Source organism: Hypanus sabinus, chromosome 3 (genome assembly GCF_030144855.1).
Source record: "Hypanus sabinus isolate sHypSab1 chromosome 3, sHypSab1.hap1, whole genome shotgun sequence".
Taxonomy (NCBI): domain Eukaryota; kingdom Metazoa; phylum Chordata; class Chondrichthyes; order Myliobatiformes; family Dasyatidae; genus Hypanus; species Hypanus sabinus.
In genome coordinates, this window is record NC_082708.1 from 42,915,328 (window position 1) to 42,987,416 (window position 72,089).

Genomic DNA, 72,089 nt, shown 5'->3' on the forward strand with positions numbered 1-72,089 from the left:
TAGGAAAAGATGCAATACTTTCACAGGTTTTCATGTCAAAGGACATAATAAAATGCAAACTCCACTAGTAGAAATCATACCCAACTTTCTTCATGATGAAGTTCCTGACATCCATATTTTTCAGTTGTTTTATAATTGATATTATATTTATTATAATTAGTTTCAACTCCATGCATCCTCAGATAGTGAAACAGTATGGGCTAGACCACTAGGAGAAGTGATGTACTATTTATTCTGTATGAGCCAGCCAATAAACCAGCATATCATGAAACAAGATTCAACCACTTTCTACTAACCTTCCAAAGCATCACAATCATTTTTGAAACACTTGCCATCAACTGTACCATTGACCAGAGCTTATCCTGATTAGTCCTAGAATTATTTTCTAAGAACGGAGCTCAGTGAGTATTGGGTTCTATTTATGTTCCAAAGCCTTCCCTTCATTTACACACCAAAGTGTATGATGGATTCTCATCATAATAACCTTAATAAAATCATCACTGTTCATTCCGCATGACTATAATCAATTGTGAAAAAAACTAAAAATATATATTTTCATAATGGAAATTCTGAACACAGCAGAGATCTTCACTGTTATGACCTCTGGAGGTGCAGTTTATTTTCTATGCAGCTTGTTTTGCATGAACATTGCTTCCTATATATAAGCTGTTTTTTTTAATGTCCTGTGCGGACTAATTTGGATTTCAACTTGAAACACACAGTGGAAAGACGTCTAACTTCATCCACTCTTTATTTGCCCTTGAAACTGAAATATCTTTTCACAAGTAAGATCTCGCTAAAAACCCAGAAGGAAGCTTCCATCTTGGGTGATTTTTGCTAAGGTATTTAACTCCATTGCTTTGTATTACTGCACTGCTAGGGCAATAGAGTGAAAAGGTAACCTATCTTCAAAGGCATTATCTGTAGACTAGAGACACATCTGAACACGACAATGTCAGTTCCTAATCTGAGCAATGTTGATCGCTGAGACCTGGAAGTGAGGTCAGAATGTGGTGCATCAATCATGCTCGAACAAATCTGTGATTAGCATAGCTGCAGCATGAACCCACACAGGAGTTGAAGCAGCAGGTATGAGAGCAGCTTATGCTGAATGAAGTTAAGATGTGTACAGAGAAAGCTCTAAGAGACATGGAGAGAACACGTGTAAAGGCTACTTTAAGTGTACTCAAGGAAGAGTGTAAAGCTGCCTTAGCAGAGGCAAAGGTATATGGAAGAGCAGCTGACTTAGACAGTGGCAAGTCTACAACCAGAATCAATCACGTTTTGCCGTCACAACAGCCAATGCAGCTTACTGAAGAATATGTCCAAATGCACTTTGGCTAGGAAAAAGACAGTACTCTTGCTCTGCAAGGAGAAGCTGTCCATACCACACAGCCAATGTGCCTTCAGATAGTCCAGATATTGATAATCAAGGTCTGTAGGCATCAAAGACTCGCAACAGACCTTATGCAGTTTCATTACAGCAAAAACCGTCAGTCAGGAGTTGCTACCAATACCAACCCCATCTGCACAGACTGTACTTCCATCCACCCCAGGACGCACATTTGGCAAACTAGTCCCTGCAATGCCTTCTTCAGGAGTGCAGATGCATTAGATTTAGCTCGGTATTTGATTTGTTGAGACTTAATCACAACAGGATTAAAAGTGTTTGACAACCAGTCTGCCAGTTATCTGACCTGGAAATCAAGCTTTTGCAATGCAGTTGAAGGACTATGTCACAAACCTTCTCTATAAATGGATTAGTGGGGAGTCACTACAACACACAGCAAGGCTTAGGGCAGTTCATATTAATATCCAGCAACAGGGTTACAAATGTTGTGGAAGAGGCTAGACAAATGGATTAGAATCAGAATCCAGAATGCATACAACTTCCTGCTTGACAATATCGATTTTTTTTCAATGGTGTATAGTGTTTTACTTCTATTATTCTAGCAAGAAATTCATCTGTAGTTTTAATCATTTTTTGGGTTAAGAATTTACTATCATTATCCAGAATACGTTTTACATTACTTTGGACTTATGGCCACATAGCCAAGTACCATCTTAAAATTAAAGTGTGGTTCTCATTGGGGTTTATTTTTATCTACCGTTTGGTGTAAATGTTATCTCTATGGTTGTTGCATAAGATCAAAAGTTTATTTTCCAATCTTTTCTGATATTTAATCCTCTAAACCAAGGAAATCATTCCTTATCAATGCCACTTGGGTTTCATTTTATTGCACTCAGTTTCCTTACAAGTTTGTGTAGATTTGGCATATCACACAAAATCTTGACAAATTTCTATATAATTAATATAGAAAGTGGTGGAGATTGCCTAATCCATCACAGGCAAAACCCTGCCCACCATTGAATACATTTACATGGTGCACTTCCATGAGCAAACAGCATTCATCATCAAAGACATGCATGTCATGCCCTCTTCTCACTACTACCATCAGGCCTTGGAGCCCACATCACCAGGTTCAGTAACAGTTATTACCCTACAAGCATCAAGCTCCTGAACTGATGTGAATGATTTCAATTACCACCACTCCGAACCGATTCTATGACCTTCAGTCTCACTTTCAAGGACTCCTTACAACTCATGTTCTCAGTATTAATTTTATTTGCACAGTTTGTCTCTTTTCATATAGGTTGTCAGTCTTTGTCTGTTTATGTATAGGTTTCTGTAGATACTGGTGTATTTCTTTCCCCCTGTAAATACGTGCAAGAAAATTAATCTCGAGGTAACATATACATACTTCGATTAATAAATTTGCTTTTAACTTTTATGTCATATGAAAAAAATATATGAAACCTCATACTGATTAGTGGTATCTATAAATTTCTTTTCGTATAGTTTAAAGAGTTCTAACAATTTCTTTGTTATACTGTATCATCCTATTTTTTTACCTTAAGTGCACTTATCTAAAAAATGCAGTGAGATCGTGTTCTTCACGTACTTGTAGCTTAAAAACCCGCTCAATGATTGAATATAATTGCTGAAATATTTTAAGATAGTCTCTCCCCCGCCCCAACCACCGCAGAATCGAAGATGGACGTGAGGTGGGGGCCTGAGCCGCTCGCTGTCTCCATGGTGATGGCGCCTCAGTCGGAACGGAACGGTCCTCCGGCACAGGGGGCGCTGTGCGAACAACCGGCGCTGGCAGCCGGAAGCCGGAAGCGAAGGCGGGAAGTTCCGGCTCTGGGAGGTGGGGACTGTGCAGTGGGAATGGTGTTTTATCAGTTTCTTGTGGAGGAAAGGTTGGACTGAAAATAACATCCGTTTCCCCGTTGTGTGTGATTTTCCTCAGTGGCTATGGAGCATATTAGAACCCCGAAGGTCGGTGTTATCAATCTAAACTTTTTTTGGTGTGGATTTGATGGTTATTTCGGGCCTCAGCAGAGCCGCTGAATCTCAAGGCATCGGTAATTAGGTCGGTACTAGAAGTACATATCATATGTGTGTGTGCCTAGATGGGCGAAGCATTTAGGTAAAACATCCATCGGTATAAATACCTTTCAATAACTTCGTGATTCGAGGTTATCAGGTTTGCTATTTCAAATGCTTAAACTACATCCAGATCTCTAGGTGTTCCTTCACTCTGGGTAATTCTTGATAAAGAATGGGTATACATTCTTGGGTGTACATTTATTAATCGGTCTATGACAAACTCCAGTAAAATGAGGCGTTGCTCAAGTTATCTTTCCCGGTTTGGAAAGTGGAGCGTTTAGAAACCAGAATTCAGATGGTTTGTGTAGCTAGCCGCATTTTCGCAATGAGAAATTGCGTTGCTTCTTAGAAGGGAGAAACTATTTTTTATTCTGCTCCAATTCTCCTATTAAAGTATCTTAGGCTTTTATTATTTTTTGAATCGAAATTAGATTTGACGGATCAATTCTATTTATATTGAGAATATGTCGCAAAAAATTGACGCAGGCATTTTACTCCACTTCTGATTTATTGCTAAAAGGCGAGTCATTTTTGTGCATCTGTTATAGCCATTTATTTGCATTGATATTGTAAAACGTCCAGTCTGTAAATCGAAACTTAATTCAGTGGTCTCAATAATTAATTAGTTAGATTTGATATGTTAATTTCTTCCAAATAGCTCTTTAGTTATTTTATGAAATGAGTAGAGTGCGTAAAGGCAATTTAAACATTGCCTTCCATACCTGTCAAAGACCTTTTAATTCCACATTTTTTTCTATAAATCTCTTTAGAGCCTTATTGAATGTCAAAAGTCATGAGCCTGCCTTTTTATGATAAGGAAGTACTTGCTGGGAAAGAAACCAATATTCCTGTTTGTAAATGATATTAAATGTATTTTTCCTGGCACTGGAAGTGCACAAACTGCTTTTAGATTTCTAAAAGGCAGCAGAATCAATCTAATGTGGCTATAGATCCTGTTCGTAATGATGTAGGAAAATCATATTTATTCACTGATTTGCAGCAGTAATCAAGAACCAAGCCTTTTTATGAGGTCACTGCACAATAAGGACTTCTATGGCTGTAGAACTATTGAAGGGCATCATTTTCTCCTTGAGCCATTATCAGAATCAGGTTTAATATCACTGGCATATGTTGTGAAGTTTGCTAACTTAGTGACAGCAGTACAACGCAATACATGATAAATATAGTGAAAAAATAAATCAATTACATTAAGTATATTAAATCAAAATTAAAAGTGGAGCTGACTAATTTTACAACTTTTAATTGCTTCTTTCAATCCTGTGCAGTAGCCCCCCCCCCCACCCCCAATACCAGGCAGTGATGCAGCCTGTCTGAATGCTCTCCACAGTACATCTGTAGAAGTTTTCAAGTGTTCCAGGTGACAAACTAAATCTCCTCAAACTCTTGATGGAATATAGCCACTGACTTGCCTTTTTTTTATAGCTGCATCAATATGTTAGCACCAGGTTAAATGCTCAGAGATCTTGACACTCATGAACTTGAAATTGCTCGCTCTTTCTCCAATTCTGATCCACCTATGAGGATTGGTTTGTCTTCCCTCATCCTACCTTTTCTGAAGTCTGCAATCAGCTTTTTGATCTTACTGACATTGAGGGCAAGGTTGTTGCTGTGACACCATTCAAGTAGCTGGTATATCTCACTCCAGTATGCCCTTTCGTCTCCATCTGAGATTCTACCAACAAAGGTTGTATCATCAGCAATTTTATAGATGGTATTTGAGCTTGGGCTCAGACGGTCTTCTGATTGTCCCAACATTTGATGAAGAGGATGCAAAGGGCTAGTTTCTTAATGTAGTTGTCAATTAATGCATACAAATAATCACTGACTGAGCATCTATGTTATATAGGATTATGCTGTAATTAGATTCCTTTTGCCAAGTTACCCCTACCCTAGCACCATTGTTTTTTTATTATTAACAGGTTAGAGGCAGAAAATGTTTAAGCAAGGGGAACTGGCATTACAGGCTCTAGGCAGAGTTGCCTAAAGTTAGTTCTTATGCTGTGCCCACTGAACTATTGGGATGTCAATGGTTGCTAATAATCTTAAAAAGGATTTCACAACAAATCGGCACCAATTGTGATCTGAATAAAATATATTTTCTGCATAATATGGGAATAAACTAGATATTTTTAAATAATCCCAGTGATGAATAGTAAAAGGTCACTCTTCACACCTGGAATACATGGCTTCCCTTATTTCATGGCAGTAATCCTGATTTCTGCCCCGGCTACTACAGCTGTCAGGGAGAAGTGGGACCGGCTAGATTGCTTGTGCGTAGACCTGGTGTAGTCTTGTTCAACTGCGGCAATTCTTGACAGTCCATCATTTCTTGCTGCTACAACCTAGCAAAAGATTTTATTCTTGTTTTTCCCCTTGCGTATAAATTTACATACTGTAATGTTGCTACTTATAGAAAAATCTTTTGAGAACATTAATTTGCCCTATTATTCCAGTGGTGCCACTCCTGTTAATTGAGTAACTGTGTTTTTGTCTGTTTTGTAAGTTAGGAGTATTCACATCTGTGAAGCCCATTACATTATCCTACAGCAGAACATTGTAACAGTGACCTTACCTAATAATAGCTTAATTGGCTATGAAATACTGTGTCCAGAAAGATGCAATAAATTCAATGCCTTTTTATTCTTCACCTATTACTGCTTTTATTTGTCAGATTTTTTTCTTGCATTTTTTTAGGTGGAACAGGTGAAGTTATTGGATCGATTTGGAAGTAATAAATCAGTTCTTGGAACTTTGTATCTGACTGCAAGCCATTTAATTTATAGAGAGTCAACTGCAGTCAATCCAAAGGAAATTTGGGTATGGTTCTTAAAATGTGCTTATGCTTGATGGTTTCATCTTTTGTCGGCAAATTTCTAATTTTTTAAAACTTTAAGTAAAATTGCAACAGTGGAGTAAAGTAGAATATATCTGAAGTACAAAAGTGATATGATGAGTCTACATTTTTTCACTATTTTCGTTAGTGGAAGTTGATGAAATACATTTTGCATGAACACAGTGTTGTAAAGGCATAATTTAGACAATTTTCTTTGAACAATGTGTCTGTCATTGCTTCATTTTTCACTCCCTCCTTTAGATCTCCATGCAATAGACAGTTTCACTGAATCAGAGCTATGGCCCAGAAACAAGCCCTTTGGTCCGCAGAGTTCACGTTGGCTATCAAGTACCCATCAATACTAATCTTCTTCTTGGTTTGTAACCTTTCATGCCCTGTCCTGATGCTCCTTAAATGTTGTGTAGCAGCAGTGCTTCCATCCTCTGAATGACACAGTTGTTCCTTGAATCACTTCTAAACATCTTCTCTCCACCCTCTTTTTAGTTTTTGATAATTGGGATGTTTCCTGCTGTCTACTATATCTATGTTCCCTATGATTTTTGTAACCCAACAAGTCCTCTATTGATCCCTTCCACTCTTAAGAAAAACAAATCCAATATATGCAGTCTCTCTTCATAAATGAATTGCCCCATCTCAGGCAACACCCTTGTAAATCTTCTCTGCACCCTCTCCAGTGCAACCATATCTTTACTATAATATGATAACCAGAAGAGCATGCAGTACTCCATTCCCCTAACCAACGTTTTATAAAACTGAATCTTAACCTGCGTTATATGCTGTTATCTGGTTAATGAGAGCTATTATGCAATACAATGTCTTCACCATGTTATCTATGCTGCCACTTTCACAAGCTTCTTCGACCTGCAGGCTGAAGACCCTCTCTTCCTAAATACCCTCTCGGGTATACCATTCATTGTGTATGTCCTTCCCTTACTCGTCCTCCCCATTTTGCATTATCTTGAATTTGTCAGGATATATACTATTTGCCATTGCTTGCACATTTGATCAACCGATCAATATCTTTCTGTAACCTAAAGCTTGCCTTGTTACTTTCACAACATCTGTGTGCTTAGTAATCATTCATACCTAAATCATTAATATGTATGACTTTCTAAGGATCCTTGAACTGATTCCTGTGAACCGCTACTGGTCGTAGGCTTCTAAGCACGAAACAATACTCCACCATTATCCTCTGCCTTCTATCACAAAGCTAATTTTGGATCCAATTTGCAATCTTGCCTTGACTTTTCAGAAATAGTGTAATGGTATTTGACACAAGTCTTTTCTTTTTGGGAGGAACAAGAGCAAACTTTAATAAAGCTTCTAAAAATGTTATATCTTCTAAAAAGCTTCTAAAAGTTATATCTTGTGGCTCCTTGGCCACCATCCAGGGCTGGAAAGTGAATGGGTGGCATTTATAGAATGAGGTTGCATTGGTCACTTGCAGATCCAGGCTGGGGGAGTAGACTATCCTAGTGCTTAATCCATTCCTAGAACAAGTGCCATTAACTGCCTTGACCTTCCACTAATACTGGTTGGATACCTGCAGGCAGTCTGCCGTGTTCTCCATTTTCCAACCCACTGGCAGTTGCTGACTTTGATACAATCCTGGAGGCCAGTCCCTTTGCTCATTATCCCCTTGTACAGTCACTGCCGTTATTATTTCAACTAACACTGCTCCCACCATTCCCACGTCTTTCCCAGTCTTGTGCTCTTCTCCCGCTCCTTCATGAATAGCTCTCGGGAGCAGAGTGTATAAGGGAGTCATGAACAAGCAGACATAATACAAGACAAGGAGCAGTTACTTGAAAGAGTGGTGTGTAGGAATTTCTTTTTGCCGAGGACGGTAGCTCTGGAACTCTTAGCCTTGGCTGGTGGTAGAAACTGGATTGTTCAAAGTTTTTAAAGTGGAACCAGGTAAATACTTGATAAATTTAGGAATAGATGGGCACGGAAGAAGAGTTAAGGCCAGCATAGGTTAATCATGAACATATTAAGCATTGGGAAAGGCTTGAAGGGCCATATGACCTACCACTGCTCCTCTTCTCTTGTGTTCTTATTTCTATCTTTCATTTCTATTCTTCAGATAATGCATCATCACATTGCTGTAGTGGAGAAACTTGCTCTGACAACAGTTGGGTGCCCACTAGCAATTCGGTGTAAGAACTTTCGTGTCATTCATTTCATCATTCCAAGAGAAAGGGACTGTCATGATATTTACAACTCTCTACTTAAGCTCTCACGACCAGGTATGTATGTTTCCCAAAAGCAAACTACTTCAGATGTTAAAGCTTTGAATTAAAGGAGAAAGCAAATGAAATACCCACCAGGTCACATAGCATTGGTGGGTGGAAAAATGGATGAATGTGTCTTTTGTCTTAATGGTTTGGGCTGATACCTTTTCATCAGAACTATAAGGTCATTGATCTGAAACAACTCTTTTTGCTCTCTCAGTAAGTATTGCCTGACCTACAAGGTATTTCCAACATTCTTGTGATATTTTTCAGGAATGAATGTTTGAAAATTAAAACTCTGAAAGCATTTAAAGTTATTAAAGTTAAATAAGTCTTTATTTATTTGACATGATATCCAGTTGGGGAATATGTTGTGTTATGTTTTTAATTTGGCATTGTGCAATATAAGGTTCATATGCTAATTCTGATAAACCTTATAGGCTGGAGTAGTAATTTTGCATTGAATTTTATAATTTGAATTTAGTGACTGCTTTGAATAGGCAAGTCCAAAGCAAATAAGGAAAAGGTTAATACGAGGGATCCAGCTAAAAGAGATGATGTCTGAATAGTTACTCAGTGAACTGCAGTCATTCATGTTTTTAAATTCATGAATGCACTGTTCACTGAGAAAATCTTACTATCTCATGAGTTTTAATGAAGATCTATAAAGTCACTCATCTCGAAGAGCATGTAAAAACTTATCCTTCTGTGCCTGAACTTGCACCATCGCCAGTTATACCTGAAACAACATTGTAAAGTTACCCATTGTTATATCTTGGTTTTCTCTGTCTATTTTGGTTCCATTTGATGAAAACATACAGCAGTAAAAGAGGTTCTTAAGCCCAGCAGGTCCATGTCAAACTTCATGTATTCATTTGTACCAATCCCAGTACATGATCCACAGTCTTCTGTGACTTGGTGTTTCAAGTGTTCATCCAGATTTTTTTTAAATGTTGTGAGAGTACTTGCCTTCACCACTTTCTCGGGCAGTGAGTTCCAGATTGCAACTACCCTCTGGGTGAAGGAAACCTCCTTCAGATCCCTTTTAGCCTTCCATCTCTTCTCATTAAACCTACACCCATTGATATCAGGTATTTCTGTTATGGGAGAAAGTTTATTTCTATCCAGCCCATCAATAGCTCCCAAAATTTTGTATTGCTGCATTGGGTTGGGTTAGGCTTCCTTGGTTCCAAGAAAACCTAACTCAGCCTCTCCTCAAAATCAAACAACTATGACCTAACCAATCTCTGGTATGTTTCCTCTACAGACTTTTATCTGACAAGACTGATTATCCAAACAAAAAGAAGTTCAGCCTTCAATCTTTCCCAGCAACTAAATTTGTTCAGTTCTATTCAGCTGTAAGTCATGTTGAGAATGTTAGAGAATATTGGATGAGTGCAACTCCAACAACTCTTGAAGCTCAACAAGATGCAGGTCAAAATGGGCTCTGATAGACACCCAGTCTGTCACCTTAAACATTAAGTCCCACAGCACAGATCAGCAAGGCTGCTTAGTAGACCAACTGAAAGAAGCACTGCTGCATCCTGTCAAGGCTTCTTCTCAAACCCTCACTCACTCCTACTGGAAAGGAGGAAGGCAGCAGAACTCCAAGTATAAATTCTTCTCTGTTGCTTGGAAGAATATCTATAGCTATTTCTTTGAGTTTAAATACGGGAATTCTTACCAAATGGAAGCCCAGCAGTTAGCTCAACATTATTTTGTGAAGGATTATTAAGGTTAGGCTTGTTAGAAAATCCCATTGTTTCAAAAAATCTTCAAAAATGTTCTTGAAGCATTTAAATATATTCTTCAATTTCAGTAAGGTATGAAGACCTATATGCATTTTCGTTCAATCCTAAGAAGACTGAATACGAAAGAGAAGTAGGTTGGAAGGTCATTAACCTAAATGATGAATATTGTCGTATGGGAATTCCAAACGATAACTGGCAGCTAACAGATGTAAACCGGAATTACAAGGTAAAGGGGAACTGAAAGTTTAAAATAATTATTAAATAAGAATATTTAGTCATATGTTAATAAGAACTTTGAATAGGAACAAGAATTTTAGCCATTGTCTTTCACCATCATCATTTCTCTTGATTCCCTATATCCAGAAATCTATCTCTATTTCGAATAAACTTGATGCCTGAACCTCTGGGGTAGAGGATTCCAAAGCTTCACTACTCAGTCTGTAGAAATTGAGACAGCGATCACTGCTTCTGGACAACTTGGGCAGGGGAATTGTCTTTGTCTTATGTGTTTGCTGCCTGTGAAGCCCTAGAACAATTTTATAAGATTGAATGAGATGTTTCACTTTACTAAACTCTAGAGTAGGGATTCCCAACCTGGGGGTCCATGGACCTGTTGGTTAATGATAGGGGTCCATGGCATGAAAAAGATTGGGATCTCTTGCTCTAGAGAATATGGGCTTAGTCTGTTAAATCTCTGGTATGGCAAACCAAATGTTCTTAGAACCAGTTCATGAATCTTTGCTATCTTCCCTCAATGCACACACATATTTTTAGGGTAAGGAGATCAAAAGTATGCCCAATATTCTGATGGAGATTTAGTGTCCTATGTAACTACAACAGAACATCTTTACTTATATGCTCAAAATCCTTTCATAATAATACTTGCTCCACCTGCATAGCAGTGTTTGACTAAAATTAATTATTTAAAAATTGCTCTGAAGTAGCATTCTTTCTGGTTTATTATGATTTGCTCATCAAATTAATGTTTATGTTGTACCATAAAGCCATTGTTGGCAAAACTATAAAGTACCTTGAATGTAGTATTTTAAAAAAAATTGATTCATAATTGCCTTTGTTTTCCCATCAATAGATTTGTGACACATACCCAACAGACCTGTATGTTCCCAAAAGTGTCACCAAGCCTGTTATAGTTGGAAGTTCCAAGTTCAGGAGCAAAGGAAGATTCCCTACATTGTCCTATTTTTACCAGCAAAAGCAGGTATGATTTGTAATACATGGAGGTGTGTATTTACATTCAGGTTAGACTTATTGGAGGATCCCATTGTTTATATTTTCTCCCTTGGTAATGAACCTATTTTAAATTAGATTGATAAAGCTATATCACAAAATAAAGCAAGAAAAGATAGTGAACATTGAATGAAATAATTACTAATGTTGCAGGAGTTATTTTGCTCTAAAAATAATCAATAAACCAGCAAGAACAAAGTAGGAATAACTTTAGCTATTGCTGAGAAATAAGGATTTTTAAACATATATATATTTGAACAGGAGGCTTTCAAATAATAATTGTGTACTTACAAAAGAGAGCAGAGGACATGAAAAGACTACTTGAGAATGTTTAAAATCAGAGCAAGAGCAGGCCATCTATCCACAGCAATTATCTGCCATTCATTTAGATCAGGGGTCAGCAACCTTTACCACTGAAAGAGCCACTTGGACCCATTTCCCACAGAAAAGAAAACACTGGGAGCCGCAAAACCCGTTTGACATTTAAAATGAAATAACACTGCATACAACGTTTTTTTTGCCTTTATGCTATGTATAAACAAACTATAATGTGTTGCATTTATGAAATTGATGAACTCCTGCAGAGAAAACGAAATTACATTTCTGCATGCAACAAAAACATTTTGAACTCCGAAAAAAAGACGTTGGGTTGAAGGTTACTTTTAAGTAAAATACTCAATGTCTATTTGAGTCCTTCTTGTATTTATGAAAAACGCTGAACTTAAATTTTCCGCAAGCAGCAAACCAAAAATAACGTCAGCCAGCTGTCAACCTGAAAAATAAAAGGACTATTTCAATGAACAATGAAAAAATATGAATATACGTAAAACAATAGGCAATTAAAATATTTATCATACTTGGTTAATTGGATTTCTGCTCCTGGACCTCAGCGCACAGCGTCTGCACATCAGGGCTGTATGACGTCACCTTCATCTTTACACAGGATTGCAAGCTGTCATCTGTGAGGCGTGCACGATGTTTGTTTTTAATAAAGTTCATGTTGGAGAACACCTGCACACATACATATGTGGATCCAAAGATCGACAGGACTCCAAGTGCATACTTTTTAATGTTTACATAAATGTCGGGGTTAGCATTCCATGTTTCGAACACAAGTTTGTCTGGATTTGGGAGGTTTTCAGTATCACTCCATTTGTGATTCTGAGCAAGAACGGCCTTCTGACGGGCAACATCTTCAAGGTCTGCTGTCAAGCGTCTAAACTTGGACACCCATATGTCTTTGTCGGGTATGTCGGCCAGTTCCATCTCAAGATCAGGTTTACTCACACCTGCCAATGCAGTCGTATTCAGTAGAGATGAATCGATGCTTAGGGGAGTGACCGGGAAGGATAATGTGTTTTTTCCCTCTCTGAACTCACAGAAGCGTTTCCCAAACGATGTTTGCATTGTAATGATTGCAGAATGTAAATACTCCGAATTTATCATGTCGTGACCTTGTTTGAACTCTCTCAAATTGGGGAAGTGAGACAAAGTGCCTTTCTGTCAATCTCTGGCAAGCACTGTCAACTTGCGCTCGAATGCCAAAACATCCTCCAACATGTGTAGGGCTGTACGTCCTTTCCCCTGAAGAGCTGTGTTCAGCGTGTTCAGGTGCGCTGTCTTGTCTACCATGAAGTGTAGCTTTTCCAGCCCTTTGCTGCCCAGGAAAGTTTTCACTTCTTCCAGACACGCGACAAAGCGTTTCAGCACCTCCCCTCTGGACAGCCACTGGACTTTGTTGTGCAGCAGGAGATCAGAATATGCGCTTTCCAGCTCGTCCAGTAACTAACGGAATTGACGGTGATTTAAACTTTTTGCCATTATTTTATTGACAATCTGAATGACAACATCCATTACTTCTGTGCATTCCGGAGGAAATGCTTGAGCGCACAGTGCCTCTTGGTGCAAGATGCAGTGAAAAATCAGCAGCTTTCTGTCCAGCGACTTCTGCAGTAAAGCCACAATTCCCTTGTGCGTTCCCGTCATATTCGGTGCCCCATCAGTAGCTACTGACACCAGGTGGATAGTCTTTATTCCTTTGGCTCTTAAACAATTCAAGACAGCCTCACAGATGTCCTCCCCCCGTGTTTGGTCTTTTAGAGGTATCAACTCAATCAGTTCTTCCTGTGGCCCGGCAGAGTTTACATACCGGCAGAACAGCGCTATTTGTTCAATATCACCTTTGTCTTTAGACTCGTCACAGGCAATCGAGTAGGCCACAGCTGAATTGATGTCTTTAATTTGCTGTCTTGTGATGTCTTCTGCCATTTTTATGGTTCTGTCTTTGACAGTCTTTGCAGAGAGGGGCATATCCCTGATTTTCTGCACAATTTCACTCTTGTTTTTAAAGTCCGTGAATAGATGTTCTGAAATCTTAATGAAAGATTCTTTTATATATTCACCATCTGTAAACTGCTTCCCGTGCCTGACTATTTCCTGAGCGGCAATATAACTAGCGTATGTCGTTGGTTTTCCGGACTTCATCCATTGCTTGAAATGATTTTTGCTCAGATCAACCTTCCGCATCAGTTCGGAAACGGCTTTTTTTCTCTCATCTCCATCCGGATATTTTTGAGCAAAGGCTGTGTGTTTATTCTGGAAATGCCTTGCAACATTTGACTTTTTGTTGTTTGCTAGTTTCTCATTGCATATTAAGCATACCGGTAAACCAGTCTCGTCAACAGTAAAAGCAAATGAATCTGTCCATGTATCATTAAACGTTCTGTTTTCTTCAGTCACTTTTCTTTTTTTAGAATTCTCCATAGTTGGCCTACCTTGGATCGAAAAATTAAAGAAATCGCGCACTGACGGGTGTCAGGTATTGGCAGTGGTGACGTATATTAATAGCGATAAAAACACGTTGTAGCGGTGTGCTCACGCAGTCAGTAAACTGCAGTCGAATAACTTTATTCGAACTAAACAGCCTTGCTTTTAAGCCTCCCTCAACCTGGCCCCCATGGACGCGGATGCTGCAAAAGACACGTACTCACAAACCCCCGTAGGCTATCTCCCTTAACCTGAACACTGGCTAATTGTGAGCCGGTTCCAATGTGCCAGGAAATGGGTCGCCACAACATCTTATTTAGATTGTACAAGATCACCATAATCTTCAAATTTAGAATTACATTTCAAAAACTAACAAACTAACATAAAATACATTTTAATTAAATACTGACCAATTATTTCCCAAAGCAACAGGGAGCCGCAGCACTGAGGTAAAAGAGCCGCATGTGGCTCCAGAGCCGCATGTGGCTCCGGAGCCGCGGGTTGCCGACCCCCGGTTTAGATCATTGTTGGGCTTACACCATTTCTCCTTATTTTCTTTGATTCTTTTTATATTCTGAAATCTTTTAGGACAAATTCAATAGCAGCTGAGCATATCCACATTCTTCTACAGTAGTGAATTTATCACTGTTTGCATAAAGAAATTTCTCTGCACCTGCCTTATCCCCTATTCTGTGACTAATCACTGATGCTAGACCCTTCAGCCAGGGAAGGATCCAGCCTTTGTGAATTTTGTAATTTACACTGAGATGTCTCATTCTAAACTGGAGAGTACAAGCTGAAGCTATTCGAACTCTTCTGCAACAGGCCTGGTATCCCTGAAACCAACTGATGAATCTTTGTTTCAGTCTATGGGATGTTTGTTCTTCTTTAGGGAAAACGGTATATAGTGCTTCCTATTATTGTCATATCAAGGCCTTACAAAATTGCAGTAAAACTTGCTTACTAGTATATTCAGATTCCTTTGTAATAAAGAATAACTTACTATTTACCTTGCATATCATTTATTGTTTCTAAATTTTGGCTTCTAATGACTTAAGCACTATGAGGTCACAGTGAACTGTTTGGTCACTTACCTTTTTAACACAGTCCTCCGCTATGTTAGTTTATGGAGCAAATAGATGATCTCACTTTTTTCAATTATGTTGCAGTCTGCCATGTTTTTGTCCACTCAACAGCTTGTTTGTATCTCCTGAAGCTTCCATCTTTCTTACTCCATATTTACAAACCCAAATAACTTAGTATCATCAACAAATGGATGATATTTTGTATTTTCAGCTCTACCAAAGCTTCAATGTACTTTTATTAACAAAGTATGTATACAGTATACAACCCTGAGATTTGTTTCTCTCCCCACCCCCGGGCAGCCACAAAACCCTGGGAACCCATTTAAAATAAACAAATCACCCAACAAGTACAGAAACAAAGGAACAAATTGTGCAAACAGCTAGAAGGGTGTAAATAACATACAGAAAATTAAACATCAAACCAAACAATCACCAAAACATTCCAAGAGCCACAGCCATCGAGTCAATTCAATTTAACACAATGTCATTGACTGCATGTCTCAGCCACAGAGTCAGTTCTTCACTGAAGTGCCTTGATTAAATTTTGCAAACTGCAAAATAGAGTAACTGGAAACACATTGAACATTAGCTGCAGCGTCTTCCAAAAATGAATTCACAACCGCAGAGCGTGTTCAGCGCTGGAGGACATTAAACATCAAACTGTGAAGTCCCCAGAAAAAAAGCCACAAGCCAGGTTGCCAAGGCGATCAAACCTACACCTTCCTCTGGCAGCAGCAAAAGGAAGACTGGTCAAATGCAGGCATACGTCACTGACCCCCTCTTATCCTCAGACCTCGTACTCGTCAATTTCAATCTTTCCCAATGTTTTAATTGGCAAGGAGTAATGGATTCAATCATGGAAATGATGGCTACACAGTCTAATCTCAACCTTGCCAAATTCTCCAGGATATAGCAAAAGTGCCAGATTGCTCAGTTGGTCCAAAAATAAATCAACAAAATTACCGTTATAGGTTGCAATTGATTGCTGTTCAGGAGATGAAGCATATTTAGTAGTATTAGCAGAGAGTTAGTTTAATGAGCTATTTGCAGAAGGTCGTCGGCGCCGTTAGCGATCTAGTAAGTCCATTACATGAGGTTGTTAGATTTTGGGGGGATTTGCATTTTAATTTAAGATTTTTGCTACATTAAGAGTGCCATATAAATGCATATTGTTGCCATGTTAAAAAGGCAGTCCTCTGAATTCCATGATGCTTTTTCCAAGGGGAGAAGGGTCACTCTCTAGTATCCCAAGAGCATTTATTGTTTAAGCAGCACAAAAAAAATCAGTTATTAAACTCATCTGACATCTGTACAAATTCATGTTGCGTTTGAAGTTGTGTTTTTAAAAAGTAATTCATTCTATGGTCTATATAGCATACAAGCTCCTCGGCTTCATAGTCTCTCAGCAAATTTGAACCAGGAAGGCAGGTTGAGAATTAAAACAGAGTCACATGGCCATGGCTTTGCCTGAGGAATGTCCCAGATTTAGGTTGTTTGTTCCCCAGTGGGAAGGTAGACATGATGCTTTTTTTACAGTGGATTAAATAACCTAGAAGCTGTCAGATAAGTTTACCATTCTTTCCCTTTTGCACCAAAGAGGCATAATAAACAGCTTGCTTCTGTTTTTATGGTAGTTTTCACAGTAGTGATGAACTTGCCCACTAGTTATCCATTCAAGTTCACAACAAAAAGGGCTTTCTTAAGCTTCTTTACGCAATAGAGATTGATACCGTTAGAAGCAAGGTTTGATTCAAAGTCCAGGCAGTTACCAAATTTACAAGAGGGTTCTTTGAGAACTGTTTGTAACCTGAACTATTCATAAGTCAGAAATTAACTAATGAGTGTGTGGGAGAGAATCACAGAAATAGCTGTGGGGTGAGAAGTCCTGTGGGAAATGCCTTGTAACAACTGGCAAAACCATCCTGGTCCATCCCCCCCCCCCCCCACCCTCTTCTCCTAAATGCTTGTTCAAATGTATGGGTTTCCGTAACTCGGGTGTTCGTTACTGGTATCTGCTAAACTTGTCACGTACTGTATGTAAATGAGATGGGACACTTAGCAGAGTAGTGTCTGAACTTGTCTTCTCTACATTGTTAGATGTTAAGTTGATAATACATTTTTTTCTCTTTCAGGCTGCTATATGCAGATGCAGCCAGCCATTATCTGGCTTCAGTGCTAGATGTCTGGAAGATGAAAACATGCTGCAAGCTATAAGTAAAGCCAATCCCAACAGCCACTTCATGTATGTAATGGATACAAGGCCAAAGGTGTGTGTCAATCTTACAATTTCATTTCTCATTTGTTGCATGACCTTGTTTATCGTAGATAGTTTTATGAACTATCACATTTTACTTCACAGCTGAATGCAATGGCAAATCGAGCTGCAGGTAAAGGATATGAAAATGAAGATAATTATTCTAATATCAGGTTCCAGTTTTTTGGGATTGAGAATATTCATGTAATGAGAGCGAGCTTGCAGAAAGTCAGTGAAGGTAAGTTTTAGTAACTTTCTCATATCGACATGACAAAGTAGAACCCTGTAAGTGTACGTACTTTTTTCCCCTATCTTCTACATTTGAAGATAATGAATTATGCAGTCTTATTCCAAAAGCATTGAAGTTTTTCAGTATTCTTTCTGGCCAGTCAAAATAGCAAATTCAAATTTTCTTGAAAAACTCATTCAAGGTTGAATTCAAACAGTAGGCTATTTGAATTCAATCTAGATTTAGTTTTCCAACAAAGGCTACCATAATGGAGCTTACCATAATCACTTATTCAATATTTTGAATTTCATAACCCATCTTAGGCAATCTGAAAAAATTCTGCTGTTTTTCTTGGTGAGCTCAACGTAGGACATGGTTGTGAATGACAAAGTTGCTCATCTTAAAATAACACCACTGGGTATTTCAGGTAATGTTAAATTCTCCTTGAAATTTCTCCTTTTCCAGGGAATCATATTCATAAGTTTGCTGTTGCATTGTTATTTGCATGACCTGCCCTTCCTCAAGCCATTGGTTAATTGGTCATTTGAGGGAGATGCAGGAAAGTATGTGATATTCCTTGGAAAGAATATTTTCTTTCACTTTTCCTCCAGTCAGTTACAACTTCAGCTTTGCTTATCTTAGTAAAACTTTGGCTTGGTACTAAATAGAATGAGGTATTGCATCTACATCTTCTCATTTGATGCTATTGCATATTTGTCATCTTTGCATCCAAGTTACTTAGCACTTCATTAGTGTTGGAAGGCATGATGGACAATGGGATTTATTTACATTTGACAAAGCAAGGACTGATGAGGAGTAGTCAGCATGGCTTTGTGCGTGAGAAATCGTTATCAAGGATTTTAGCAAGGGCTTTGATGAGGTTGTAGGCTGGTCCAGAAGGTTAGAACATCTGGGATCCAGACCAATTTAGTAAATTGGATTTGACATTTTCTTGGTGATAAAAGGCAGAGGGTGGTGGTGGAGAGTTGTTTCCCAGATTGTAGACCTGTGACTGGCCGCAGGCATCAGTCCTGTGTTGTCATGTATATTAATTAGGATGAGATTTTAGGCAGAGTGGTTTGTAAGCTTGTAGATGATATAATGCAAAGTTTCTGTTGAGGAAGGTTCTTTTATGTTACATTATGAAGGAAAAAGCAAAGCTTATAGTTGAAAAAGCAAAAAATGTGTTGCTCTTATCAAATGTGCAAGCTTAAAAGGAAATTCTGAATTGTACTGAATATAAACTTTTTTTTAGTGTGTGGAACCAAAGCTTTAACTTCAAGTGACTTCCTGAGTGGTTTGGAGAGTTCCGGATGGCTTCGTCACATAAAAGCTATATTGGATGCTGGTGTACAGCTTGCTAAAGTATGTTATTTCATTATACATTTTAACTTCAATTTTTACTGCAGAAAGGAAATAATTTAACCTTTTAATTTAGCATGAAAGGGAAAATTAATAACCTGATGAAATGTAAATGGGTGCACAAAAGTTTCCAAAGTTAAAATAGTTCTCTGCTATTTTAAATCTTTTCTTCCTTGTCTTCTTCTTAAACCCATCACCCCTACTGAGGCATAGGCTGCCAACTGTAGCTTGCCAGTCCTCTGTTCTGGACTAATAGAAATTTGATCAGCTCTGTGGCTTCTGCTTTCACAATACAACTTATACATTCTTCTAGGCAAAGATTTTTCCTCTCCTAGGAATGAAGACTTGGAACTTCTGTTGGTGTTTATGTAGCTCTGGGATTTTTTATGGGATGAGGTTGTGAGTCCCAGTCCCAACCCTCCTCCTTTTGTAGCTGAGCTTGGGGCCATTCATGGTGGAGTTTAAAAACTTTCCTTATTGATTTTGCCATCTCACTGCTGACAAAATAAGCTTCACATGAAAGTTGGTGGACTATGCCTCTGTAGCAACATCACAAGGAAGCCTACCCTAACCTGTTCCCACACCTCTACATACAAAATAATATTAGGAACAAGAACTTATATCGTCCTTCTCTCATCCCCACTCTTGAAAAGATCAAGAGATCCAGCATAGAATGTTGAATGATTCTGGAATCTTTTTGGCTGAGCTACTGCTTTCCATAATTAGTTGAACTAAGGAAGCATAAGATTGTTTAGACTTGAGCCTCACCCTAAACTTAATTTACGTGACAAACCAACAGTTCTGCAATTTAGTTGGTTCTTTCTCTGAAGCATGCACTTTAATATGGTTTAAAATTTGGTCTCTGGAAAAGAATATTTCTGCAGAACAAAGATAGATGATATGGTAGTTGCTTTCTCAGTTTACATGTTGATATTCATGTAAGAATTATAAATGCCCAAGTAAGTGCTTCAGTTCTTTGACATTACCATTAACTGCATCAGAGAAAGCCACATTCTGTTTTGTATAGAGTTTCTAATGGATTTTGGAAGTAATCTGCCAGGAATAACCAGTCCTAAATTTGAATCTTTATTCTTGAAACAAGATTGTAAAAGCTGCATAGCCATTCTGTATTGTCTTTTTTAAAAAACTCAATTCTTGAACAAAGATATTATCAAGCCAAGTTGATGCAAAACAATCAGCTTTACAACAAAATAACAACTGGATAAATGAAGTCCCCTGTTGCAAACTTGTTGAAATATACTTCCAGCAGATCTCAAGGAGTATACACAATAAATATTTCAGATCCAGGTCCTTGAATTTTATTGTTAACTTGTTTGTGCAACTCAAGTGTACATCTTAACCTATTGGGGGTTTAATATTTTTGAGTGTTTCAGATCTTTAGTATTTGTTCTAATCAGGTATGTACTTTGTTTCTCATGTTACATGTAATTTGCCTTAGGAAGGGATCAATTTAATAGGGAAACTGCTTAGAACCACTCAATATCATTGTGAGAAAAAAGCTTTACACCATAACTGACATATCTTATTGATTTTAGAAACATAGAACATAAAAAACATACAGCACAATACAGGCCCTTCGGCCCACAAAGCTGTGCCGAATATGTCCCTACCTTAGAAATTACTAGGCTTACCCATAGCCCTCTATTTTTCTAAGCTCTATGTACCTATTCAAGAATCTCTTAGAAGACTCTATTGTATCCGCCTCCACCACCGTTGCCGGCAGTCCATTCCACGCACTCACCACTCTGAGTAAAAAACTTACCCCTGATATCTCCTCTTTACCTACTCCCCAGCACCTTAAACCTGTGTCCTCTTGTGGCAACAATTTCAGTCCTGAAAAAAGCCTCTATGACTATCCACATGATCAATGCCTCTTCTCATCATCTTCTATACCTCTATCAGGTCACCTCCATGCTCTGTTGCTCCAAGGAAAAATCGCCGAGTTCACTCCACCTATTCTCATGAGGCATGCCCCCCCCCAATCCATGCAACATCCTTGTAAATCTCATCTGCACCCTTTCTATTGTTTCCACATCCTTCCTGCAGAGTGGCGACTAGAACTGAGCACAGTACTCCCAAGTGGGGTCTGACCAGGGTCCTATATAGTTGCAACATTACCTCTTGGCTCCTAAATTCAATTCCACGATTGATGGCCAATAAGCCATATGCTGCCTTAACTACAGAGTCAATCTGCGCAGCTGCCCATGCAGTTCTCCTTGTGCATAAGTAAAATAAAAAGAATGCTTGAGATTGTAAGAGTGTGTGTGTTCTGACTCTGGTTATTTAGTTATTTTATTATCAGCAATGATACCATGAATTATGTTCTTGATCCTTGTTCCTCAAACTATCTTTTTGTCAGACAGTCAAAGATAGTGAATTTCATCATCATCATTATCTGCCTTCACAGCAAGGTGGCTCAGATAGAACAAGTTTTCAGTGTGAAATTGGATGTTTTGGGTCTATAACACTATTATCAATACTTAAGAACTATCATAGTCTCCAGTGATGTTGATGAAAAGGATGGTAGACTTGATGTTAGATGAGTTAAGTTTTAAAGATAAAATCTTAAAATTAGAATATTATTATTTTATTAGCTTTTGTGGATTTGGTGGGGTGTGCTTATAGATTTTATGTATCATTTTTGAGTAAAAAGCCCCTGCCACTGAATATTCATGCTCTTGGTTTAATTATGCTATTAAATTACTGCTCTTTTCCATGAAATAGCCTGTAAATTGGAGAAAGGCTAACTTTAAGGAGATGCGAAAGGATTTAGAAGGAGTAGATTGGGACAATTTGTTTTATGGGAAGGATGTAATAGAGAAATGGCAGTCATTTAAAGGTGAAATTTTGAGGGTACAGAATCTTTACGTTCCTATTAGGTTGAAAGGAAAGGTTAAAAGTTTAAGAGAGCCATGGTTTTCAAGGGATATTGGAAACTTGGTTTAGGAAAAAGAGAGATATCTACAATAAATATTGGCAGCATGGAGTAAATGAGGTGCTTGAGGAATATAAAGAATGTAAGAAGAATCTTAAGAAAGAAATTAGAAAAGCTAAAAGAAGATACGAGGTTGCTTTGGCAAGTAAGGTGAAAATAAATCCGAAGGGTTTCTACAGTTATATTAATAGCAAAAGAATATTGAAGGATAAAATTGGTCCCTTAGAGAATCAGAGTGGACAGCTATGTGTGGAGCCTAAAGAGATGGGGGAGATTTTGAACAATTTATTTTCTTCAGTATTCACTAAGGACAAGGATATTGAATTGTATAAGGTAAGAGAAACAAGTAGGGAAGTTATGGAAACTATGACGATTAAAGAGGAGGAAGTACTGGCACTTTTAAGAAATATAAAAGTGGATAAATCTCTGGGTCCTGACAGGATATTCCCTAGGACTTTGAGGGAGGTTAGAGTAGAAATAGCAAGGGCTGTGACAGAAATATTTCAAATGTCATTAGAAACCGGGATGGTGCTGGAGGATTGGCGTGTTGCTCATGTGGTTCCATTGTTTAAAAAGGGTTCCAAGAGTAAACCTAGCAATTATAGGCCTGTCAGTTTGACATCAGTGGTGGGTAAATTATTGGCAAGTATTCTTAGAGATGGTATATATAATTATCTGGCTAGACAGGGTCTCATTAGGAACAGTCAACATGGATTTGTGCGTGGAAGGTCATGTTTGACAAATCTTATTGAATCTTTTGAAGAGGTTACGAGGAAAGTTGACGAGGGTAAAGCAGTGGATGTTGTCTATATGGACTTCAGTAAGGCCTTTGACAAGGTTCTGCACGGAAGCTTAGGAAAGTTCAATCGTTAGGTATTAATATTGAAGTAGTAAAATGGATTCAACAGTGGCTGGATGGGAGATGCCAAAGAGTAGTGGTGGATAACTGTTTGTCAGGTTGGAGGCTGGTGACTAATGGTGTGCCTCAGGGATCTGTACTGGGTCCATTGTTGTTTGTCATATACATTAATGATCTGGATGATGGTGTGGTAAATTGGATTAGTAAGTATGCAGATGATACTAAGGTAGGTGGCGTTGTGGATAATGAAGTAGATTTTCAAAGTTTGCAGAGAGATTTAGGCCAGTTGGAAGAGTGGGCTGAATGATGGCAGATGGAGTTTAATGCTGATAAGTGTGAGGTGCTACATTTTGATAGGAATAATCCAAATAGGACATACATGGTAAATGGTAGGGCATTGAAGAATGCAGTATAACAGAGTGATCTAGGAATAATGGTGTATATAGTTCTCTGAAGGTGGAATCTCATGTGATTAGGGTGGTGAAGAAAGCATTTGGTATGCTGGCCTTTATAAATCAGAGCATTGAGTATAGGAGTTGGGATGTAATGTTAAAATTGTACAAGGCATTGGTAAGGCCGAATTTGGAGTATTGTGTACAGTTCTGGTCACTGAATTATAGGAAAGATGTCAACAAAATAGAGAGAGTACAGAGAAGATTTACTAGAATGTTACATGGGTTTCAGCACCTAAGTTACAGGGAAAGGTTGAACAAGTTAGGTCTTTATTCTTCGGAGTGTAGAAGTTTGAGGGGGGACTTGATAGAGGTATTTAAAATAATGAGGGGGCTAGATCAGGTTGACATGGATAGGCTTTTTCCATTGAGAGTAGGGGAAGTTCAAACAAGAGGACATGAGTTGAGAGTTAGGGGGCAAAAGTTTAAGGGTAACATGAGGGGGAATTTCTTTACTCAGAGAGTGGTAACTGTGTGGAACGAGCTTCCAGTAAAAGTGGTAGAGACAGGTTGGGTATTGTCATTTAAAGTAAAATTGGATAGGTATATGGACAGGAAAGGAATGGTGGATTATGGGCTGAGTGCGGGTCAGTGGGACTAGGTGAGAGTAAGCGTTTGGCACGGACTAGAAGGGCCAAGATTACCTGTTTCCATGCTGTAATTGTTATATGGTTTTAAATTTTGATATCAATAATGCTAAATTGATTAAAGTCAAAGGCTTTGCAAAATAATAAATATATAAATCTTTTTATTTGATATCTTAAAGAAATATTTGCCTGAATGCTTTCATGAGCTGTCGATCTCTCTGATTTGTGCAGGCTGTAGGATATGATGGTGCCAGTGTCTTAGTCCATTGCTCTGATGGTTGGGATCGTACAGCACAGGTCTGTTCTTTGGGTTCTTTGCTGTTGGATCCGTATTACAGAACAATGAAAGGATTTATGGTAAGAAAGGCTAATCTTCATCATCTTAGTTCTATGCAGATTGAATTCAATTTGATGAATAAGAATTCAGAATTTATTTTTCCATTTGACAGTGATTAATAAATTGAAGTGGCTTTAATTAGTCACTCAAATGTACACCTTGTAGGCAACCAGATTGTTTAGATTCCTGTTAAATATACTTGCTGTGCATGCTGCTGCTTGAATGATGGGGGCTAAATTGCATTGCACTTTATACCATTTGTTTTTGTATAGTCCACAAATTAGTTTATTTCTAACTTGGTTCAAGTTCATGATCTTATCACTGAAAAGGATATTTAAATGCAAGTATTTCACTTTTTTGATTGCTATCATCCAACACTGGCAAATACAGTTCATGCATAACACCATGGATGATTTGGATGAATTATGATTCATCCAGAATAATTGAAGAAACGGGGACAACCTGGCAACTGCAATTTATTTGTCATAGTCTATTTCGTAACAGATTAGGAAGGAGTAAATCTAACCCTGTCTCTGCAAACTAAATTAGTCTTGTCCTTTTGTCTTGCCCACTTAAAATAATAGTTATTATTGTAAATCATAATGATGGAGGAATTCAGCAAGTCAGGCAGCAACAATGGAAGAGAATAAACAGTTGACCTATCAGGCCAACTCTCTACATCAGGACTTGAAACAGCAACTATTATTCCCCCCCATAGATGCTGCCTGACTTGCCGAATTCCTCCAGTATTTTGTGTGTGGGGCTTAAGATTTCCAGCATCTGCAAAATCTCATGTGTTTTATTCAATTCCATTATTGTTATTCTTTTTGTTGCTACCTCAATATACTTGTGCATGAAATGATCTGTCAGGGTGACATGCCAACAAAGCTTTTAACTATAGCTCTGATCATATGACAATAATAAACCAATTGCCAATTATTTTTCCTTGTCACGGAGGCTACCTTTCATCCCATTGATTATCAAATTTGGAGAAATTTCAGTGATGTTGTTGCTCACCCAAGAAGAAAGGATTGCAACTCCACCCACAAATATGCTTTTCTATATTTGGTTGCCATTTGTTGATGCAATTCTTTGCTGACCAGATTGATCTCACCACTATTTACTGAAGTACCAGGAGGCCCGTACCAGAGATTGTTGAAGGAGCCAGATAAATGTTTTAAGACAATATACCTTTGTGTATTATGAAAAGCCTTATCATCTGAGATACCCTCCCTTTGTTGATATTTTGTTACAGTCCATGTGCATATTTCTCCTTTGTATGTAACAAACAATTGTACCTCTTTGTATGTATCATACAAAACACAGTTTCCTTTGAAAGCAAGCAGGGCATTGGAAAGTCCTGTGAAGCTTGAGAGAGTAAAAGTGTCCTTCACCACTACCCTTTTGACTCTGGTTGAGAATGCTTATAATTTTACTGAAGTTGTGCTGAATTTTTGGAGAGAGAAACAGCCAATATTTAAGGTGAAATACCTTTTATTAGAAATAGAAAATTAGAGCTAAAATAATTATTGGTTCAGAGGCACCACATGGATTTGTTAGTGGGGGTGAGGGAAGAACAAAAAAGCCTATATTAGGTTAGAGAATAATGATGTTGCCTTACTGTGGTGCAGCTGAAAAGGTGACAAAAGAAGCATATGGTGGGTCACCATCCTGGAAAGGAGGGAATGGGATGAGAACAGAGCTATTAAAAAGAGCCTGTCCGATCACTGTAGAGAAATGCTTTCAGAAATTGGTGGGTGTCCAAAGCATTGATGTGGAGGATTATATTGAATCAGATGGAGGAACTCAGAATAATCCGGCAGGAAGTAAGATGGAGGGAAATGTACTTAAGGTAACTAAAGGAATACTGGTTTATTATTGTCATGAACCAACATGCAGTGAAAAGTTTGACTTGCATATTGTTTATGCAGATCAAATTAATCATTACACAGTTCATTAAGCTAAAATGAGTTATAACAATAATAATGCAGAATAAAGTCAGGATTGAGTTCAAGAATCGCAAGGTAATTTTGCAGCTCCATAAAACCCTGATTAGACCAGACTTGGAATATTGCCCTGGTCACCTCATCATAGGAAGAGTGAGGAAGTTTAGAGAGGGTGCAGGGAATTACTAGGATGCTGCCTAGATTAGAGGATGTACCTATTGAAGATAGATTGAGAAAGCTTGGGTTTTCTCTTTGGAGTGAAGGATGATTTTAGTTGATAGAGGTGTACAAGGGGCATAGATAGCGTGGATAGCCTAAAACATTTTCCCAGGGTTGAAATGGCTAATACAAGGGTCGTAGTTTTAAGTGATTGGAGGAAAGTATGGATGTTAGAGGTGTATTAGAGTGGTGAGTGGGTGGCACGTCCTGCCAGGGCTAGTGACAGAGGCTGATGCATTAGGGGCAATTAAGAGCCTCTGGTTTTAGAGAAGGTTGAAATGTCAGCACATTGTGGGCCAAATGGCCTATACTGTGTTGTAATGTTCTATGTTCTAAAGTGTAAAAGCTAATAGAAGAATGCAATGCAAGTAAATAATAAAGTGTAAAATCACAAGTGTCCATCTTATCGTACAAGAGGTCTGTTCAATAAAAAACACAAAATGCTGGCAGAACTTAGCAGGCCAGACAACATCTATGGGAGGAGGTAATAATGATGTTTCGGGCCAAAACCTTTCATCAGAAGTGAAGTAACATGGGATGGTTGAGGGGGGATAAGAAGTGGTGGGAGGGATAAAGTAGAGAGCTGGGAAGTGTTAGGCTGGAGGGAAATGGGCTGGGGAAAGGTGGAGAATTATGGGAAATAAAAGAGAAAGAAAGGTAGGGCTGGGGGGAGAGATTATAGAGATGGGGGCAAAAGAGAGAGAAAGAGAACCAGACTAAAATAATAGATAGGGATGGGGGTAAGGGTGGGGGGCAGGGGTATCAACGGAGGTCAGTGAGTTGGATGTTCATGCCGGCAGGAAGGAGGCTACCTCGGTGGGAGATAAGGTATTGCTCCATCGACCTGCGTGTGGCCTCATCTTGACGGTAGAGGAGGCCATGGACAGACATGTCGGAGTGGGAGTGGTCTGTGGAATTGAAGTGTGTGGCCACAGGGAGATCCCGCTACTGCTGGAGGACTGAGCACCGGTGTTCAGTGAAACAGTCTCCCAGTCTGCAGCGGGTCTCCCCAATGTATAAATGGCCACATCAGGAGCACCGGATACAGTATATCACAGTATACAGTATAGGTCTGTTCAATAGTCTTTTAACAGTGGGATAGAAGCTGTCCTTGAGCCTGGCTTTTGTACCGTCTGTCTGATGTCTGAGAGGAGAAGAGAGAATGGGGTGGGTGGGGTCTTTGATTATGCTGGCTCCTTTTCTGAGGTAGTGAATAGAGACAGAGTCCATGGAGGGGAGGTTGGTTCCTGTGATGTGCTAAGCTGCATCCACATCTTTGCAGTTTCTTGAGGTCACTTGCAGAGCAATTGGCATGCTGAGCCATAAGCATCCAGACAGAGCTTATGCCGAGCCTCTGTGCACTCCTGGATCGACCATTAGCTGCATTGATAAGAGTCAGGGAATATGTAATAGAGCTGGAATGTTTAATGTCTTGTCAACCTTTTATCCTCCAGGTTCATATTAATAACCACTTGAATTAAATGAGAGTGCTGCTTATCATGAATTTGCGATGGGTCTAGTAGTCCAGTCCCAGTTTAGAAAATGTACTGTAAATGTAATTATAATTCTCAATACAAATAAACTTATTCATTGCTGATGCTAATAATGAAATGAATATATTGCCATAAAAATCTACTAATGGTGGATAATATGTTTATTTTACCTAGCCTTGCAAACTACTCTTCGTGGGCAGTAAATCCTGGATGTGCCAGTGATATCCACAGCACATTATTGAAAATAAATTATACCTTAAAATGATTGCAGCATATAAGAATGGACATGGGCAGTAAAAAGCTGAGTGAATTGGGATAGTAGGAAAGTTAATAAATCTTTCTAAGTCTGCTTAGAAATCATGGTAGCAAAACAGGGCTATTGAAAGGAACCTGTCATTGCACAAACAGAACATGTCATCTGCTTTTAAAAAAATTAATAATTGCTGATAATTTGCCTGTTTGGCATTGTAGTTGCATAGGTTTTAGTGACAGGTTACTGAGCAGGTTTTTCAACATGTTTTTGTATTTTTCCGGAGGTGCAGTGCAGTTTTCTGCTTTCTGAGATGGCAAATAAGATGTGGGAAAGCACAAACTCTTCCACAGATGGGGCATATGATGACTTGCAAGGAGAAAGAGTTGGTGGTTTGCCACTTACGCAGAGCCTCGGTGTTCACCTGATTCGTGACCTTTGGGCTCTCCGTAACAACTCAAGTGGTCCTTTTCCATTTTGAGCAGTGATGAGCCAGTAGTCAGATTGTTGCAGTTTTTTTCAAGGAGGCTGTAAGTACATTTGCAAATCTTTTCCTCTGTCCATCTGTAATCTCTTCCTGTAACAGAGCTTAAAATGCTGTTTGTTGAGGGAGACTGGCATCAGCCATGTGTGGAATGAGGTTTGCTCAACATAGCTAACGGAATGTAATTAGGGTCTCACAGCTGGCGATGTTCTTCTGAGAGAGGGTGCTGATAGTGGTTCACTTGTCCTTCCAGTAAATTTGGTGGATTTTGAGGAAACAGCATGGTTGTTATTTTTTTTCCTTGAATTCTTTGAAATGTCTGCTGTAGATAGTTCAGATCTCAGAAGAGTTTTCTGACAGTTCTGAGCTCTTGATCATACATACCTGTTCCCTGAGTTAAGCAAAGGTTTTGTGGGCACATTTCAGTTATTGGTGGTTTTCAACGACATTCATATATGCTTTGCAGAATGGCTACCAAGGTAAGGAAATTGGTTGTCGCTTTCCCAAGTTCTGGCATAAACATTTATTTTGGAGAGGATTGGGGTGCTGCAGAGGCAGGTTGTGCTTTAATTTTGCAGATGTGAGTGCAAGTATAACATCAATATGATATTCTTCAAGGCTGCGAATGAGATGGATTTTGGCTTCTATGCAATGCAGGAATCCTGGATGAAAGCATTATAGCTGTTTGTGGTTACTTTTTAGAACGCTAATCATTCAAGCAGTCGTTGTTGACCTCCATTTTTATAATTGATAGAGTATAATTAGGACTCCCATGTTGTGCATGTTGGTGTGGGCAAAGATGCTGACTTTATATATTCTTCCAGTGGGATTGGGCTATTTAGTGGAAATAGGATGAATACTATCTTTGCTTCTGATCATCCAAGCAGAGATATATAGGATGGAAGAAGTCCAGTGCTTTTATGCCAGATTTGAATTCTTGACCTTAAACACACTTCCTCAATTGAAGTGTCAGGGATTGAGTGTACAGTGACTTGGAATGCATGCAAGCATAATGTAAGTTCTTTGTTACTGCAGTTTTGATTATTAAAAGCTAGGTGACACTGTCCATAGCTGGATAGACTGTTCCCTATTAGACCTGAAAATCTACTTCAGTGAGAAGCTTGTTGGAGTTGAATTGTAGTATCACAATGAGACAGATCTGGTGGGGCAGGGTGACAGAATACAATGCAGCCTTGCTTGATTTTGGTCTTTACTAAGATTGCCTGTGCTACGGATACATTTGTTGGGACCATCACTTGTATACAAACATAAATTAAATGTAAGTTGAAGGTGATCATCTCACAGCAGGATTTGAGAAGGGTTGATGGAGTCAAAGGCTTAGCAAGGTTGAAACTGCTAAGTATGGTGGTTGTGATATTCCCTACATTTCACTTGTTGTATGGTCCACAGTGTCTAAGTGCAATTGTGTGCACAGTGGGCGGAGGTGGTTGAGGAGGACTCTGGTGATAATCCTCCCTATGGTAGACAGCAGGGAGAACGCTCTGTAATACAGCTGGTTTTGTCTTTCTTGAAGGTTATAATTGTTGTGTCTCTGAGATTCATTGGCATAGCCTCCTGAGATGTATATTAAATACTCTCAACGATGTTTTAGCACTTCATCAGGGATGATTTCTGCTCCCAAGGCTCCCAATACTGGATTAAAATCTCCATCATTCCTTGACAGAACAGAAACAGCTCTACAGGCACCTGAATGCCAAGGTCCAGCAGAAACTCATGACCTAAATAACTGATGGTCTTTGGAAAGAATGAAGAAAGCCCAGTAACAAGCTGACAGCCATGATGTGCATGGGTTCTCCAGTGCTGTCAGGCCTTCTACATAGTCCCTTTCGATAGAGAACTCAGAATAAAGTTCAATTTTTCAAGGTCAACATCCCTTGAAAGGATTACTTCAAAGACTTTCTCAACCATGACTCTGCCCTTGATCTGAGCAGCTTGACTCTTACCCATATCATTCTCTTCAGTCCAGCTTGGCTGCTGTTCCTGGGGCAAATTGTGGTAAAAGTGGTTTTCCAAATAAGACAAATGCAAAGCTTAGGAATCAATATAGTGTCTCAGTTCATTATATTACACAAGCATTAAAACATAGTTTCTCTTATTGATGTTGGGTTATCTATAGTGCTGTAAGTATGAAGTATTAAATATTTAATGAAATCATAATTGATCTGTTTTTTATTGTAAGGTTTTGATAGAAAAAGACTGGATTTCATTTGGTCATAAATTTACTGAAAGGTAAGCAAGTAGTACTTGTGTGAAAATTGATTTTAACCAAATGGAAAATGTGTAATGTCCCAGGGTGATGGCACAGAAACAGACCCTCCAGCCCAACTGGTCCTTGCTGACCACAGCATCTACCTCGCTGGTCCCAGTGACCCATGTTCAGCTCATAACCCTCCAAGTCTCTCATCTCCATTTACCTAACCAAATAACTGTTCACTTTATCCATACCCCCTCATGCCTTTCAAATAGAAATATAGTATGTCAAGGAGCAGAAAATTGTAATATCCCAGTATCCCCCTGACCAACACTGACAGAATCTGATTCACTGTCTTTGCTCTTTATTGATCTACATTACTTGATAAGCTACATAGAAGATTGTCCTTAGGACACGTACAAACTTTTTATTTGTTTGGACATTGGATTTATGCCACAGTTTTGAAAATAATTGAAAAATTGAAAAAGTATCTTATAAAATAATGTTGGAGAAATAAATCAATATCTTGCTCCCAATGTTGAACTGTAATTTTCTGCTCTACTTTGGGATATTTTATGTGAACAGGCTTAGGTTTTATTTTGTAACATGCTGACATCATAACATCATTGTATTAAACTTAATCAGAATCATAAGTAAATTTTATAATGCATATTCCAAAATGTGACCAATCTAACATATTTTATTGAGATCCCAAAAGCTGAACAACTAAAAGGAAAGTTTTTGGAAAGGGATTGGGCTGTACACCATGTGGCGCATTTACTCAAAAAGTCATATTGATTGGTAAAAACTTGTGATGTAGTCTATGTTCTACAAATGCCACTTTATGTTACCTGTGGACTTCGAGTTTTCAGTATGCTTAATTTGTTCTTAAAACTAAGTATTCATAATACTTCAATTTTAGAAATGATGTCTAATTGTAAAACTAATGACCCATTTATCTTTTAGATTACTTATTACCTATCTATTTAATTACCAGCTATTTAATTACTATTTCAACATTGAGCAAGAATCCTATTAAATCCAATTTTCTAAGAGTTCACTAATGCACAGAGAGCATATATTGCCTTGGATAGTATCATTATACCCCAGTGGAAGTAGAATTGCAAGAAAAAATTTGTGAACCCTTTGCAGTTACCTGGTTTTCTGCACTAATTGCTCATAAAATGTGATCAGATCTTCATCCAAGTCACAATAATAGGCAAGCACAATATGCTTACACTAATAACACACAAACAATTGCATTTCTTCTTGTCAATACTAAGTATACAATTTAAACAATCACAGTCTAGGTTCAAAAAAATATGTGAAACTCTGGTGTAAAGCCTTCTACATAAGCTATTTGGAATAGGGCATTCCAATCAATGAAATGAGATTGAAGGTGTGGCTTGTAGAGGTGCCCTGCCCTATATCTTTAAAAGAAGACCCACAAGGTCACATTACTGATAGGGCCTGCTCTTCTCAAGAAAGATTTGTTTATGTCACATGCCTTGATCAAAACAACTTTCAGAGCACCTTTAGAAGAATTGTAGAGATGCATGAAGCTGAAAAATGCTACGAAAGCATTTCTAAAGACCTGAGTTTTCATCAGTCCACAGTAAGAAATATTGTCTATTGATGGAGGAAGTTCAGTACTATTGCTACTCTTCCCTAGGAGTGGGTGTCCTGCCAAGATTACACCAAAAGCACAATATGCAATCCTGAAGAAGAACCTAAGGCTAACAGCAAAAGACCTGCAGAAGTATCTAGAACTTGCTAAAGTCTCTGTTCATGAGTCCACTATAAGAAAAACACTGAACAAGAACAGTGTTCATGGAAGGACATTATGAAGGAAACCATTGCTCTCCAAAAAAATGCTTCACGTCTCGTTTGCAGAAGACCACCTGGAGGTTCCACAACAATTCTGGGACAATATTCTGTGGACAGATGAGACAAAAGTTGAACTTTTTGGCAGCACAGCGCTATGTTTGGAGGAAAAGAAATGCACACCAACACCAAAACCTCATCCCATCTGTGAGGCATGTTGGAAGAAGCATCATGGTTTGAGGCTGCTTTGCTGCCTCAGGATCTGCTATCATTGAGGGAACAATTAATTCAAAATTATACCGACATTTTACAGGAGAATGTCAGGGTAGCAGTCTGTCCCCTGAAACTTAATAGAAGTTGGTTGATACAACAAGAAAAGAATAAATCAACAACAGAAAGGTTTAAAAAGAAGAAAATTCCTATTTTGTAATGGCTGCGCCAGAGTCCAGACCTTAACCCATTTGAGATACCATGGCATGACCTGAAGAGGGCTGTTTATGCAAGGTATCCCAGAAATATTGACCAACTGAAACAGTTTTGTATGGAGGAATGGCCTAAGATTCCTTCTTGCCATTGTGCAAGTCTGATCAGCAGCTACAGGAAACATTTTGGTGGAGGTTATTGCTGCTAAAGGAGATTCTACCAGTCATTAAATACAAGGGTTCACATTTTTTCTGCCTTGATTGTGAATAATTAAAGACATGAAAAGTATTATTGTGTGTTATTAGTTTAGGCAGATTGTGTTTTTCTATTATTGTGACTTAGATGAAGATCAGATTACATCTTGAGTAATTAATGCAAAAAACCAGGTAATTGCAAAGGGTTCACAAACATTATCTGCAACTGTACCCTGCAGTTCTGCAGTGTTTTGCTCATGACTTGTTGGTGATGAGATCACAAGCCCTTCAATCTGCCAGGCACACTAAGTTATATTAACCATTTAGAGAGTTTTCATTTCACTATTGCTTTTATAGGACCTGTCTCTCATGTACAAACACATTGACTTGTAGACCAGAAAAGTGTTTTTAGTGAGAAAACAAGAAGTTTAAAAATGGGGAATTATTTTAATGCTGCTTTTCCTTCTTGGCCCTTTTTTTATTTTATAGATGTGGCCAACTTGATGGGGACCCCAAAGAAATATCTCCGGTGTTTACACAGTTTATTGAGTGTGTTTGGCATCTGACAGAACAGTTTCCTCGTGTTTTTGAGTACAATGAAGCTTTCTTGCTTGAGGTCCATGAACACGTTCATTCCTGCCAGTTTGGGAACTTCATTGGAAACTGCCAAAGAGAACGAGAAGACATGAAGTAAGTGTTATTGCACATCTGTATGGTAGATTTGGTAAAGTATCAGTTGTCTGCAGCTCACATGGAATGTGCTGATTAATGAAGCAAATTTGAGATTCAAAATGGTATGCACGTTGTATAGTTAATTCTTATTTGCAAATTAGCAGATAGTATAATGTAATTAAATTCATACTGGGTGCTACGAACATTGACGTATGATCACACACTAGAGTGAATAACTAACCAAATCAACTTCCGGAAGTATATAAAGCAAATCAATAACGTTTGGAATTGGCTTGAATAATTTTAATTAATTGGTGATGAAAGAAGGATATCTGAGGCATGATGAATTCTTACAAATGTTTGACTTGCCTTGACAACTTTTTCAGAACTTTTAACAGAAGATCTATGACATAAACATTGCTTTAGAAAATTATAGAATCCTGCCATTGACCTTGTATACTGCCTTCAAGTTCGATCTACCAAATTGAATCACTTCATGTTATCCAGATTTATTTCCATTTGCCACCTCTCTGCCCAGCTTTGCATTCTGTCTGTTCTCCATTTTAATCTATGTCAACCTTTTACACTATCTACAACACCACCCATCTTCATATCGTCTGCAAATTTGCTAATGCATTCCGCACCACTTTCTCATCCACGTCATTTATAAAAATCACAAATACCAGGGGTCACAGAACAGATCCCTGTGGAACACCACTAGTTACTGACCTCCAGGCAGAATACTCTACCTCTGTGGGCATGCCAGTTCTGAATGAAGGCAACCAAGTCCCTATGGATCCCATTCCTTATGACACGTATCTTTATGTTAGTAATGTGAGTATTACCAATAAATTCATTGTGGCTACCAGAGTTCTGTGATTTAATCCTAGATGCAATTAATATGCTCCATTTTAAGCGATATTGAGAATTGATGGTATGTACATAAGAACAAAATTTGCTAAGTATTAATGGAATTTTTATGAGTGTCATAATGTTTTTAAACACTTCTTAGAGAAGCAATATTTGAAACAATTTTTTTTTAAATTATAGAATTCAACACAAAACCCATTCCTTATGGTCACATCTTTTGGAAAATCAACATAAGTATTTGAACCCATTGTATGATCCGAATCTCCCTTGTGTACATGAAGTGCTTGAACCAAACACTGTCTCCTTCAACTTCAAGTAAGCTTCAATATTTGTTAAAATTCTGTACAAAAATATGCTACTTTGTTTATTTCTTTAATTTCCAATTCTCAATTACGTCTACAGGTTTTGGCGCTGTATGTATCACCAGTTTGATAAAGTAATGCATCCCAGGCAATCACAACTTGGATTAGTTCTGTCTGTCAGTGAACAGAATAAACAACTGGAGATTGAAGCCAAAAAACTGGAGGAAGTGAGTTAATACCAGCTGCCTTAGGCACGAAGGTCCACAGTGTAGCACCACTTGGTGCTTTGCATGATGTATTTGCATAAATTAATATATTGCATATTTTACTTGGTGACCAGGAACAAATTGGCTTTTACCTTGCAATAATAAAATTAACAATAAGATAGCAAGGGTATTGGTGCAAAAGAAAGTTCTCAACAATTTCTCATAATTAAGGGTTTTCCTTATTGCTGCAAGTACAGTCCTGCATGAAATTAATACAGGATAGTTTTATACCTTTATCTTCTTATCTGGCACCTGAAAAGTCATCCCAAGCTCAGTAGGAGGAAAGAGATTCATGCGTGTTAGGGCTTCCAGCTGGAATCCAATATATTCTTGGAGATTTTATCACATGACCTCCTGCAATGCTAAACAATATTACAGTCCCTTTATCACTAAAGTTGTTTAAAGGTAGTGTCAAATGTCAGACCTCTTTTTTTAATGCCACTTTGTTTTCACTTCTGAGCTACTCCATCATATCTAGGAGATAGTTTTAACTACCGTAGATTGCAGTTAATTGGGACACATCATGACCAGTATATTTTGGCCCAATTAAGCAGCTGCCTCAATTAGGTGAAGTTTCATGGAAATTATTGAAAGGGTATAAAAAAAGACAAACTACAGTTTAAATGAGTAACAAATTATGTATTTAAATAAAATAGAGTAAATGAGAATGCTGCCAGAAGTATGACAGTACTATAAAACTGCATATTAATTCTTAATTGTTATCAACGGAGGAATTCATCCAGTGTATGCAATGAGCAAAGTCAGCACAGGCACCTAGAACAGATAGTGGACTGCCTTCATACAATGCTATCCACGGTCCCTGCCGTTTCTGGCATCTCCAAGCTTAAAAGCTTGAAACTGCAGTAAGCAAAGTTCAGAATTGTCCTACTGCTTATTTCTCATCAACTATCAGTGACAAAAATCACTGCTTTTTGAACACAAGCATGCACTACTGACACTAGTTAGAACTTGTCCAGCAACAGTCTTCTGTCCCAACTAAGCAGCAAAGTATCTCAAATAAATAAGGGGAATTCCTTGATTATTTTTTGTTCTTTAAGAGTTGTCCCAGTTAACCGAAATCCACTGTGTTTGGTGATATGAAGGAAATCTGCATATCTTAAATGTGTGACATTTGACCATAATATTTTGTCCAGTGTTTAGTTCAAGTCAAAGGTTTTTCCAGTTAATTGAGGAATTTTTTGTTTAATTTGTTCTTTTACAGAAAATAATAAATTTGGGAGAAAAACCACGAACAGTTATCAAAAGGGAACATTTTCATTCAGTTAGCCAGTTATCACGGACACTAAAGACTGCTGAAAATGTTAGTAAAGAAAAGCAAACAATGATGGAAAATAACCCGATTAGAACAGTGGAAGGTGGTAATGCTCCTGAAGATGGTTGCAAAGATCTCAAGTCTGGTTTCTCTAAAGCTGAGCCCATATTGGTTAATTTGGAACTTGGCATGGCAAAGATGACCTGCTAATTCAGAAAGAGACAGACATCACTTACAGACCTTGGGAAGTGCTTCAGGAAAATGTTAACTGAAATGTGCTGTAGTATGGAAAAAGATGCTTGGCCTACAAGCCTTCAGTTCTGTGGTTAATGGCACAATTACGCACCATTTGATTTTGTTTCAGAAAGTTTAAATGTCTCGTCATTATCTGATATGTAAAATTTGAATGGACTAAATCTGAAAATTTCTATCTAAAAATATGTACTATCTTTCGTCTAATTGCGATCTAAATCAATGAGGTTGCACTGCCCAAAAATTGTGAATATAGTAGTTATAGAAAATTTTCATTCAACTAATGTAGTCTAAATGTTTTGCAGTGTGTTTACTAATGAAAGTACCTGTAATAATTTGGTAGTGCAATTAATGGTATTGGTTCTTTGAAAGTTAGTAATTTATGAAGTTTTAGCATCTCTGCAACATAATGGGGAAAATAATGGTTGATTAGAATATAATGAATAATATTGTAAATACAGCAGAACAATCTTGCAGCTACTGTTCAGCTACCAAAGTATGAAATCCGTTAGACTAGCATTATATTAGGTCCAATGTAACAGGTGTAGCAATGGTGTTCTTCAAATCATGGTCATGGAACCAACTGTAGAAAATGGCCTGCATTTGTCTCATCCACTATTCTTGCAGAAAACTAGATGACATCCTGGAAAAGCAGACTTTTAAAAAAGGGAATTAACCTGAATGTTCTGGACTTGATTATTACCTTGATATTTAAAACAAATACTTTGTGATGCATTCTGGGAAGCTGACTTTGCATTGACATACTGCTATTTATTTTTGAGCAAGGATATCTGAGAATTAAGTCAGTATTTTGTGGCATCTAGACCCTGGGGGTGGGGGAAACTTGCATTGATCTGGCTTTGACAGGTTGTTGTTATTTTGAATGTTACCCACTTCTTTTGTTCCTTGTATTTGTTGTCTAGGTTGGGTATATTTAATATTGGGAGTATGTGTGAATTGTATTAACCAATCTAGACTGTTAGTAATGTAGTTCAGGGATAAGCTTCGTTACGGTTCTCTGTTACCTAGCCTGAGGCATATAAATGTGTATTGGGAGGAAAAAAAATCATCATTCTTGAAATGGCTCTTGGGGGTTCCAGGACCCTTGTAAACAAATGATATGCAAATATGTTTTGGTAGGTGGGGTAAATTTATTTGTAAGGATTGAAATTATGTACTCAATGCTGAGCTCATCATGCTCCCTATTAGGTTGAAGCCTGCTGAATCGTTGAAAATAATTTTGTCAGCCATAGGAGCTCCATACAGCTAGAATCAGCATAAAAATATTTCTCTTCTGCTCATTCACTGTAGCTGAAATGTTTGATTTATTTGCAATGTTTTGGACTTGATTATATGGTGTAGTTTAGAGGTCCAACACTTCCTTTTACGGCATATAAATAAGATATAAAAGCAGAGTAGCAGTTCAGCTTCATGAAATGTGCAGACTGTTCTTGGAAATCATCCCCATAATAGAGCATCTCCATATTCCTCAGGGTTTATGGCTGTTCCTTGCACTAATAATATTGATCTTGATATGTTTACAGAAGTTGAACACAACTTTCAGATAGTGTCATTTGAAGGTCACAGGTTTTCAAAAATTAGAGAGCTATTAAAATTGCTTTTTATTGTATATGATCACTGTGCAAATACTAAAAATATTAACCACCAACCTTTAAGCCTTTTTAAAAGTCATTATTTTAAATCTACTGATCGGAATCTAAAGGAATTCTATCAAAATTACAAATTTTGTGATGTGAGGTGAGGCTGCAGAGCTGTGCTACATAGAAATTAGCCCTAACAAAGAATTTGGAGAGGTGTCTTCAAATTTCTGTTGTGTGTTTTCTGTTAATGTGGTATCTGCACTTTATTATGGTAGAAGATTTAATTTAACAATTTAGTATAATTATAATTCGTGAGAGAATTCTCACTGTAATAATTTACTAATATGTTTACCAGGATACATTCTTTCAGATGTAATCTTGATTAGGGATCTTACAGGAAGTTCTCATCCAGATGACACTATTCAGTTTTCTTATATTGATACTAAATTATGTAGATTGTGCCTGCAGTTTTTAAATATGCACATTTAGGCAGCAGGGCTTCATATTGGAAGTGAGCATTTAGAAAATTGGCCTTATTAGTGCTTTCTGAAGCCCAAAAGCCACCCGCTTGGTTCTCTTTTTAAAATGATTAATGTGCCATTAACGGGTAAAATTATGTGAATTCTTTTTCAAATAATGTAGATTTTTCAAGTTAAACATACAAAGGGATGAATGTTTAAGACAAATGTGTGTACAGCACTTTAACTTACAAGATAAATGCAAGTTCTTTGTCTTTCATTGCAGTGTTGACAGACATTCTGAAACTTATTTACTTTCAACCTTAACTTTTTACGAAAGTTGTGACAAAATGTAGAAAGTTGTATTTTCAGAGTTAACAGGGGGCTTTGATTTTAATGGGCACTACCCATGGATAGTCATGTGAGAATGAAAAATGAGAGAAGACTAAGTTAATTTAAATCAGCCCCCTTTCTATCTGAGGCAAAGAATTCTGGAGTTCTCTTCAACATTGCCTCTCTATCTTTTGACACATTGATGGCCATCACTAAGTAGGACTTGATTTACAGAATAATAGGGAAGAAGCTCAAAATAACATTGGGCAAGAATGATGTTTTAAACAATGGGGAAACAATTTTGAAGGTTCACAAATTAATTCAACTGTTTGTTTAAATAACATTCACTCATTAATTCATTTATAATTTATAAAATCTAGTGCACCAGGGACAGGAAAAGTTGTTTGATAAATGTGTTTTTGTACATAAATATTTGCATGCACTAGTACCCTTACAATGGAAGCATTCCACTTTCCTTTGGGGAGTTAGGATAGTCACTGAGGAGGGATAAGTTTTCCCACTGTGGGTGCCTTCAAATCTTTTGTTCAACTATAATCTATAATGGCCTTTAATAAGATTTGGTGCTTTATTTTATATTTTTAATTTGAATATTATTTTTGCTTTTGCTCCATGATCCCTTCAAGATGCAGACCGGCATATAATGCTGCTGATTTGTTATACTAACTGTGTTCTGTAATGAGAGAACTGCTTGTACAGATGGTCTAACATTTAAGTTGTAGGGAATGTTTCCGGTAAGTAAAATGGTAAAAAGACATGTTTGAGCTTTTGGATTTTGCTACTGGTGCAGGTCATTTAATGGCAATGGTGAGTAATCGTTAGTGGTGCCCTTTTTCTTGTCATGTTTTATATATGTTAAAGTTTAGTTATTAAAAATATTTGATGTTTCTTGCCTGTGTTTTAAACACAATGTCTAAAAATTTTAAGGCACCATGTGGTGTAAAGTATTGCAGGGACCTAATGTGGAAATAAAAAATATTTTTTTTAGCACTTAAATAATATTCATCACAAGTCTGTTTTCAAGATCAGAGTCTAGTTTTTATTTACACAGAAATCTTGATTAAAAAAATTGGAAGTGAGCTTGGTGGTTTGGTGAAATACCAAGTAATATTCAGAAAATAAATTACACAAATCCAAAAGCTTGGGATCAAATACATTTTAAGTGTCTTTTCAGTCAAAATAATAATCCTACCTCTAATTAGGTATTATGTATCTATCTGTGTTTGCTATATTGACCAATAAATTACAGTCTTGGAGAAATGCTGTACAACTGTGTGTACCTGTACTGCTGTACAGAGTTTTGCTGATTGTCCTGGTTCATAAATATATCTGATAATTATTTAAGTGTGTGTAAAAGGTGTGGGGGTTGGGAGGTAATGAGTGTTGGTAGGTACAAAAGGGTAGGGCTGGTGGGAGAGCTGACAACACTTAAAACCAGTAGGAATGCTTGAAGCAACTGCCTTTAATTTTTTAAAGTGCACTAAAATTTCAGCTTTGATGTTTTACTGTTAGACCCAAGGATTAATCATTAATTCTAGTCTTGCTGTGAGTTCATAGTGTGGGGTGCAGTCCTTTGTATTACTGTTTGAAATGTTTAGTGTGAGGTGGTCTGAGTATTCAGTGTGGCTAAAGAAACTCCAGGAAGACTTTTACATAATCTGGACACTGTTGCCTTAAATCTAAAAACAAGCAAAATATATTTGGAATGCTATTTTGTTTAAACTCTGTAAAATAAGGCTCAAAATGTTGAGCTATTAAAATAACAGCTGCCATTTTCCTTGTATTGCTTGTATTTCTAAAAAAACAATAAAAATATAGAATCATAGCATCTTGCTATGATTCATAGTAAATATATCTTTCTAATTGTGCTTATGCTAGTTTTTTGAAAGAGCTGTTAGTGGTTCAGCAGCTGCTTTTCCCCAAGAATTGCAAAGAATATGTGGCACAGAAAAGAGGGTTAATACTTCGTTCAGACTATGTTCTGTCTGCTCATCAAAATCTCTCAGCATGATGTTCCAATCTTGAGCATCTCTTGAATGTGTCCATACTTTCTGCCTCAGCTATTCCCTATCATTGCAAGTTCTGAATTCCCAGCATTTTTTGGGATAGATTCTTCTATTCTTCATCTGGAATTCTTGTTGCCTTTATTATATATGGCTTCTAGCTACTATCTTATTCACAAGTGCAATCATTTCTCCATTTCCTTTGTTCAAACATTTCATGATTTTAGAAAATTCTGTTGTCATTCTGACTTTTTGGGTATAATTATGAATCACTGTACCCTCTCCAGAGTCTCAATGATTTTTCGAATAGATGAGCCATTTGTTTCATTGGCCTTTATTACTCTGCAAAAAATTGTTAAAGTGTTTGAAAGTTCTAATAGGAATTTCATTCCATTACTTGAGGCTCAGCGATCTCCTCCCTCGCTTCCCACAGTAGCGTGGGGTACATCCTGTCCAGACTCAGTGACTTATCCAACTTGATGCTTTCCAAATGCTCCAGCATCTCTTCCTTAATATCTACATGCTCAAGCTTTTCAGTCCGCTGCACATCATCCCTACAATCACCAAGATCCTTTTCCGCAGTGAATACTGAAAACTGGGCCAAAACCCTTTGTCAGGACTGGAGCAATAAAAGCTGAGGAGTAGATTTGAAAGATGTGGGGAGGGGAGAGAGAAACACTAGATGATAGCTGAAACTTGGTGGGGGAGAGATGAAACAAAGTGCTGGGAAGTTGACTGGTGAAAGAGACAGAAGGCCATGGAAGAAAGAAAAAAGGGGTGGAGGAGCACCAGATGGAGAGATGGAGGCAATGGACAGGTAAGGAGATGACATGATGAGTATGGTCTTTAGTGCTGTGACTATGGCATCATCAGTAGACTGATTCTGTTGGTATGCAAATTGTAGGGGGTCCAGTATGAGTGGTAGCATAGAAACATAGAAAACCTACAGCACAATACAGGCCCTTCGGTCCACAAAGCTGTGCTGAACATGCCCTTACCTTAGAAATTACCGAGGGTTACCCATAACCCTCTATTTTTCTGAGCTCCATGTACCTGTCTATTAAAAGACTATCATATCCGCCTCCACCACCCCATTCCATGCACTCACCACTCTCAGCAGAAAAAACTGATCCCTGTCCTCTGTACCTACTTCCAAGCACTTTAAAAGTGTGTCCTCTTGTGTTAGTCACGTCAGCCCTGGGAAAAAAAGCCTCCGACTATCCACACAATCAATGCCTCTCATCATCTTATACACCTCTATCAGGCCACCTCTCATCCTCTGTCACTCCAAAAAAAGGCCGAGTTCACTTAAACTATTCTCATAAGGCATGCTCCCCAATACAGGCAATATCCTTGTAAATCTCCTCTGCACCTTTTCTATGGTTTCCACACGCTGCAGATGTAGTCTTTAACCAGCTTCTCAAAGCATTTGCTTATAATTGAGGAGAATGCAATGAGGTATCACCCAATTATTGCAGTTTTGGATTCCACTAAGAAAGGATAAATGGCAGGGGTTCCCAACCTGGTGTCCATGGACCCCTCAGTTAATGATAGTCATCCATAATATAAACAAGGTTGGGGACCCCGAGAATTTGGCATTGGAGACAATCCAAATACACCATTTAATATCTTGAGATGAGAGGGTCGTCCCATCAAAAGCAGCTGAAGAAATGTCAGAGGTACAGAGGAGATGTCAGGGTTAAGTTTTTTATGCAGAGAGTGGTGAGTACGTGGAATGGGCTGCCGGCAACGGTGGTGGAGGCGGAAATGATAGGGTCTTTTAAGAGAGTCCTGGATAGGTACATGGAACTTAAAAAAAAAAGAGGGCTATGGGTAAGCCTAGGTAGTTCTAAGGTAAGGACATGTTCAGCACAGCTTTGTGGGCCGAAGGGCCTGTATTGTGCTGTAGGATTTCTATGTTTCAGAACATTGACTGCTTTTTTCCATAGATGCTGTCTGGCCTGCTGAGTTCCTCCAGCAATTTATGTGTGTTGCAAGGGAGGGAAGGTATGGCTGGAGGTAAAATCCTATATGGAAGTTGCAAAGAATGATATGTTGGCTGCACAGGTCCCAATATGTAAGAGAAAAGGAAGGCAGAAACTGGAAATAAATTACCAGTTGGTCTGATGTCTGTAGCAGAGAAAAAGCTGGAAACAACTCAAGAAGTGGCAAAAGCACATATAGAAAATAGTAATAGGAATGACATATGATACAGAAGTCACATGGATAACTGGTTGAACCAGACAGAACAGATGAATGGAACCAGTGGATGTGCCATATTTGGGCTTTCTGGATTAGACATTGCAGAAAAGATTATCAAGCAAAATTAGACATATGAATATCCTGAATAAATACACAGTGTGAATTACAGTGACTGATTACAGTAGGAAAGAACTTTGGAGTTAGGCTTTGAACAGAGGGGTTCAGCAGAAACTGGTGCTGAGACCTCAACGGTTCACTATCCTTACTGATATAGCCATGTGTAATATAGACAAGTCTGTCGATGGCATTGTTGGATGTGAGGAGAACACGCGAGGGGATTTAGGTAGATCAAATGAAGGGACAAGGACATCACAGGTGGAATATAATGTGGAAAATATGAGGTTACCTAGTTTGGTGGAAAGAAAAAGTGAAGGTTTTCAATGAGATTGAAAGGTGTTGGTATTTAGCGAGATCAGGGTATCCTTGCATCCAAATCACTGAAAAGTTAATTCTGCAGCAATTAGGAAACCGAGACGTTGGTAATAATCAATATCTGTACCTGGCTGGAAGCCCAAGAAGAGTTTATTTGAGCTTTAGCTGAACTGGAAGAATCAGGTGTGATTTCCTGAAACATACAATATATTGAAGAAGCCTGAAAGGATAGATGCAAAATTGATGTCTAAAATCAGAGGTCAGAGTCTCAAAATAAGGGCTGAAGAATCTTTGGCTGCGGAGGCATAGTTGTTCTTGGATAAAAAGGGAAGGAAAGGACACAGGTTTAGTAAGGTCAGTGGCACTGAAGTTCAGCTGTGATTTAATTGAATACTGAACAAGCAGAAGAGAGCTACTTCATTTGCTCTTGTATTCTTCTGTATTTAGTACAGGGTGTTTAAAATGGATGACTGGCTTTAAGGTTATGACCTTAAGTAGAAAGTCATATAATTGACTAACCACTGTGTTGTGTGAATTGTCTGGAGTGGTCCTTAGAATGTTGTGCTGAATTCCTGGGTCTGAGAATGTGTTCAGTTTCCCACCCAGAAAGTTGCCCAATGAACCCAGCCATTACACTATATTTCTGCAGCATATGCTTTGGACTTTACAGGGAAGCAACTAAAAAAATTGCAGCAACTTTTGAGAAATTGCTCATAATCTCGAACAACCAGTATTGAAAACTTTTGAGTATTAGCACTGCATTGCCAAGATGCTATGATACAAATATAGCAACAAACATTCCTTCCAAAGCACAAACCGTGCAGGTTTAGGCGTTAATCCTTATTGATTCATGGTGTTCTATGTCAAAGTTCAATCCAATGTGAAGATGTAATTAGCAAATCCTATGTGCACAAGTTCTCCAAGAGGAATACCAGACATGAAAGAACTATTGAACTGTATTCTATACATGTAGTGGGAGCTGTAGTATAAAAGCAATTGCTGATGTCTGATTTTGCAGTCTTGCAGATGGAGAGGAGTCTTTTATAGATTTATGATAATTATGGTAAATTGGTCTTATGTTAGCCACCCCGATAACATTGTTATGCTAAGTATAACTCTGCACAAATAAGACTCATTAAGCTATTGCCTACAGAAACACAGAGAGAAAACAAAACTAATATTCATTATTGCTACCGATCAGAACATTGAAAGCATATTTCTGTATATTTAATGTAGGCTTGTGATGAGTTTCTTAAAAAGTATTTACTGTGTGTTTGAATTAGTTTGAAAAATTCATTCTGACTTGTGAATCTTTGGTTAATTCATAATGCAAGATATATTCAGAAAAGAACTGGAAGTAGACTTCTGAATACTGCCCAGTAACAGGGCAGAAGAAAACAAGTTGATGTTTTTCTATGCTTTATATCGGAATGAAATCCTTTCCAGCTGGAACAATCTTCAATTAGAGGATATTTAATTATTCATTTTTATTATTTAAAAATATTATTATACTATTTAAAAAAATCTATCCAATACTTAAATAAGTATATTGAAGCAATGGTAATTTGAAAACATGTTTTTGTCTATCTCCCCACTTTACATCTCTACAAGGTGTTTGCTTATTTGTTGGCTGTACTAAGTGCCTGGCAGTCCAAGCCAGAGGTGGGATAAAGCTCCCAAATCAAAATGTAATTGGGACATTTATCTGTTTTTAAGCACAACAATTATTTTATTTGTAATACGAACTATACTCCTGAAAATTTTTCTGAGTATTAGTAGTCTCTGTAGGTGGTAGACCTCATGGCCCCAGCTTGCCCTACTTAATAGTCAGATTACCATTTGGTGGCTCATTATGTAAAAACTCACCAGCTGATCCTCTCTTCTTCAAAACAATGTGACAGCAGGTTCCCCCGCCAGACCAAGGAGAGAGGTTCCTCTTGAAAAAAGAATTCAGCTGTTTCTTTACCACCTCTTCCCTGAATGTGTCTCCATAGTAACAAGTATAAATTGGCAGGTTTTAATTTTGGGCAGATCGCCCTGCTCCCAATCTGATCTAGCAGTCAGTGGTTTCCAGCTGGGTTCCAATGTAAGCTTGAGGCATGGTCCATCATCCTCCATCTTGGCACATTGCAACCTCCAGGACTCAATATCAAATTCAACAATTTCCTGTAACTCGTGTTTTTTGTCTGTATAGGAACTGATAGATAGGATTGTCCATCTGTGATATCAACTCAGATTTTTATCCCTTCTTAGATATAGCTTGACCTCCTGGGCATTTTAAACACTCTCCTTTTATTTTCAGTTCTCTCTATCTCTGATCTACATTTCACACCTTTTACATGTTCCTTTTTTGTTTTCCAGCTCTTTGCACCTGCCTTCAATAATCAATTAGCCAGGTTAATATCAATATGATGCAGTCTCTGTCCAGGTTGCACCTCAGATTTAGTTGCTTTTTCTAGTTTCTTTTTAGGTTTGTAGGGATGGTTTTGGGGACAGACAGGGGAGTTAGGAATTAGGGACAGGGATGTGGGGGAATCAGAACACGTCAGAGCCTCAGCCTCCACTCCGTATTCAAAAACCAGCGATCAGTTGGATGTTGGCCCGCCAGACTGGCGAGGATGGTGGTGGGCCCCCAGGTCGGTGAATCATTGGCATATTCCAGGATCGAAGTTCCATGCGGGCAGGAGACCCCTAAGTACGCGAGTTGGTGAGACCGGAGTTCGAGGCCTAGTTTTCGGGGTCCTGTCAGCAGCAAGTCTGGAGCTCGAGGCTTAGAGTTCAGGTCCACATCCAAGAATCGTCATTGGTGAGTCCTGGGTCAATACCAAAGATCGATCGGAAATCTGGAATTCGAGGACCAGTGGCTGGAGCCCTAAGTCTGTGAAGCTTCTGAGTGCACTGGGGAAGCTGCATGCCCAATATCAGAATCCAAGAGGAAACTGGAGGCTGGAGACTGAGGACAGCCTGTCTAGCATTAGAGGACTGCATGTCTGCATGGGCGGAACGGGCTTATTTTCCTGTTGTTGCTCTGACGTTTGGTAGGTTCTGTTTTGTTCTGCCGAGCATGGACGGGATGCTATGTTACTGCTGACTCTTGTGGGCTGCTCTAGGCACACCCTTGGTTGTTAACACAAATGACACATCATTATACGCTTCAATGTACATGTGATAAATAAATCCGAATCTGAGCATGCCAGTTATATTCTGGCATCACCCTATCTTCCCTTCATGTTATCCATTCTTTACCCACACTTTCAATAACCTGAAAGAAACTTGTTTTCTCATTTTCCCAGTTCTAAAGATTGGGCTTTGATCTGAAACTCTAATCCCAACTGATTTAAACTTTTCTGTTTTTTTTTATTTTAAGATGGAATTCTGTATCTCCTGTTTTCATCAAATCTGTTGGAAGGTGCCCATTTCTTGTCTATTTTTGTTTCTTCTGAAGTTCAGGGAATTTGGCAGAATCCTCAAATTCAAATCTGATTTCTAACCCCAACTCCACTTTTTCCCCCTCCCCTTTCTAGCTGATATGCTTATTAACCTTCATCCTTTCTCAGTCCAATTACCTCTCCCCCTGTCTCACAGCTTTAAGTTGACTCTCTCCATTCGCAGTCCCAGTGCCTGGTTTTAAACCAAAATATTGGCAATTCAAGTTCAAGTTCCTTCCAACCAACCTCCCCCGCACCCTTTTCTGGAGAGAACTGATTAGTAAAGTGTTGGATAAAAAAATAGAGCTTTGACTGTATAGAGCAATCAAAACTTACAGCAAATCACTTTGAATTCCAGTTTGGTCCCTAATGCTCTTTTAATTTCTTAATGAAACAGAGTTAGTTAGATTCAGAGGTTGCTGACCAAGCTTGAGAACTAAATAGTTGGCAGCATCTTCATTCCAGAATCATGGTTGAGGGAATTTTGAACACAGTTTTAAATTACAGTCAAATACATCTAAAATCATTAAAGCAAGAAGTCACTGAACTTTGACTTTGATAGCTGAAAGCTTACTGAAGATTGAAACCAGGCGACTTGGCTGTGAACTCCAAGCAGTTAAAATCAAAGCTTCCAACTAGCAATTGCAAATTAAAAACCAATTTAAACCATGGGTGCTCATTTCCTCTTTCACTACACCAGTCGTGGTTTGTGTGATGCAGTGGGGTGCCAGGGTAATGTAGTGGTTAGTACATGCTGGAATTTCAATGCTGTCTGTTGAAGTTTGTACATTCTCCCAGTGAGTGCGTGGGTTTCCTTCAGGTGCTCCAGTTTCTTCCCACACTCCAAGGAAGCACTGGCTAGTAGTTTAATTGGTCATTTCAAGTTGTCCTATGATTAGACCAGGGTTAAATTGGTAGATTGCTGGCCAGTAAGTCTCATTGGGTTGGAAAGGTCTGTTCCATGCTGTATCTCTAAATAAATAAAATAAGGTGTTGCAGTAGAGCAGCTTGAAACAAAATTTTAGACAACAAGGCAGGGGTTCCCTACCTGGGGTCCATCTTGCTTAATGGTATTGATCCATGGCATAAAAAAGGTTATGAACCCCACCACAGAGCATTTGAGCAGATTTAGGCCATGTGGCCTATCTAGTCTGCTCCGCCATTGGCTGATTTATTATCCCTCTTAATCCCTTTCTCTTGCCTTTGACTCTCTTGTTAATCAAGAACCCTTCAACCTCCACTTTAAATACATCTAATGACTTGGACGCCACAGCTGTTTGTGGCAATAAATTGTACAGATCCACCACCCTCAGGCTAAAGAAATTCCTCCTCATCTCTGTTCAAAAGGGATGTCCTTCTATTCTGAGGTTGTGCCACATGGTTCTGGACTCTCCTGCTACAGGAAACATTCTTTCAATAGTAAATAAATTTCAATTAGTCCCCTCACCCCCTACATTTTTTTAAATGTCAATGAGTACAGCCACAGAGCCGTCAAATGCTCCTCATTCATCTCTTTCCAATTATCATCAACATATCACCTGAAGCACAACAGTTTCCAACACACCTGGCCACTGTTATACTATGATTAGGAATCCCAACCATTCCATACCTAGTCCACATTTCCAGAAAACTGCTCATCTGGCCATCCTCCTCCTACCTGCATATAGGCAGAGGCTAAAGAGCAGGACTCCAGGGATTAGGATAACAAAAAGATGATCATGGAAGGCAGAAGAGCAGCTACAGGATTGCTTTGAGTCAGTGGACTGGGGCGTGTTCAAGGACTTATCAGAGGACCTGAATTAATAGACCATAATTGTCATGGACTTTATAAAAGCAGTTGTAGACCAATGTGGCCCCAGAAATTCATCTACAGCCTTCCCCAACCAGAAGCTCTGGATGAACCAAGAGATCCACAATCTGCTGAGGGCAAGATCAGTGGCAATCATACAAGAGGTCCTGGTACGACCTCCGGGAAGCCATCCCACATGTGAAGTGACCAAACTTGAATCAATGAAGAATGCTTGACAGCTGTGACAGGGCTTGAATGCTATCAGCTCCTACAGAGTGAAACCAAGTGACATAGAATTTGTTCCCCGATGAGCACAATGCCTTTTGTGCTTGCTTTGTCTGTCAAAACATGGAGGCACCTTCGCAAACTGGCTACATGCATGACAGCTTTTTTGGAACCAACAGGGAAGATATGGGATCTGACAACTCCCACCCAGTAGTTGGATGCATCAGTCATGACGACAATTGGCACTCTGGGTTGAAATGCATCAAGAGAAGGTCAGATGACAGCTTATTCTTAAGCTGATCTTGGCATTGTTTAGACCACTTCCACATAGCACCCTTTTTGAGCAAGGCCTTGAGAGGCTCCCTCTGTCAGGGCATTACTGGGAGAAATGCTAAATAATAACTGATCATGCTCAGAAATTATCATAAAGAACTGACATCTGATGGTGGGGCCATCTTTAAGATGATGTTTTCAAGAGTTGGGCGATGACCATGCTTGTCTATGATGAATCCCAGATACTTGATTGAAGACATCAGGAGGCTGCATTTTTCTGCAATTCAAAGTCACAATTCAAAGTCTTGTGGTTTGTCAAATCGTGGTCCAGGAATTTGTAGAGTTCTGTCTGATCAGTGCCCATCACAATAATGTCATCAAGCTAAGCAGCAACACCATCAATACCACTCAGCATGGTGTCCAAGAGTTGTTGGGAAATTGAAGGAGCCCACCTTTTCCCTGAAAGGTAGATGGAGGAAGGAAAACAGCTCCAGTGAATTTTCCACCAGTTCTCTTTGGAGGGAGGCTTCAGCCAAATCCAACTTTGCAAGGTAGCCATCATCATTCAATTTTGCAAAGAGATCTGCTGGTACCAGTAGTGGGTACTGGTTTGGCTCCAGAGCCACAATGAGACCAGCGGAGAGGTCGGCACACAACCTGATTGTACAGTTGGCTTTCTTGATAACTACTCTTGGAGATGTCCAAAATGAGTAGTTAACTGCGTTGAGCCAATTAACTTGTTGCAGACAATCTAGCTCCTGCTACGAGATTGGCAAGGTAGCATACAGTACTGGTCTTTTGGTTATTGAAGACTTGCTTTGCATCTAGATAGAGATGATATCCTGCTTGCTCTTTGGTGCCAGCAACCTACACCTTCTTGAAGTACTGTTGCATGGCATTGTTGCGGTCGTTGTTGTAAGGACTCACGACCTGATGGTGGTATGGCATCTACTGCCAATGATTTGAATGGCCAATATCTTTGTATAGACCTCATCCAGAGAGATGCTCTAGAGATCAAGCTTATCCATCCAGTCAATGCCAAGGACATTCAGATCTGGCTGGTCTGTTAGGTAACTCACCATTGACATCAGCTTCACCATGGAGTGCATTTTGCCAATCAGCTGGAATGTTTCACCCAATATACTGCAGGTGGAATGATGAGCTGATTTGACTGGTAGGGACCCAAGTGCCCACTGTATGCATTTGGAGATAATGGTGATGTCTAATGCCACAATGAGTTACAGCTTGACCAGCTGATTGTTGATAAATGAGTTGATGTACTTTCTCCTAAGCTGAAGTCAACTTTGAACAAACATGACCATTAAATTTTTTCCAGATTTTGATGGCTTTTGAAACTTCTTGTCCTTGTGTTTCACTGGCCTAAAATTCAGTGAAGGATGGCTAAAGCCTTCTTTGGAACCACAGCGTTGGCATTTGCTGCAAATGTGTTTCTTGTATTGGCAGTTTCTTGTATAACGCCATGCACCACAGTTCCAACAAGCTGCTTGAAGACCTGCTGAATGATGATGTCTAGGCCATTGGAAACTGCATCGACATGAATCTGTTGGATCATATTGGAATGGTGCTTCAAGCTGATCAGACACTGTCAGTCTTGAGTGACAGCTTGTAGAGTCTTATCAGGGTCTTGCTCCAGTCTGGGCCAGGAGCCGCTTGTGAATGTCATGCGAATGCCATTACGACATAGTCAACACCGATATATATGGCATTAGTGGCAGGCCATGAGAGGCAATTAGCTGCAGCATTATTATTTTCCCTTCGAGGTCTTTTATGTCAGTCGTGAATTCCGAAATGCAGACCGGGAGGCGCTGCTGCTGTGCAGACCAAGGTTCTAACGCTTAGGCCTTCACATGCATGAGGGGTTTGTGGTCAAGGAACACTGAAATTGCATCTCTCCAGTAGAAAATACAATTTGCAGATAGCCAGGTGGAGACCGAGAGGCTTGCGGTCAAACATGCTGTACTTCCCCTCGGGGGGGGGGGGGGGGGTGGGGAAGAGCTGCTAGCTGAAGAAAGTGAGTGGTGGTCACACATCTGCAACCATTCACAGCTCTCACAGTTTAATCTGAGGCACCAGTAGTGATGACTGTAGGCGCAGTGGGGAGAGGGTGCACCAGTGTCAACAAATGCTCTGGTCATGTCTGCTGACCACTCAAGTGTGCGATTAGGAGTACCGACCTTAAGCACACTATACAAGGGGAGCACGTTCAGCAGCTCGCAAATGAAACCATGATAGAAATTCACCATACCTTAAAACTCTTGCAGTGGTTTGGTAGTGCAAGGTAGTGACTTTTGAAGGCAGGGGTGCTTCTTCTGCGGAGATGCAGTGGCCAAGAAAGGAAATAGTAGACAACCCAAAAATGGCATTTAGTGGGATTAATAATTAGCCCATGTTGCCTTAAGCACTTGAAAAATGTGGGGGGTTATGATAAGTGTTTGGTTTTGAATGTGCCAGTGACAAGTATGTCATCCAGCTACAGCCATAGAAAAGTATATCACAGAAACAGGCCCTTCAGCCCATCTAGTCCAGGCCAAACCATTTAAACTGCTCTGGGGCCATAAACCCTCCATACACTTACACTTATTCAACCTTCTCGTAAACATTGAATTCAAGCTCATGTGCACCTCTTGCGCTGGCAGCTCATTACACACTCTCACGACTTTCTGAGTGAAGAAGTTTCCCCTCGTGTACACCTTAAACTTCTTACCTTTCACCCTTAACCCATGAGTCTAGTTGTAGTCCCACACAACCTCAGTGGGAAAAGCCTGCTTGCATTTCCCCCATCTCATAATTCTATATACCTTTATCAAATCAACCTCTCAATCTTCTATGTTCAAAGGAATAATGTCCTAACCTATTCAATCCTCCCTTCTAACTCTGGTCTTCCAGACCCGGCAATATTCTTGTAAACTTTCTCTATGTTCTTTCAACCTTATTTACATCTTTTCTATAGGTAGGTGACTAAAACTGCACCCCAAATTAGGCCTCACCGAAGTCTTATACAACTTCAACATAACATCCCATCTCCTCTACTCAGTACTTGGGGTTATGAAGGCCAACATGCCAAAAGCTTTCTTTAAGACCCCCTCTACCTGTGACACCCCTTACAATGAATTATGGACCAGTATTCCCAGATCCCTTTGCTCGACTGCACTCAATAGTGCCCTACCGTTCACTGTGTAAGGCCTACCCTGGTTGGTCCAACGAAAGTGCAGCACTTCACACTTGCCTGCATTAAATTCCATCTACCATTTTTCAGTCCATTTTTCCAGCTGGTCCAGATCCCTCTACAAGCCACGATAGTCTCCCTCTCTGTCCACTACACCCCCATTCTTGGTGTTATCTGCAAAGTTGCTGATACAGTCAACCACATTATCATCCAGATCGTTGATAGAGATGACAAACAACAACTGACTCAACACCGAGCCCTGCAGCAGTCCACTAGTCACAGGCCTGCTGGTAGAGAGGGAACCATCTACTACAACTCTCCCCCACAAAGCCAAAGTCTAATCCAATATTTCTACCTCATCACTGAACTACTGAACCTTCTTACATAGAACATAGACATTTACAGCACATTACAGGCCCTTCGGCCCACAATGTTGTGCCAGCCATGTAACCTACTCCAGAGACTGCCTAGAATTTCCCTAGCCCTCTATTTTTCTGAGGTCCAAGTACCTATCTAAGAGGCTCTTAAAAGGCCCTATTGTATCCACTTCCACCACCGCCGCTGGCAGTGCATTCCACGCTACCACCACTCTCTGTGTGAAAAACTTACCCCTGACATCCCCTCGGTACCTATTTCCTAGCGCCTTAAAACTATGTCCCCTCATTTTACCCATTTCAGCCCTGGGAAAAAGCCTCTGGCTGTTCACACAATCAATGCCCCTCATCACCTTATACACCTCTATCGGGTACCTTCTCATCTTCTGTTGCTCCAAGGAGAAAAAGCCTAGTGCAATCAACCTATTCTCATAAGGTACACCCTCCAATCCAGGCATCGTCCTTGTAAATCTCCTCTGAACTCCCTCCATAGTTTCCACATCCTTCGTGGGGTAACCAGAACTGAACACAGTACTCCAAGTGGGGTCTGACCAAGGTCTTGTATAGCTGTAACATTACCTCACGGCTCCTGAACTCATTCCCACAGTTGATGAATGCCAACACACCATACGCCTCTTAACAACACTGTCAACCTGCACAGCAGCTTTCAGTGTCCTATCAACACGGACCTCAAGATCTCTCAGATGCTTCACACTGCCAAGAGACTTAACATTTATATTATATTCTGTCATTCATAAAATTCACAAAGAGGAGGGGTCCCAGAACAGATACCTGCAGAGCACCACTGGTCACCGACCTCCAGGCAGAATATGAACCATCTACAACCACCCTTTGCCTTCTGTGGTGAAGCCAATTCTGGATCTACAAAGCAATGTCCCCTTGGATCCAATGCCTCCTTACTTTCTGAAGGAGACTTGCATGGGGAACCTTATCAAATGCCCCACTGAAATCCGTATACACTACATCCATTGCTCTACCTTCATCAATAAGTTTTGGCTACATCCTCAAAGAATTCAATCAGGCTCGTAAGGCACAACCTGCATTTGACAAAGCCATTCTGACTATTCCTAATCAGATTATGTCTCTCCAAACGCTCATAAATCCTGTCTCTCAGGATCTTCTCCAACAACTTGCCTGCCACTGAAGTCAGACTCACTGGTCTATAGTTATCTCTACTCTCTTTCTTGAACAAGGAAAAAACATTTGCAATCCTCCAACCCTCCAATACTTCTCTCGTCCCTATTGATGATGCAAAGATCATCGCAAGAGGCTCAGCAGTCTCCTCCCTTGCTTCCCACAGTAGCCTGGGGTATATCTCATCCGGTCCTGGTGACACCTAACTTAATGCTTTTCAAAAGCTTCAGCACATCCTCTTTCTTAATGTCCATATGTTCAAGCATTTCAGTCCACTGTAAGTCATCCCCACAATTGCCAATGTCTTTTTCCCTGGTGAATACTGAAGCAAAGTATTCATTAAGTACCTCTGCTACCTCCTCCAACTCCACGCACACGTTTTCACTATCACACCTGATTGATCCTATTCTCACACGACTCATCCTCTTGCTCTTCACATACTTGTACAATATCTTGGGGTTTTCCTTAAACCTGCTCACCAAGGCCTTCTCATGGCCCCTTCTGGCTCTCCTAATTCCATTCTTAAGCTCCTTCCTAGCAACCATGTAATTTTCTAGAGCTCTAACAGTACCTAGTTTCTTGAATCTTTTATATGCTTTTCCTTTCTTCTTAACTAGATTTTCTACATACTTTGTACACCATAGTTCTTTAACTCTACCATTCTTTCCCAGCTTCAATGGAACATACCTATGTAGAATTCCCTGAGAACATCTGCTCCCAATTTATTCTCCCAAGTTCCTGCCTAATAGTATCATATTTCCTCTCTACCCCAATTAAATGCTTTCCTAAATTGTCTGTTCCTATCCCTCTCCAGTGCTATGCTGAAGGAGATAGAGTTGTGGTCACTACCTACAAAATGCTCTCCCACTGAGAGATCTGACAACTGACCAGGTTCATTTCCCAATACCAGATCAAGTACAGCCTCTCCTCATAGTTGACTTATCTCCATATTGCACCAGGAAATATTCCTGAATATACCTAACAAACTCCACCCTATCTAAACCCTTTGCGCAAAGGAGATGCCAGTCAATATTAGGAAAGTTAAAATCTCCCATCGCAACAACCCTATTACTATTGCACCGTTCCAGAATCTGCCTCCCTATCTGCTCCACGATATCTCTGTTGCTATTGGGGGGGGGGGGTCTAAAACACTCAGCAGAGTTATTGCCTCTTTCCTGTTTCTGACTTCCACCCACACTGACTCGGTAGACAATCCCTCCATGACTTCCTCCTTTTCTGCAGCCGCGACGCTATCCCTAATTAGCAATGCCGTGCCCCCATCTCTTTTGCCTCCCTCTCTGTTCTTTTTGAAACCTTTAAAGTCTGGTACACTCTGCAGCCATTCCTGCTCCTGAGACATCCAAGTCTCTGTAATGGTCACAACATCACAGTTCCACATATTGATCCACGCTCTAAGTTCATCCACCTTGTTTATGATACTCTTTCCATTAAAATAGACACATCTCAAACCATCAGGCTGAGCGCATCTTCGCTCTAACATCTGCCTATCCTCCCTACAAGCTGTCTCTACTTGTGCTCCAACCTCCCCATCCTCTGCCTCTTCACTTCAGTTGCAAACCCCCTGCATATCTAGTTCAAACCCTCCCCAATAGCATTAGCAAACCTCCCTGCCAGGATATTGGTCTCCCTTGGAATCAAGTGCAACTCATCCTTTTTGTACAGGTCACACCTGTCCCAGAAGAGATCCCAATGATGAAAAATTCTCAATCCCTGCCCCTGCTCCAATCCTTCAGTCAAGCATTTATCCTCCACCTCATTCTATTCCAATACTCACTGTCGCATGGCACTGGCAGCAATCCCGAGATTACTACCTTGGAGTACTTATTGTTGAGGGGGACAGCCACAGTGGTGCTCTCCACTACCTGACACCCTCACTTTCCTCTCCTGACAGTTATCCACTTATCTGTGTCCTGTTGCCCCGGGGTGACTACCTGTCTGTAGCTCCTGTCTATCACTTCCTCACTCTCCCTGACAAGTCGGAGGTCATCAAACTGAAGCTCCAGGACCCTAACGTGGTCTCTAAGAAGCTACAGCCTGATGCACCTGGCTCAAATGTGGCCATCAGGGAGGCTGGAAGTCTCCTGAACATCCCACATCTGAAAACTGGCCTCGCAGTCACACCCACAATTCTACTGTGCAGAGCTCTGCTAGACGCTCCTTTTAAAAACTCTTCTCTCTGACCTGTGTGAAGCTCTCTCTCTCTCTCTTTGAATCAATTGGTCCACTGCTAATGGATGTTCTTGACTAACATTCTATGCTAAAGTCCATGTAGACAACATCCACTGCCTTGCCTTCATCAACTTTCCTGGTAACTTCATCAAAAAACTCTATAAGATTGGTTAGACATGACCTACCATGCACAAAGCCATGCTGACGATCTTTAATCAGACTATGTCTATCCAAATACTCAAAATTCCAGTTCCTTAGAATTTGTTCAATTCAGACCGATAGAATTCACTTTATTTTCCATGAGGAACTTTGTTTCTGCGGTGGTAAGGACAACATCACAGAACTTATGATACACAATATCACGCTACATATAGAAACAATATAAAATACTCATGATATATTATAAATACTAAGAATTAATGCGTGTGATTGGAATTACAAATATATGTAATAAAACAGACTGCTTTTACTGTCAAAGGGTGCTATGCATACTATATATTCAAAGTTGGATGTTGAGGAAGTGAATGGAGGAAGGCACAAAACCAGATAAGGCTCTCTGGTGCTGATGGGCAGGGACCTGTAGCGGCGTCAGGATGGCATGAGGGTCTAGTACGCGTGAAATCCCCCACTATCTGTTGAGCCTTCCTTATTGTCCATCTCTTATGGATGTTGCTGAGTGATCCTGGTTCCTGGCCAATGATTTTACTACTTATTCTGACAATTCTGTTGAGTGGGTTGAGGTTGATAGTGCTCATTTCTCCGAACCGTGCCGTGCTGTTGTAGGTTAATATTGATTCAATGAAGCATTTATAAAATGTCTGGAGAATCGATGGTTGGACCTGAAGTTTCTGTATCTTCTTGAGAAAAATGGGCGTTGTTGGCACTTGGAGAGGATCAACCCATCGTTGGTCATAAATGTAATTTTATTTATCTTTATTTGTGCTGAGGTACTTCCAATCATTTTTCCACTACTGTTGTCAGGCCCACTGCCCTGACTGAAAGGAAATCTAGGTACTTCAACACAGGGTCCATTAGTTGCTGAAAAATCTGTGCTGCGTTTTTCAGCCCAGATAGTGTGTGCAGAAACTCAAATAGGCCAAATGGGGTTTTAACAGCAGTTTTGGGAAAGTCCTCAGCACACACGGGCAGCTGATGGTAGTCCCTGACCAAGTCCACTTCAGAAAAAAAATTATCCTTCTGGCTAAATATGCTGAAAAGTTTTGATTATGTGGAACTGGGTAATGATTTAGCATGGATAGTAACCTCCATCGGGCTTAGGACCACGTGGAGAAGTGATGCCGAAGGGCTATTTGACCTGTGTACAATGCCAAGCATTCCCATGTTAGCAAACTCAGCCTTCATGCTGGCCAGCTTTTCTGAGTCCAGTCTATATGCCTAGGCGTGGACCCACGACCCGTTTGTGGAACTCTGGTGCTTGACCACATACTTTGTGACCGTAGTGGAAAATGTGGGCTTGGTGTGGTTTGGCAATTTGTTCAGGTGAGTGAACTCACATGACATGCATCCACTAGACAAAGTCATCATGGGGAAATTACTGGGGGCATGGGTTCATGACCTAAAGTCCTTTGCTTCTGCAAGCTAGCAGTTCTTACAATCTGCTATCATTCCTTTAGCACTCAGGGAATCTGTGGCAAACAGAGGTCCAGCAACCTTAGCAAAGACAAAGTCCCACGTGTGGCATTGTCCTCTGAAATAGAGCATTACGCATCATGTCCAGTAAGTCCAGATCTTGTTACCATTGAGGGTCCAGTGAGGGTCCGTTATCCTGAAGGAGTGTCCCTAATGAACAATGGATGACCCTGGCAGCTGGAATCCATGGTGTTTACGGACCTCCAATGTCCCAGTGCGCTGGCACTGTTGAAACGGCATGGTGGATGGCACTTGTTGGTGATCGTGCCAAAGTGTGAGTTGTAAGATCATAGACTCGACATTGTCTGGTTTGGATTTGTGGGTGTGAGTCTGTTAGAGGCTCTGCTGATAGGACGTATTGAGACTATGAATGGATGAGGAACGATGCACCTCTGCTTGGCTGAGTGTAGACTGTCGGCCATTTTAGCAAGCTCCCTACAGTCCTTCGTGGGTGTATGAGGGAGTGATGTGCAAACTTGATCAGGCATTTATTGTAGAAAGAGTCATTTAAAAGTAAAACAAAAATAGTGATTGTCCAGGAGAGACAGTATGTGGCCCATTGGTTCTGAAGGCCTAGCATCACCCAGACCAGGCAAGGACAGCAACTGTTTGTCGTGCTCAGACTCAGACAGTCCAACAGGCTGCAATAGGTGAGTTTTCACCGTGACATATTTATCACAAACAGGTAGGCTCACTACTCCGGCTGCACTGGAACTACTTAGTGATGCTACGAGATGGTAAACTTTGGTATTGTCCGCAGTGATTTCTTGCAGCATGAACTGGGCTTCGATCTGTCCAAACCACGGGGAAGTGTGGTGCTCCAAAAATTCAAGGTGACGTCATTGAGCAACTCAGGAATCATTCGAGAGCATTAGGGTCATTAAGATAGGATTTTGCAAATAAAGCATGCAGGAGTTGTTTTACGTGCTTAACAAAAGCCGCAACCCTTTATTTCCATTATGAACAAACCAAAACCAGTCACCTTACTCTGATATCATTACGTCAGACAATGTCTCTTAAAGTGACACAAGAACTCAATGAGGGTGTTTGTGAATTACATAGAACAGTTTCTATTCTGAACAATTTGTGTCATCTGTCACCCATTACGTTACCCTGCAATATCATTCCAGTTGTCTTCCTTATCACCAGCTCAAACTGCAAGTTTACCTTTAGGGAATCCTGCATGAGGACTCCCAAGTCCTTTGGTGATTAAGGTTCTACATAAATGCAGGTCTAAGGAGAATTTCTTCAAACTGCCAGTTCAATTTAAGAAATTGTTCTATAAATTTGAAATGTCTCTAATTTGATGCACAATTAATGTAAACTTAACTTATAAGGCAGTCATTTTTTCCACCGGAAATGTTGCACAGCCCACAATGTTTGCTCCAGATTCCGGCATGAACGATCTCTCAAGTCTCTGTTTTGTCTGTGCACAGCTACATATCAATTAAGTAAAAACACGCATGCGGGGGACGGCTTTCACATTGCAGCGAGAGAGAGAGAGAGAGAGAGCAAAGCCCAAGCATAGACAACAGATCAATATGTAATGCTAAGGGGGGGAGGGGTCATTGCTCTAAAAGAAATAGATCCATAAATTACACTTCCTCCCCCTTCAGATTAATGCAACATAAAGCTGTTTATGCACAAAACATTCAATTTCCCTTTCATAAACCCATATTTCAAATAAACACGCTTTCACAATAACTGTCTATCATTAGCCTCACAGTTCTAAAGATTCAGTCCTTTGGGTGGTGCTCTGTTTCTTTGAGGATAATGCCTGTGGACCTGTGGAGCAGATTCAGGTTTGACAGGTGTCCTAACAACAATAATGCTCCTGTCGTGCCTCTAGACCTGTGGAGTGGCATCAGATTTGGTACGTGTCTTGTCAACAATAATGTTCTCGGTTTACAGTGTCATGTTGCTGTCAATGGTATCATCACTGAGTAGTAAGTCTGGTGATTGTAATGTGTCTGTCTTGTTGGATGCAGTCGACTCAGGTGTGTCCTTCGGTTGAGCATCCAGTATCTGGTCCACACGATGTCTCCACATCATATCTCCAACATTCACATCAGTGGTCCAGTTCTTGTAACTAACCTACTGGGTGTCCACTTGTCTTCTTGGTAATCATGTGCTAGGACTTCCTGTCCAATTGCTGCTTCACTTGGCAACTGGCTGAACTGTTTATTCTGTACTTGCCTCAGCAGATGTCTATGCGAGATCTCAGATTCCAGCTCTTGAACAACATTTCAGGTGCTTGATTTGTTGTTGCATGAACCAAGTTCCGATACACAAAAGTAAGTTGTCCACCTTATGCTGTAGAGCAATGTCCTCTTTGTCCATTGCTTTAATGGACTTCCTGAAGGTTTGGATAAACCTTTCATCTAATCAATTCATTGCTGGGTGGTGAGGAGCTGGATTGAAATGTCTCATGCCATTTTTCTTCATAAACAGTCTGAATTCTTCTGACATGTATTGTGGTCCATTGTCACCCACAATTTGTTCTGGTAAGCCATTTCTGGTGAAGGAAATCCTCAGAGCAGAGACAGTCTGTGCTGAGATGGTCGACTTCATTGGTATAACATCCAGCCACTTAGAATAAACATCCACAGCAATCAGAAACATGGGGTCCATGAATGGCCCAGCAAAGTCAATATGTACTCTTTGTCATGATGAAGATGGCCACTCCCAGGGGTGCATTTTGAACTTTTACACATCCTGAACATCTTCTGGACAAACTTTCAATCTGTTTATCTGTTCTCTTCTCAAACACTTCCTCATTAGCATTAACAGCCGTGCCAGTCTCTGTCTAGTGCTACCATTCGAGCTGCCTTTGTCTGTTGAAGCCATACTGAGAGCTTTGAGCGCATGCCAGTCTTGTTGGATTTTTCTCAACCATTCACGTCCAAAGTGCTGGCCCTCCATTTTTCAATACATAAAGCTCTACCTGTTGTGTTTGGCCTCCAATACTTCACATTTATTTTTAGTTTGCCTTTGGGAGACACTTTTTCACCTGTCTGAATCTTCAGCAGCACTGAGGTCTTCTCTAATGGTATCTTAGAAAACAGTCTGTTGTAGTCAGCCTCTGGAATTATGGACAAAGCTGACCCTATAGCCACTCCATTTTCAGATCTGTTGTGACCCAGATAATTTTGTGATCTGCTTCAGTTATAGTATGCAGTTCTAAGCATGACAGTTCACCTTTGTCAGACTCTGTGTTGTCTGATTCTGTTTTACATTCAGTACCTTTATGCATTTGCTTAGTTTTGTGTTTGAGACTCTTCACTCTGTTGTGCTTTTTGTCTGCCTTGCACACTCTCTCTATGTGACCTTGTCTGTGACACTTTGGTTCCTTTTGTAAAATCTAAATCTCTCAACTATTACCAGTGGTTTAGGGCTCAAGTTATTATGTAAAATGGTAACAGTTTTGTCCAACGTCTTGCTTGCAGGCTTTTCAGGGGTCACTTAGTTGTGTCAGAGACCGTATGTCCTTGCACCCATTAAGCTAAGAAGTGCAGGGGCTTCCTTTTGTTCTTTCTCGTTATTCGTGTTACAATACAGTTTAACCCTCTCAGCTCAGCCTTCATTAGCACTAACAAATTCATCAGCTTTCCTGATTGACGCCATCACCACGTTATCTTCACGTTAAATTCAGCACAGCTTTCACTGTTATTACACTGTATTCACACCTTTGTTAGCGTCTGTGATGGCCTTCTTGTCTAACTCCCTTTGTTTCGTCCTATAACTGTCGGTGCAGTTTGCGATATTTTCTGACATTTAGGTTCATACTCCTCGCCAACTTGTCGTGTTTGTGCACAAATACATACCAATTAAATAAAAGCATGCACGTGGGAGATGGCTTTAAATGATGTATTCACATTGCAGTGACAGAGAGAACAATGCGTAGGCAACAGCGCATGCACAGACTACAGATCAATACGTAGCACTAAGGGGGGGGGGGTCAATGCTCTGAAAGAAATAGATTTCTCTCCTTTTTTGAAGAATTGCTTTATTAAAAGATGCTGGCAGAGACAGCATGGAAACAGGTCTTGTGGCCCAACTCTTAGTTGCCGACCAAGATGTCCGGCCTGCCTCATTTGCCTGCATTTGGCCCATATTCTTTTCTAATATTTTTTTAATCCATGTATCTGCATAAATAGCTTTTAAACAGTGTAGGAATAGCATAATCACTCGAGTTGGGTGTGATTTTCTCCTACGAGTTGTCAATTGCTGGGTTCTCTGGTGGTTGTAGAGGCTGATATGGGATCTGCTTATTCTGGTGCAGTGTGAGCTGGGGTTAGCGGTTGAGTCTTTGCTTTTTCAGTCTCTCCTTTTACATCTGCCGCTTGTTCTCTGCAGCACAGCGGAGGCTGTTGTCATGCATTAGAGCTCCCTCTCGAACAGATTTTCTCCAGATATATCTTTCGAGTGTAAACATTGTAATAGTATGCATCTCCACAGCGTCTTCTGTATAGCCATCACCCTCTGTGTAGGGGAAAGGTTGTCCCTTAGTCCATTTATCATTTTTTCCATCTTACTCTAAACCTATGTCCTCTTGTTTCAGACTCCCTATCCTCAGAAATAGACTGTGACCATCCATATTACCTAAACCCCTCCTGATTTTATAAACCTCCATCTCGTGTCCATCATCCATCAACATATAGAATGATGCCTTTACATTTCAAATCTGTAAATATTTTTAAAATTAACTTTGTTTTTATAGACATCACTAACAATTTTTCCACGTTCTTCCTCTAATACAGTTACATTCCATTTATACAATAATTTAAAAATTAAATGCAAAATATTGACCTCCACTTTGTTGCCTTGTTGTCATATTTTCCAGCTGTGTTTCCCTCCATTCAGGACAGCTGTGTCCACTTTAATTATTCATTTATTTTCATGTGTTTTACTATTATTTCTCTTTACTATTGTTAGGACTAGTTTAGCATATACTTATCCAAGCAGTAAGATTCAACTTCTTTTATCTTATCTGAATGCACCCATTTTAAATTAATCTGGAATTAAAAATCTTTCACCATCAATTCATTGCTAATTTTTCTGCCCAATGACCTCTGACTGTGTCTAGAACAGCTTCTTTGATTCTTAAAGTTTCTATTTTCAGACTGGACTACTCTAGTTATTGTTATGAAACTGTTCTAGTTCTAGTTATTATAACTATTCTAGTTCTCATACTCATATTTCAATAAATGTGCCTACCTGTAATATTTTGAGCTAAGTTGCAGAATGCTCTGTTTTCCTTCTCAGAATGGCATCATTGGTTTTTAAAAAAGTTTAATTTGTTACAGTTCTTTGTTACTTCTTAAAGTACATGTGGGTCTGGACTGAGGTGTTAATACTTTAGTATGAAATCACATTAACAGGATAATCTTTTTGAGGTGCTCAATAATTATATCAATTTGATAATCCTTTTATAAGTAGGTTTGAATATTTCCATTTAATTTGACATTTTCTTTCAGATGTGTATTTTTAAAACTGTATTGAGGATTTAGAGCAGAGATATCACATAATACAGCACTGGATTTTGCTTCTATTTAATACAATTGTGAGGAGTAAGTGCTGGTGAATTATGAGATTATGAAGTGCCCATAGGCCAAAGGCTGTCTGAGCCCCCCAAACATACTTTAATCCCAAATATGCATGCAATTTGCTAGATAAATTACTCCAATATAATTGATGTTCAACTAACCTCCTCAGCATTACTTTCATCTTCGGGACAATTTATGGAAATGATCCTTTGCTTTCATACCAAACCTCCCATAATTTGTTACATGTTTGATCCAATTTTCTTGAAGGGAAATGAAATTCCTTGCTTATGAGATTTGATTTTATCATCAGAAATCAGTGTCCTGATTTTTTCATTAATTTTGTAAATTTCACCAATACAATCCTTATAAGTAACTCTTTGCAAATCTAGTTTTGACATAAATAGGTGAGAACAGAATGAATATGTCAAGTTGTGTTATTACTGTGTATGCACATTTGTTTAATGTTACCTTTATACTGATATATACATATTGTATTCTAACAACACATCTTAATCCTAAAATAAATTGAAATTATACTTCTAAGAAGTGCAATCAAAGCAGGTTCTTTGTTTGCTCCCTGTTGTTGCTTATTAGGGCTGTGACTGTATGATGGCTCCTGACATAACAAAGCAGCACCATTCTTAAATCTAAATTAGTATCTCCAAAGAAAAGAAATGTTCTAAAGTAATATGAGTAAATTAAGGATGCGCCAGAACAGGGAATCAAATACTTTGCATCAGAGAAATATTATATGAATCAGCTTTCATAACATACTTTAAGATCACTGACCTTTTTTCAAACCTCTATGTTGTGAATGTAGTAAACCCTATGAATGCTTTCAAGGAAATTACATCTGAATGTTTTAAATGATTTATATACTGAAGGTTGTTTTGTTCTCATTTCAAGTTATTATTTATGATTCTTCCATTTGGCTTCAGTCAAGTTCAATATTTTCTTTATTTTAATCATCATATCCTTTTAGCAAAGTTTGAACAATCCCATTTTGATATTTCACAAGAATACAGAAACAAGTATAACTTAAGATAGCTGAAGAAAGTAAAATTTCCCAAGGCATTTTGCAAGTTTCGTTATTATGTTTTCCTGTCTCTCATAAGGAGGTAAGAAAATCAAAATAAAATGCTAAAAATATCCAGGTCAGACAGCTGAGTGACAAACAATATCAATATGGTGGATTAATGAGTCAACAGTATATTAGAACTGATGACTAGCCTTAAGGGAAAGATCCATAGTTCAGTAGTAGCTAGAGCATTCCTGTAAAAGGTAGAGCAAATCAAATAGCAAAAAAAAAGCTGGAATTGGAGGAGGGCATGCAGTTGTGCTTTCCTTTGCTCGAAAATAATTATTTTTTTCTGCCCATGGGCTGATCTTCCTTTTACATAATGGCATGCTGTTATTGGCTTCCTAAATGCCAGCTGTGCCTGCTAGTAACAAAACTATTACTGGCAACAACTGTGCATGGTAAAAGAAAGAAAATAAAGTTCATCTCAGAAATATAGCAACAAGAGGTAGCAGACTATAATGAACAATCTTCAGTAAACGCAAAACATGATTAAATTGTTGAGAATAAAATTTCTGAAAGCCTAAGCAGGAAACCACAGAAACACCTATTTTAAATGTGAATGCCACACTGTAAGAATGTAAAAGATTGCTAGTTTTTGCATGGGATATAAACATGTAATTGATTAAACTGAAAAATGCAACATATTCTCGTATACTTCTTAAAAAAACTTCTAAATTCTGTCCCTGAGTTCACCGCATTGTAAGGTGAACATGTGGGAATCTCCTTACTTAAGTGACGGGTACCCAAGGTTGCACTGTTTGTTAGTTAAAATGTTTTTATCACTTTTATTCTGGAAAAGAAGCAGTAGTTGTGGGGAGCTGTATATTAAGTGCAATTGCTCTACAGTTGAGCACATCCAGACATTCCAACAGTGACACAATAGCAATGACTTTATTGCTGGGCAGTTAGCCTCTTGCTATAGAAACAATAGTAATGGATAAGTCATGTTCCACAGAGAGTGGAATCAACATTAGGTTATTATCACTGACACGTTGTGAACTTCGTTGCTTTGCAGCAGTAGTACAGTGCAATACATATACTATAAATTACAATAAGAAATATATTAAAAACTTAAATAAGTGCTGCACAAAGAAAGCAGGACTAGCGAGGCAGTGTTCAGGTGTTCATTACCCATTCAGAAATCTGATGGCAGAGGGGAAGAAGCTGTTTCTAAAATGTTGAGCGTGTGTTTGCAAGCTCCTGTACCTTCTCTCTGATGGCAGTAATGAGAAGAGGGCATGTCCTGGATGGTAAGGGTCCTTAATGATGGATAATGCCTTTTGAGGCATTACCTTTTGATCCCCTACCATCAGGCAGAAGGTATTTGGATAAGAACTGTTAGACCTGCAAAGGTACATAAATACTATTGATAACCCACCAGTGAAATTGACTCTTAAAATATGGAAAACTACTATAAAAGAATATAATCTAGAGGGAGATATTGCAATTCTTAAATGGTGTGCATATGACTCGGATTTTACACCAAATAAATTGGATGCTTGATTTAAGGACTGGACAGCTAAAGGAATAACAGTTCTTTGCAACATAATGAAAGAAGGAACACTGTTCAGTTTTGAAATGCTTAAAGAGAAACACCTATTAGAAAAACAAGATTTTTATCGGTATTTACAGATGCAACAGTATGTTAATAGGATGCTTAAAAATGTAACCAAGGCAAGTACATGCTTGATAGAGCTATTTAGAAAAGCATATAATTCAGATAATGGTAGTAGAATCATTTCAAGCATTTATAAGGGTTTGTCAAATCTGAAAACACATTTGACCATATATTAAAACAAAATGGGAGAAGGAAGGAGGAATAATTATATCTGAGGACGAATGGACAATAATATGGAGGTATCAATGGAAGTGTACCAGTTCACAGAAATGGAGGGAGTTCGGATGGAAAAACTTGATAAAATATTTTATTACACCCTCTCAGAAATCCCATTATGATAGTAACCTTCGTGTTTGCTGGAGAAATTGTGGAAATCAAAATGCAAATCATTATCATATTATTTGGGACTGCCCTGTTATCAAAAACTATTGGAGGGGGATACACAATGCCCTACAAGACATCCTTAAATGTGAAATACCCTTAGAGAGTAAGGCCATATATTTTGGGTATATACCTCAAGAATGGTTGAAAAGAGATAAATATTTAATGAATATACTGTTGGTGGCTGGTAAAAGGACTCTTACTAGGAAATGGTTATCACAGGAGAGTCCAACTTTAAATACATGGATGGAAATTACAATGGACATTTACAAATTGGAGAAGATAACAGCATCTGTTAATCATAAGCTGGAAAAATTTGATTCATACTGGGAAAAATGGTTTAACTACATAATGCCTCATAGGCCTGATTTTATTTTCTCAAATCAATGAATATGTTGTAAGAAAAAATCACTCCCTACTTGTACATAGTTTTTTCTTTTGCTTGTTTTTTCTTTCCACTCTTTTCTATAAGTGTATACCTCAGATCAAGTCAAGTCAAGTCAAGTCAACTTTTATTGTCATTTCGTCCATAACTGCTGGTACAGTACATAGTAAAAATGAGACAACGTTTTTCAGGACCATGGTGTTACATGACACAGTACAAAAACTAGACTGAACTACGTAAAAAAAACAGCACAGAGAAAGCTACACTAGTCTACAGACCTACACAGGACTACATAAAGTGCACAAAAATAGTGCAGGCATTACAATAAATAATAAACAGGACAGTCGGGCAAGGTGTCAGTCCAGGCTTTGGGTATTGAGGTGTCTGATAGCTTGGGGGAAGAAACTGTTACATAGTCTGGTCGTGAGAGCCCGAATGCTTCGGAGCCTTTTCCCAGATGGCAGGAGGGAGAAGAGATTGTATGAGGGATGCATGGGGTCCTTCATAATGCTGTTTCCTTTGTGGATGCAGTGTGTAGTGTAAATGTCCGTGATGGTGGGAAGAGAGACCCCGATTATCTTCTCAGCTGACCTCACTATCCGCTGCAGGGTCTTGCGATCCGAGATGGTGCAATTTCCAAACCAGGTAGTGATGCAGCTGTTCAGGATGCTCTCAATACAACCCCTGTAGAATGTGATGAGGATGGGGGGTGGGAGATGGACTTTCCTCAGCCTTCGCAAAAAGTAGAGAGTAGATAAATACTATGTGGAGATTTGTGACATAAATGATTATATGATATATATGTACAATGTCTGAAATACATCTTATGGAAATGTTTGTTTGATGATGAACTTCAATAAAAAATAAATTACAATAAAAAAGGATAAGAACTGTTAGGATGGGAAATAATTTCTTCCCCTAGACAATAAGACTAATAGACTCCCTGCGACCATCCAGGTCTCATCACATATGAAGAGCCAATATCACTATACTGCTATTGGCAGTATACTTTTAAACCTGTATCATTTATTATTTGTGGTAATGTTACTTTATCTGTTATATGTGTAAATTACTAAAACCGGGAGATGTCCTCGATGGTGGGGAGGCTAGTGCCCATGATGGAACTGACTGAGTTTGCCTTTTCTATAAACGATGGTGCATCATCATTTGAAATAACATGCAAAGAAGATGGTGGGTGACTACAAAACCTAACAACTCACCATTTTACAAAATCCCTGAATAAAAGAGATTGAATGGTATTTCAACCATCATTGCCTGACAGGAGACTGCTTGCTGTTGACCGTGCATCTAAACAGTGAAAAAAATACTTCATTCACAACACTTTTAAAAATTGAATGGGGTCATGGAGCTAGAACAGTCCATCACTAAGGCCCCCTCACCCTGGGCATGCCCTCTTCTCATTGCCACTACCAAGGAGCAGGCACGGGAGCTTGAAGGCACATACTCAACGTTTTTAGGAAAAGCGTCTTCCCCTCTTCCATTAGATTTCAAAATGGACATTGAACCCATGTACTCTACCTCACTATTTTATTTTGCTATTTGCACTATTTTAATTTCATTTTATATATAGATTTCTTATTGTAATTTGTAGGTTTTGTTTGTTGTGTGTTACACTGTACTGGTGCCGCAAAACAACAGATTTCACGACATATGCCAGTGATGTTAAAACTGGTTCTGATTCTTACGTAGCTGGATGACCATTTGAATTGCCAAGGCTAGAGGGCTGTAGGCCAAGTGCTGATAAGTGGTGTTGGTGTAAGTGGGTGCTATATCCATCCAGAGAGAACTAGTTAGGTGGATCTCAAATTGACATTGACGTGGTAGACTAAAGGCTGTTTCTATACCCTGTGACTCAATGAGCAGGAATGGTTCCATGATTAGTCGCTGAATTTCAGTGATCAAACATGCTTCTTCTCTGATCAGAAAAAAAGTTAGTGTTTCAAGTCAATGTTTCTTTTCATGAGCACTGCATTCCTATTTATGAGGTTTCCTAATCCACTGGTATAATTGACCTCAGCTGGTGCATTATGTCAAGTTTTATGCATCACACTTTACAGATGAGATGGGAACCACAGTGAGAGTACAAAAGTACCATTTATGTGGAGAGATTAAAGAACCTGGCGTTACCCCCTTTCATACAGATGTTGGGGAGACATTTAATGAAAGGTCTGGAGTGCCATCATTAACTTCTGGAGCAGCCACAGTAGAGTCAGTCGGGGGCTGGATGTTCTGCAGCAATGATGGATTTGACTAGTAAGTTAGGAAAATGACCTGGATTCAGAAAATTTGGAGTTAACCCCAATCAAAAGTAGGGTCACCTACCTGCCCAGTCCTGGAACTGCAGAGTGCCATGTTGTGGACTTGTCTAGTTGGCCTCTATAACCAGAAAAGTGTCAGTTAAAAAAAATACATATCTCAAGTTTCCGAAGTCTTTCCACCACTCACAAGGCATTAACTGTTCTCCATGTCTGGAGGACTACAGCTGTAATAACACTCATGAAGCTCAGCATCATCAAGAACAAAGCAGCTCTTTGACTGGCACTCTTTCCACCACTCTGCATTGTGGCTTTCGTTTATAAAATGGACAATTAAAAGTAACGCTTGGATTTCTTCTACAGTCCTTCCCATTTCTGTGATTCTCTGTCATGAGGAAGGTAAAAGGCACGTCTACACATTCCACTCTAAACAAAACATCTTCTTGGTTCAAAAATTTATCACCCATCAGTTGGCTAACATCCTGGATCTCTCTACTCATCAAACGAGGAGTGAGCAGTACAACTGACGGAATAGCAGGTCATAATTCACTGGGAGGTAGTCAAACACCACCACTTCCGAGAGTAGTCAGGCAGAGGCAATAAAGGCTGATGTGGCCAGTGAAATGTGCATTCATCCCACAGAACACCAAAACAATTATGGATTTAACAGAAGAACCACAGGGAAGGAGGAAACGTGAGGAAATCTGCAGATGCTGGAAATTCAAACAACACACACAAAATGCTGGTGGAACACAGCAGGCCAGGCAGCATCTATAGGGAGAAGCGCTGTCGACGTTTCGGGCCGAGACCCTTCGTTAGGACTAACTGAAAAGAGAGATACTAAGAGATTTGAAAGTAGTGGGGGGGGGGGGAATGCAAAATGATAGGAGAAGACCGGAGGGGGTGGGATGAAGCTAAGAGCTGGAAAGGTGATTGGCAAAAGTGATGCAGAGCTGGAGAAGGGAAAGGATCATGGGACGGGAGGCCTCGGGAGAAAGAAAGAGTGGGGGGGAAGCACCAGAGGGAGATGGAGAACAGGCAGGGTGATGGGCAGGGAGGGAGAGAAAAAAAACAAACAACTAAATATGTCAGGGATGGAGTAAGAAGGGGAGGAGGGGCATTAACGGATGTTAAAGTCAATGTTTGTGCCATCAGGTTGGAGGCTACCCAGACGGAATATAAGGTGTTGTTCCTCCAACCTGAGTGTGGGTTCATCTCAACAGTAGAGGAGGCGATGGATAGACATATCAGAATGGGAATGGGATGTGGAATTAAAATGTGTGGCCACTGGGAGATCCTGCTTTCTCTGGCGGACCGAGTGTAGGTGTTCAGCACAACGGTCTCCCAGTCTGCGTCAGGTCTCACCAATATATAAAAGGCCACACCGGGAGCACCGGATGCAGTATACCACACCAGCTGACTCACAGGTGAAGTGTCGCCTCACCTGGAAGGACAGTCTGGGGCCCTGAATGATGGTGAGGGAGGAAGTGTAAAGGCAGGTGTAGCACTTAAGGTTCCTCTCAGGGAAGGAGAGTGTTTTTCTGAAATGCACTGCTGAAATGGGTTGTAAAATCCATTTCTGCAACAACTTCTAAGGAGAACCAGCTTTAAATTTGAATAGATATTGTTTTCAGGAGTGTGGGTGTGGGGGGAACAGGAGGTGCAGTGAAACAATTCCTTTAAAGAGGTGGTGATAAATGGACATCATTCATGCACAGAAATTCTATGCCTATCTTTATAGTAATACTCTGTATTGTAAACTTCTCTGGTTTTGTAAATTTTTATTGCAACTTCTTTTTCACTTGTCCATCATAAGGAAATGGAAACGTACAAATTAACCTTCTGAATGTTCTTCAGTGTTTATATTTGTTAACAGCCAATAATGGGGCAGTGTTTCCCATTATTTCAATTTTACATGCCTTTTAGATGACACAATCCCAGGCTCCAGCAAGCATCTTGTTCCTTGTCCAAATGTTCATTACTTCTGTGCAACCTGAACAATGAAAGGTGCGCAGGCTGTTAGTGTATAAAGAATATCATAGGTCAATTAATTCCTCCTTTGATTAAAGCTCATGTGTGTAGCGTGTACTTCCCATTTGCTCAACTGGAGAAAAGTCAGTATTGTTTCCTCCTCAATTCTGAATTGCTAGAATCTGTTTCAATTTTCAATCTCTTTCCAGTCTGAGTTTACTTTGCAAATTCCTGCTCTGATTGGAATTTGGACCTTATAAGAATTAAGCTCAATTTTCATGCAAAAGTGTTATTATATGCAAACATAACTTGCTTTCTGTTTTGATGAGAATGAACCTGGAATTAATTAATTGTAAACTCGAGGTTCAAAGGTTCATTTTATTA

General features: G+C 39.3%; 1 protein-coding gene across 1 annotated transcript; it reads left to right on the forward strand.

Annotated features, from left to right (window-relative positions):
* The first annotated feature begins 3,196 nt into the window (after window positions 1-3,196).
* On the forward strand, window positions 3,197-41,393 carry mtmr6 (myotubularin related protein 6). The gene is made up of 14 exons (XM_059964175.1): window positions 3,197-3,343; window positions 6,170-6,292; window positions 8,416-8,578; window positions 10,383-10,540; window positions 11,405-11,533; window positions 17,546-17,680; window positions 17,773-17,905; window positions 19,152-19,261; window positions 24,344-24,469; window positions 31,042-31,091; window positions 33,984-34,184; window positions 35,217-35,351; window positions 35,439-35,565; window positions 36,827-41,393. The coding sequence occupies exons 1-14, from the start codon at window positions 3,320-3,322 to the stop codon at window positions 37,085-37,087; spliced, it is 1,875 nt and encodes a 624-aa protein (XP_059820158.1). The 5' UTR covers window positions 3,197-3,319; the 3' UTR covers window positions 37,088-41,393.
* The last annotated feature ends 30,696 nt before the right edge of the window (window positions 41,394-72,089 follow it).

Excerpts from the sequence above, each read along its gene's own strand:
- mtmr6 (XM_059964175.1), top strand. The coding sequence starts at position 3,320 with ATGGAGCATATTAGAACCCCGAAG. Across the intron at positions 8,579-10,382 it reads ACTTAAGCTCTCACGACCAG|TAAGGTATGAAGACCTATAT; the intron begins GTATGTATGTTT and ends CTTCAATTTCAG. Across the intron at positions 17,906-19,151 it reads CTTGCAGAAAGTCAGTGAAG|TGTGTGGAACCAAAGCTTTA; the intron begins GTAAGTTTTAGT and ends ACTTTTTTTTAG.